The 72,089-nt window shown below is 42.5% G+C and overlaps 1 pseudogene; it reads right to left on the bottom strand.

Annotated features, from left to right (window-relative positions):
• Positions 1-34,031: 34,031 nt before the first annotated feature.
• On the bottom strand, positions 34,032-34,903 carry LOC100358425 (small ribosomal subunit protein uS5 pseudogene; annotated as a pseudogene).
• Positions 34,904-72,089: the final 37,186 nt, after the last annotated feature.

Genomic DNA, 72,089 nt, shown 5'->3' with positions numbered 1-72,089 from the left:
CAAAACAAAACAAAACAAAACAAAACAAAAACTGTTCCTCAACAATTGAGACAAGGGCTGTTCAAAGCCATTGCATCTTGAAGTTAATTTCACTTTTTTTTAGAAACTTAATTAACTTTATAGAAGCACCCAAGAATGATACATCTTTTGCCAGCATTTAAACATAATTATAATACAACTCTTTGAGGACAGAGGTCCTGCATGGGAAGTTAGTGCACAGTGACCCTTGTCGTTAATTTAACAGTTAACACTCTTAGGACATCAGTGATCACCTGAAGCTCTTGACAAGAGCTGCCCCAGCTATGGAAGCCTTTTGAATTCACAAACTCCTTCAGTATTTAGACAAGGCCATAAGCAAAGAGGAAGTTCTCTCCTCCCTTCAGAGAAAAGAACCTCCTTCTTTGATAACTACTTCTTTCTAATGGGGTCTCACCCACCAAGGTCTTTATGTAGGACATTTTTTTTGCCACAGTGTCTTAGCTTTCCATGCCTGAAATGCTCTTGTGGACTTTTTAGCCAGACAAGAATGCCATAACGGCTGATTCTGAGGTCAGAATGCTATTTAAAGTGATTGTCATTCTATGAGTCTGTTGTGTGTGGATTGCTTCCCATGTTGGAGCAGTCACTCCTTTTCAATTCTATTTATTATTATTACCAAGCCTTTAGTCCTATCAATACGATCACTTTAACACTTAAGATGATATTTTTACCAATTAGCTTAAGGGGACTTGTGGTCCCGTGGCAAGTTTTTAAACTGTACTCCTAGAAGTAAGTCCATAGGAATGTATGCAGAACTACACAGCTTTACAATTACAAAATTCATACACTTCATAATTACAATTTTAGGAACATGATGATTTTTCCCACTGTGTGGGAAAAAAATCTGAGTGAAGAGAAAGAGGAGTTAGGAGTATGGGTGGGAGGATGGGCACAGTGGGAAGAATCACCATGTTCCTAAATTTTTTAGTGTGAGGCAGACACAGAGAGGCAGAGACAGATGGTGGAGGTTGAGAGAGATAGAGACACAGAGATAAATAGAGCTCCCATCAGCTAGTTCAAGCCTCAAATGCCTGCAATGGCTGAACTGCACTGGGCTGAAGCTGGGAGTCTGGAACTTAATCTGTGTTTCTCACTTGATGGCAGAGACTCAAGCACTTGGGCCATCACCCCTGCCTCCCAGGATGCACATTTACAGGAAGCTGGAGTCAGGAGCAAGAACTGGGACTCAAACTCAAGCATTCCAATATGAGACACAGGTCTCCTGAACAATGGCTTAACCAGTAGGCCAAATACCTGTTGCAGTGTCTCCTTAATTTATCCACTTCTCTTCTTTAAATTTTTTTATTTTAATTTTAATTTTTTATTTGACAGGTAGAGTTATAGACAGTGTGAGAGAGAGACAGAGAGAAAGATCTTCGTTCCGTTGGTTCACTCCCCAAGTGGCCGCTACGGCTGGCACTGCGCTGATCCAAAACCAGGAGCCAGGTGCCTCCTCCTGGTCTCCCACGCGGGTGCAGGGGCCCAAGCCCTTGGGCCATCCTCCACTGCCCTCCCGGGCCACCGTAGAGAGCTGGACTAGAAGAGGAGCAACTGGTACTAGAACCCGGCGCCCATATGGGATACTGGCACCGCAGGCGGAGGATTAACCAAGTGAGCCACAGCATCGGCCCCTTTATTTATTTTTAAAGATTTGTTTTTGTTTATTTATTTGACAGAGTTGTCTGACTATATCTCTCAAATTTATCCACTTCTTCAGAAAACATTTATCATAATAAGCCTACCGATTTTCAGAAACTTTGTCTAACAATGACAATATTAAAAGGATGTATTACAAATGATTGTAATGTAACATGTGAAGAGGCACTTTAGGTGGAGAACATAGTTGTTAAGAATGTGCATTTTCAGGGGTGGGTGTTGCAGCACAGCTGGTTAAGTCACCACTCTTACGCCCACATCCCATATCAGAGTGCCAGTTTCAGTCTCACTCCTGTGCTTCTGATCCAGCTTCTCTGCTAATATGCCTTGGAAGGCAGCAGATGATGACTCAAGTATTTGGGTTCCTGCCATCCATGTAGGCGACCTAGACGGATTTTCTCGCCCCTGGCTTCAGCCTGACCCAGCCCCAGCTCTGTGTGATAGAAGATGTATTCCCTTTCTCCTTCCCTCCCTCCCTCCTCTTCCTTCCTTCCTTCCTTCCTTCCTTCCTTCCTTCCTTCCTTCCTTCCTTCCTTTGTCCTTCCATCCTTCCTCTCTCTGTCTCTCTCTCCCCCCCAATTCCCTGCTGTCCTCCGTGTCACTCTGCTTTTCAAATAAATGAATAACTTTTTTTAAAAAAAGAATGTGCATTTTCAGCTTTGAGGTAGCTCCTAAATTTTTCCACCTGCAAAACAGGCTAAGTGTACCTATCTCAGAAGATTTTTGTGAGGAAGTAATGGTACAAGACACATAAGGCTGTGCACCTAGATATGGTAGGTACTAAAAAAACACGTTATTATCATCACTAGTCTATAAGGATATTTCCAGGTATCCTGGAGTGGGCACTCATCTCTCAATCACTTACCCCCACCCCCCAGAAATGGCTTCATCTGGCTTTCTGCATCATTTTGACTCTGTCAGGGTTCACTCAGAGAGCAGAAGCACATGTGTGATGGGACGAGCGATTTAGTACCGGGATGAGACCTTGATGGGTAACAGGAGGAACTGGAGAAAGTGAGGATCCCAGAGGGAATTTGGAGTTTCAGAAAAGGAGGCATCAACCAAAGAAGCAGAGCTTGTTCAGCTGCCAAACTAGATGCAAAGTAAAAGTATGCAGTGGCTATAGAGGTTGTGCTTCTATGTAACCATTGTCTGTGTGTGTCAGCCACTGAGAATCCATGGTAGGCCTAGGGCTGCTCTCACTCCATGTGGTTCTCAACCAGAAGCAGCACAACCTGTGGATGGCAGGGAAGAAAACATGAGCTGGATCACACCTGCAACTCTGAGTCGGCTGCACCTGCATATGACCCAACGGCCTCCCAAAGATAACAACAGTCGCCTTGCTCCACCTCTGCAAATTGGTCTTTCAGCCAAGGCCCTCTCACTCAAGACCTTACAGGGCAATAGATTCTGAGAAAATAGGTCTGCAGAGTTGACAGATACCAGAGGCCATTGGTTATCAACGTGGCATCCAGATATAGACTTCCTTAATTGTATTTAATTTCCAAATAAGGACAATAAGCAACATCACGATCGTACACAACATGACACAGCTATCGTCCAAACATCTGAAAACAACACAGTCAGTCTGTTCAAAAGAGGACACAAATTCAGTGTATTGTTCTTGGAGTTGTGTTCATTCCTCTTGCAAGTAAGTTACACCCCACCCAGTGTTATCCTGCAGCTTATATATTGACATATAATACAGTGAACCTATTAACAGTAGAAGAAAAGATGGAGCAGAAAATAGGAAGAAAAAGGAGTTTTTGCATTGCCTATTCCCTTCACCTTCAGCAAACTCCTTGGTTGGTTGTGATCCATTTTCTGGCGGATGATCCAAACCATCCTTCCTAAAGGATCTGCTCCAGGAGCCATCCTGAATATATCAGGTTGTTGTACTTTTTCATTACAGGTCATGGGAATTCTAACAAGCACTAGCAAGGTCTCCTGTGTCCCAGATGACGTCCTTCTCCACTGTGCAGTAGCAAACCAGTGTCTCTCGGTAATAAGCGTTAAAGACATTGGCAAGTACAGTCAACCCCTTCTGTGCTTGAAGGTTCAGAGGCATGAATACAATTCCCTCTAACCAAGGCCATGTAACTTCCACTTTGATGGAGCCAACACTGTGTCCCTCCATGGAAGCATCTCTCTCTTGGGAACTGACCCATAGGGTCCAAAGTTGCAGCTATTGGAAGCCACAAATTTCATTATGGTAGAAGAATCGCTCCCATGCCCACTCTGGACATGTGAGTCTGGGTGTAGGAGAAACACCAATATGTACTGGTTGCTGACTCAGAGAATACACTGCATTCTAGAGAATGGTACCCCAGCCTGCAAAGTGTTACCACACAGTCAGTGACTGTCCTGAAAAAGCTACTCCTCTGTCCTTTTGGGCCAGCTGTTCAGGTGGCTGGAACTGGTGATGTTATATACAGGTGCCCACAAACTATATTTGTTGTAAAATTAGTTATATTGGCAGATTCCAAACTATGTGGACAAGCCTGGTGGTACAAAAGGCATTCTGAGAGTCCACAGGTGGAGGGGATGGGATTGGCAGAAGCATTCCAGGCAGAGAAGGCAAACTCAGTGAAAGTCTCCCCCAGTAAGAATGAAGCACTGTCCTGTCCATGGTGGTGCCGTGCACTCAACCTGCCACCTCACTGGGGCTTATTGTTGTCTCTAATAGTCATTTTTAAAAAGGGGGGTTACCTTATATTGTATTTTACAGTTGAAGAGAAACAAGTATGTACAGATTCCCGAACCTGAAGAGATGGGCTAGATAGTGGATTGTATGACCAGGGATTGTTTTCTTTGACTGATTAATATGGCACATTCAAAAATATATTAAGCTTGCCCCTCTGTTCACAGAAGCATTATTCACAATAGCCAATAGGTAGAAGCAGTCTGAGTATCCACGGATGGCTTTATGGATAAATAAAATGTGTCACATAGCCACAAAATTAGTCAGCCTTAATAAAAAAAACAAGGAGGGTCATTCTGACACAAGCTACAAGAGGCACAGACCCTAACAACCTTGTGCTAAATGAAATCAGCCAGTCACCAAAGGACAATACTGTATAATCCTGGTTAGATAAGGTAACCAGAGGGGCAGAGTAATGGAGACAGAAAGCAGAATAGAGATGACCTGAGCCCAGAGGCAGTGGCGAGTGGGGAGTTGTTGTTGAATGGGTGCAGAGTTTCAGTTTGGGGAAGTGAAAAGTTCTAGAGATGGATGGTGGAGAGGGTCTCAGAGGGAATGTACTTAACAGTCTGGAACTGTACACTTAAAAATGGTTAATGCAACACATTTTGTTATGTATACATTTTACCACGCTTTAAAAAATTAAAAATATAGTAAGCTAGTTTTAATGACTTGTGATTACTTTAAATTGTACTGTATATGGGTGAAATGGTCGTTTTTCCATTCAATTATTATATATAGCTCTTGTCTATATTACCATTAAACTAGGATCATCTTACTAGGTAGACTTCTTATTTGGTGAAGTATTAAGCCTTTTTACTGTAATGTAAGTTTAAAATATGTTATCTCAAAATTAACAAGAAGAAAAGCAAATGAGAGAGGGAGAGGAGAGGGAGAGGAGAGAGAAAGGGAGAGGAAGGGAGGGAGGAAGGGGACATCATTATGTTCTTAAATTGTCTCTACAAATCATATTGAATCTGTTAAAAATTAATTAAATTTTAAAAAGCTGGGGCCGGCGCTGTGGCACAGTAGTTTAATCCTCTGCCTGCCTTATCAGCATCCCATATGGGTGCCAGTTCTAGTCCTGGCTGCTCCTCTTCTGAACCAGCTCTCTGCTGTGGCCTGAAAAAGCAGTAGAAGATGGCCCAAATCCTTGGGCCCCTGCACCCATGTGGGAGATCCGGAAGAAGCACCTGTCTCCTGGCTTCGGATTGGCACAGCTTCGGCAGTTGTGGCCATTTGGGGAGTGAACAACGGAAGGAAGACCTTTCTTTTTGTCTCTCCCTCTCACTGTCTGTAATTCTACCTCTCAAATAAATAAACAAAAATATCTAAAAAATGTAAAAAGCTTTTAAAAATTAAGAAATAAAGTTAAAAACAAAGTAATAAAAATACAGCAAGTAAAGGGCTATCAGTTACTCAAACTTCAGGAGGAATTAACTCAGTCTGATGCCTTCCTGCAAACATCTGAGAATAGGAATGGGAGCGATGGTTGAACTGCAGAAAAAGGCTGTCAATCCCCAGTGTGGGACACCCCCCCTAGGAGACCACTTGAGGGGGGTGGTGATGTGGAAGGGGACATTGGAGTCACTAAAGGTTATCCGGGGGTCTTGGGAAGTAAAATGACAAACAGTGCAGTAACTACCACCTGGGACCCCCGCCTGCCTGACACCTCTTCCTTTATGAAAACACCCTATTCACTGGGATCCCCAGTGTCCACACCTGACAGAGGCCAAGTGCTCTAGGGGCAGACACCCAGCCCCAGTGTGGCCACTCAGATTCCCTCTTATACGAATTTAAAATGTGGAAGGGACAGAACCAGAGGGCAGTAGCCCTTGAGGTTGGGTCACAGTATTACAGCAGTGCTGCAAACAAAGGGACCCAAATCTCAGCACTGTGGTTCCGGCAGCTGCCCTGGCTCCTGCCAAGCGAAGACAGATTTTCTCTTGTTCAATATTGCAGGATTGCTCCTAGTCCTGTTCTCCTCAGTTTCTGGTATTTTGGTTGTGCTTATTAGTTACAGCCCAAAGACCTGGAAAGAACACAGGGAAGCAGAGAAGATTCTTTGTTGCTGGACACTAGCAAGCCTCTTCCCCACTCACACTGCTCTTGGTGTTCAGAGTCGGGAGTGAGTGAGGGCTGCAGACCGGAAGTGTACCCAACACCCACTCAACAGGAACTTTTGACAGATACCACTTGTTCTCATAACAAAGACTCTACTAATATATTGAGTATTTTCACACCACACATACACACACACACAGTACTTCCGAGTCACACTCAATTGTTCCTTAAACAGCAATTGAAATAATGCAATTCCAACAGAACAAAATATATAAACCATGCCTTCAATTTTACTATAATAGGATTCAATTCGACCAGCCCTCTCTCTGTCTCAGTGGCTTAATAGAAGTTTGGGCATCTAATTTGAGGAATAGATACTCTATATAAATTTAATTTAGCATCATTAGATTATAGATCACTGCAGGAGATATGTACTTTCCTTCCTTCAGGGTTTTTTTTTCTTTTTTTTAGAGATGGGCTCATAAATAAAAAGAGAGGCCAGCACTGTGCTGCAGAGGGTTAAAGCCCTGGCCTGCAGCGCCAGCATCCCATATGGGCTCCAGTTTGAGCCTGGCTGCTCCACTTTCAATTCAGCTCCCTGTAAATGTGCCTGGAAAAGCAGTGGAGGATGGCTCAAGTCCGTAGGCCCCTGTACCCACATGGGAGATCTGGAAGAAGTTTCTGGCTCCTGGCTTTGGTTTGGCTCAGCTCCAGCTGTTGCAGCCATTTGGAGGTGAACCAATAGTTGGAAGACCTCTCTCTGTGTCTCTCTCTCTCTCCCTCTCCCTCTCTCTGTAACTCTTTCAAATAAATAAATAAGAAAAATCTTTAAGAAGAAAAGAAAAATAAATAGATTAATAAAATGTAAATAGTATTGTGGCGCTTGTTTACCTCAAAGACAATCTCTTGCTGAACTGAATGTTTTGGAATGTTTTCTTGTTGAATGGAGCTGACCTCTTCAGAAGTTTCATTTGAAGAAAAATTAATCATGGCAAAACACCCTTTTTGAAACCTTCTAGGAAATCTTCTAACTCAACCGAGGCTTAATTAAATAAAGGTCCACCAGATACACACATTCGATGCCTATACTACCTGCTGTGGTGAACAAGGCCTGGAGCCAGAGAATTGAGAAGGAATAATTTGTTTCCTTTTGTTCCTTGCTCTAGGTGAAGAGGTCTCAAAATAAGAAACTCTAGAGTTGGAGCCCAGCAATCTGCGTTTAACAAACCCTCCAGGACATTCTGATGCATGCTCAAGTTTGAGAGCCATGATCCGAGACTCTGCCAGGAACTCCTATCAGTTGTCTTTCCTTTGGTCCCAAGAAGGCTCAGACGCTGCAATGTGTATGGATGAAGGTGCAAGTCACCCAAGTGAGAGGCAACATCAACACCGAAGTGGAAATTGTCTGCCTTCTGGGGTTGAATGTGAGTGCAGTTGTGAAGGGGGGAGGAGGAAAGAATAGGGAGTGGCTCCTCTTTATTCCTATTGTAGCTCATGGTAAACTCGGGACTCACTGGATGGCCAGGATGCTAAAGGGATTGCGGGACTGTGTAGTTCATACCTGCCTTCTTGTTTCATACCTTATGGTAGCCTCCCTGGGTGACTTTCTCCCCACCGATGTCCACCAGCTACAGTGTGCAAATATAAAGTGGAGCAGCCATAGTGTGCTAACCTACAAGGGCTGCCCCAGCAGAATACCATAGATGGGGATTAGGTATTGAGTCACAGTTCTGGAGGATACAAGTCCAAGTTCAAAGTGATGGTTATTTTAGATGTCAATGTGACTGGAATAAGGAACACCTAGAGGACTGGTACGTGCTTTTTATGTGTGTCTGTTAAGATGTTTCTGAAGGAGATTGATGAGAGTTGGTGGACTGAGTGGGGAAGATCACCCTCAATGTGGGTGGGCACCATCCAGTTGGCTGGGGGCCAAGACACCACCACTACAACAATAAATGATGGAACAAGGGTGATTTCCTCTCTCTTTCCTGGAGCTGGATCACTTCTACTGCCTTTGGCCATCAGAACTTCTATTTCCCTGGCCTTGGGACTCTATGACTTACATCAGAGGTCCCCTGAGTTCTCAGGCCCTTCAACGGAGAGTTTACATCATTGGCTTCCTTGGCTCTGAGACTCTGGGACCTGGGAGGAGCCAGGCTGCTGGTGAGACTTCTCATCCTGTCTCTCTGGAGACCGTGCACCAACATAAACCTCTCTCCTTGGCTTGTAGATGGCAGGTTCTCCCTGTGTCTTCACATGGTATGAATCTGTATCTTAATGTCCTCTTCCTATCAGATTGTACAAGTTCCACCCTAACGGCCTCATTTTAATGCAGTCACATCTTTAAAGGCTCCATCTCCAAATACTTCAAAAATGCATTGCAAAATGGAATTAAAAGATATATTTATTTTGGTGCAAAATTTTTTGAAGTTTGTGTATAATTTTTCAGCATGTGTATTTTTCCATCATCTTTTTGAAGATTTCTGACATAGCCCCATTCTGAGGTGTTAGGGATTAACACTTCAACTTATGAGTTTGGGGGAGATGCAGTTTGATCCCTAACACTTAGAGAGAAGTTCCAACAAGTGCACCTTCCATGAAGCCTGTTGCCTAAATGTCTTCTCATGGCAGACACTAACGCTTCCCTGTTCATGTCACACACTTACAACAATGCCTGAAAGAGTTATTTAACTCAAGACCTTCAAACAACAATGAAAAGCTTGGGGATGATTGCTTTCATTTTGTACCATGAAAATTCAGTAGATTTAACAGTTATACATGAGTATAACCATACATGTGCTCAAGTACCAGCACTAACACAACCTAATAGAAACAAGTAAAACTTCACCCTATTTGTGGCTCAATAAACTGTTTCTCTCTGGATTCTTGTCTCATTATCCTGGTATAGTGTCCTGCTCTCATTGTCTGTTTCCTGTGCCATTCAAGAGGGTCTCCTCTACCAATGGGAAAAAGCATCTCATCACTGGGTCGACTGTGGCTCCAAGCACAGGATATATATCCTCACATCCACTCCCTGCTAGAAGTTTTGCTTCTTTCAGGAAATAGAATGCAAAACGCTTTTGACTCTGTCCATTGTGTAGTATGGAGAAAGCGTACACCTCTGTCTGAGTGTCAATCTAAATCTGGATTTCTATCTTAGTTAGGCTGTAGGGCTGGGAGGATTATGTAGTCCACAGATTTTGGTTGGTAGAGTGAATTTCTTAGTCTTGGTAGCCCCTGAATACAGAGCTTGTGACAAGGATTGGATGCAAATCCTTGATGACCCTTTGATACCACTGCCTTCTTGCCTGAGTAGCAGAGGTTGGGAATCTGAGTGTCCTAATGTTCTGGTTTAGCCTCAAGTAGCCAAAGGTGAGATTTTTTTAGCCATTTAAAAAGCAAGCAGCTCAAACCAGTCCATGCTTTTGCTAAAGATTAAGGCCTCCGGGTCTGCCTGGAGATCTTGAAATGTAAACTTACTTTTTTAAAGATTTTATTTATTTTATTTGAAAGAGTTACAGACAGTGAGAGGGGGAGACAGAGAGAAAGTTCTTCCTTCCATTGGTTTACTCCCCAAATGGCTGCATCAGCTGGAGCTACGCCGATCCGAAGCCAGGAGGCAGGCACTTCTTCCTGGTCTCCCACGTGAGTGCAGGGGCCCAAGGAGTTGGGCCATCTTCTACTGCTTTCCCAGGCCATAGCAGAGAGCTGGACTGGAAGTGGAGCAGCTGGGACTAGAACCAGTGCCCATATGGGATGCCGGTGCCGTAAGTGGAGGATTAACCCACTGTGCCACGGCACCAGACCCTAATGTAAACTTAATTTTAATCAACATACACTTGATGGTACTATGACCTCACTTTCTTCAAACATTATGAGAGATACTGAGTTTGAGGTCCCAGTCTTAAGCCTTTTAAAATCACACACATATAATAAAGGTCCATTGTGGCTCCTGATTTCAAGAGCTCACAGCTGAGGTGAATGGTGAGGCAGGGGTGGGTACAGTACACAACCACCAAGAAGCTAAACACCTGCTAAGCAAGTTCTACACTCCAGGTTGCTCAACTCCATAAAGTTCAGAACCTAAGCCAACATGTTACTGAAATTATATTTAAAAATCATCAACATAAGGGTTTTTGAAAACCAAGGCAAATCCTACCACAGCCTATTATTGAAGAAAAACAGAAGTGGACAAATATTGTATGGGCAGAATTTCAAACCTAGATTAGGAGATGATTCCAGGCACAAGGAAGCAGAGACATGAACCAACAGAACAACGTGATAAGGGAGTGCAGTGCAAAGGGAAAAAAAAGGAAAAAAAAACTTAACAGCTTTCAAATGAAAGTTCTTATTTGCTGTAACTATTTCTATAGCTGCTACATTTCCGCTGTGTTGTGATTATTTATAGGCAGTCAAAAGAGTCTCTCCTTTTCATGTGCAGGTTCCAATTAAATCTGGCAGCAAGTCATCAGACCTATGAAGGCAATGCTGTGATTCTGTTAGCGTCACAGATCACTCACACAACCTGCTGCCAGCTCCCTAAGCTCTGTTTCTTGCTCATTGAAAAATGAATACTTGGAGCCCTTTATTTTTGAAAGGGCTTGGCTACAGGACACAACATCTTGACAGAATCTTTGTGGAGGTTTTAACCCTTGGCCTCCAGTTCCATACGCAGAAAATTCTACTCAATATTATGATCCTTCTTTATTGAGCAAAAAATGCATTTTCTTTGGAATATGAATTTTCTCTCAGCTTCTCACAGCTCATTGATTCCTGGCAACATCAAAGAACTGAGACAACAAAATGGGATGCTTTCTGCACATAAAGATGCTGGGTCCTCCAGTCTCTTTCAAGAAATAATAGTGTCAGCAACACCTCTCAGCTGAGATTATCATCATCACACTCAGCCCAACCAGCCAGGACAAAGCTGGGCCATTATAGCTCAGGCATATATGCCATCTTCAAACCAGCTTTTATCAAATATTTGAAGATGCTAAGATCCCCTGTTATTTTGTGGAGATTGCTACATCTCAGGTATTTGGAGAAGGGAACAATGAAAAGAAGGAAAGCCTGAAAATAATAAGTGCTGGAAAGAAATGACTGTTTAAACAATATATAGCATCCATAAGGAATGTCACTCTCCAAATATGATCCTCAAAACACAGGATTTAGAACAGTCACAGGGGTAGAAATTTCCTTTGTGTGGATAAACACAAGTGAAATAACTCAAATCCCAATAAATTTCATGATGCCCCATTAATTCCAGTCCATGTGCTGAATCTCTTTCCCCTTGCCCCCCACCCCCTTTTAACAAGAGAAAGATCTTGCATCCACTGTTGTAAATGACTGTAACAGCCAGGTCTGGTCAAAGCCTGAGTCAGAGCCAAGAACTCCACCCCAGTCTCCCAGGTGGGTGGCAGGGGCCCAAACAATAGGGCCATCTTTCACTGCCTTTCCAGGTATATTAGCGGGAAACTCTATGGGAAGCAGAACATCTGGGACTCAAATTGGCACTTCAACAGGAGATACCAGTGTTGCAAGCAACAGCTTAACCCAGTACACCACAATGTGGAGCACTTTCTAATTGAGCACTTCTAGCATGCCCTGGCCCCATGGACCAGAATAGGTCAGTGAATGTACCTGAGGGGAACCAAAAAAAGGCTGATTGCTTCATAATGCTGATGTGGGTGCACATCCTGCAGTAGACTTTATAGTACTTGGAAGATGGAGCTTGTTAGCCCATCCACAAATTGGTATGTCAACTTATTATTCCAACCAAATTGGCATAGTCCAGATGGGGATATTAATTTATGCAAGTATATTTGAGTCTGTTGTACTGAAAAATTGGGTGCTGATATCAAATACTAGAAGATGAATTAAAAAAAACCCAAACAGAACTTGTAGTAGATTAGTGCTTCTCAAACAGGGGTGATTTTTAATTTCCTAGGAAATATTTGTTTACATTTAAAGACATTTTGGTTCTCGCAACTGGTGTGTGTGTGTATGTGTGTGTGTGTGTGCATGCATGCACATGTGTGTGCTTGCTTGTGTTACTGGCATCTAATGATAGAGTCCAGGGATGCTGCTCAACTTCCCACAATACACAAGACAGCCCTCTCTTTCCTATTCCACCAAGAATTGCTTGGCCCAAAGATGTCAATGAGAGCATACTATGAGAAATGGCTGTGATAATGGCAGATATAGCCACAATGCTTTGTAGCTTCTTTGATAGAGTGATAAAATCTATTTCCCATATGGGGCTTGCTTTGACATGGTTGCAGTCATATTTGGACTCCAGAGCTGAGGTTTCAAGAGGGTTTTAAACTTCAACCTGTGCTCCCTGGGATACCATCCTGAGCTCATTATATCAGGAAGAAACCCAAGATGAAAGACACAAGTAGACAGAGCTAGCTATTCTAGATGCACCTCCAAGGTTAGCAGATGAAACTCCAGCCAGCCTGAAGCTTAGTGAGGAATGATCCATTGTTGTCTTAAGTCACCAAGGTTTGGGCTGTAATGGCCTGCATAAATAGATAATAAAACAAAACTAATAAATGATCAGTTGGATGTGGATAGAGCATACTTCCCCAGTATTCTCCAAGTGATTGTCTAATGGGTGTTTGCAACAGGCTTACTGGAGGAGGTCCCGAGAATGAAGCACCTAGAGGTATTGTCTCATCTGCCTTCACCAATACAACCAACCAACTAAATTCTGTAGGGATTTGGGGGAAATTACTATTCACTACTGCAAACATTCTAGAAACCTGGGCTTGCTTCCACTTTGTAGTCTTCATGTTGGAATATACTGAAGGAAAGTGGTTAGAAAACAATCACAGTGCAGAATGAGGGTCCCAGAGAAATGAATGCATGCATGGTTGCATCCTTCTTGCATTCCACATGTGGCCTTTTGGTAAACTCCCAGATAGATTGTGAGTCTGCTCTCCTCTCTGAAAAAAAAAAAACAACAGGAGAATGAGAGATCATTTTACACAGGGCATCACTGCTGCCCATGAAGACTGTCCCTTGCTGTCACTCACTCTTAGGTGATGTGTAAACTCAGCAAGGTGCCAGGGCCCAACTAAACATAGCATGAGGGGCTCTGGGGATGATGAGGAGCAGAGATATCATCTACATCCTTGTCAATCAGGGGATTCTTAGCCCCACGGAAGCCCTCCTTTATCCCTCTTTTTCCTCTCTCCTGCCTGCTCCAGGAGCAGTTTAAGTTCTCACCCAGCCTGCGTGCCCCAGCTTATTTATCCAAGACATCAGATTGCATAATTCCTTCCATCTAAACCTCAATTCTGTTTCATACAAGCAGTAATTATTGAGAGCTGTCCCTGAGGAATCTGTAGTCTTCATAATCAACACTGAACAGCTTCTGGACTTTGTACTGTGGAATGGGACGAGGGAGCCTCTGTGCAGTAAAGGTCTCATATGGGGAGCATATCAATGAATCACAATGGCTTGAGGCCACCAAGCTCCCTGCTCTAGCCCTGCTCTGTGCTCCAGCAAGGGTGTTGGAGATCAGGCAGACAAGGATTCTCCCAGAGAAGGCTACAGAGGGCTGGAGAGGAGGGAAGGAGACTCACTGATGTGAGCAGAGGACACGAGGACAGGAGATAAGCAGTTGGACCATGTGTTTGAGGGAGAGTCATAGAAATAGCCTCTCCTAACCCTGCCTGGTACCTGGGGTCAGCTTACTCTCGATTCCCTTTTGCATCAGGCATTCTAGAGCTTGGCTGCTCACTAGAATCCTCTGGGAATCTATTATTATTGTTCTTGTTGTTATTGTTATTGATTTAATGCATGCCCAGAGAGTCTGATGAAGAACCAATAGCTCTTAAAGTACAGCTCTTGGTTTGGTAGCTTGTTTTGTGGTGAGAAAGTACTATTCTTCCATTCTGTCTTTCAGGTTTAGTCTATTAGGTGTTTGCCTTCTTCAGACCCTGGACAGCTCCCCACGGGAGTAACTCACAAGAGTCCTTCGGCGCCCTCTGGTGTCTGCCGTGATACTTTGCAGTTCCTAAGAAAATCGAAGCTAGAGAAAATTTAAAAATACAGATACAGACACACCACATATATCCTGTAAACTGGTTGATACATGTTTATGTCCTTATAGAATTTTCCGAGAAATTTTGTTTTTAAAAAAATAGAAGCAAGTTGTATAACTGTCTTGTTAACCTCTGATTTAATATACCGTGGATACACATAATTTTAATGGCTTATACAACAAAATGTTACTCCACTTGCAGTAGTAGTAAAAGATAATTAACATTTATGAGCAGTTACTGTATTCAGGCAATTGTATTAAGTACATGACATGGATAATCTCATTTTATATTCTCAACATCCTTGTTTTTTGAGATTATAATGTTATTGTGAATTCTGTTTCTGCTGTATATATTCCATCTTGTAACTATACCAACATGTATTCATTGGCAGGGTTGTTGGGCATCTGAAATACCTCTGGTATTTGTTTTTTATATACAAAGTTATTTCAAAAATTCTGTGGAAATAGAATTAAAAAGAAGTTCATTTTGGTGCAAAAAAGGTTTTAAATACATGAATTAGAGGGAATCTTCAAAAAGTTCCTGGAAATATATATTATGAAAAAACTATGAATGCACTTCTATCTTTTGCACCAAAATAAACTTATCTTTTAGTTCCAGTTTTCACAGACTATTTGAAGTCCCCTCATATTCATTTATTCATTTATGCTAACATGATCAGTACCCCCATGAGAATGTCCCCCAGTACGGATGTACAGGACTTTCTAGAAGTGGAATTGCACACCTTTGCACATGCATGTGCTTAGTTTCACCGTGCAATGACAACTATTTTCTAAAATGCTTTTACAAATGTACTTTTCCATCACAGCAATGAAATTCTCTGTGTTTCACATCCTCATTGATACTGGGCATCTGGCTTCTAATTGTTTCTGTTAGACTGTAAGATGAGAAATAATGAAATTGTGATAAGAATTACAATTTCTCCAATTAATAAGGTTGAGTATCTTATCATTTGTCTATGATCTTTTGTATTTTCTTTTCCATGAAATGCTTGTTCATGTTCTTATCCAAACTTTTTAGGCAAGAGTTAAGTGGTTTGGATAATTTTTAGTCTATTATGTGTGTGGCAAAGTTGGTAGTTTACTCGTTTTTTAAAAAAAAAAAAGATTTATTTTTTATTTGAAAGGCAGAGAGAGAGAGGGAGAGAGAGTCAGAGAGAGAGAGAGAGAGAGAGACATTCCACCCACTGGTTCACTCCCCATATGATTGCAACAGCCAAGGCTGGGCCAGGCTGAAGCCAAGGGCCAGGAATTCCAACTAGGTCTCCCATGTGGTGGCAAGGGGCCAAGCATGCCTACCTCCATCTGCTGTCTTTCAAGAATGTATTAGCAGGGAGCTGGACCAGAAGTAGAGTAGCAGAGACTTGAACCAACACTCCAGTATGGGGTGTGATTGTTCCAAGTAGCAGTTTAACCCACTAAGGCGCAGCACCGGCCCCTACACATTTTTCAATGACTTCTTTATAATCATGACTTTGACTTTCTACTTATAATATAGCAAAATGTATCAATCTTTTATTTCTTGTATATGAAATGTTTTCCTAGCCAGACATTAAAAAAAAAAAAAAACACTAAAAGACACTTTCCTATATCCTCTTCTGAACATTGTATAGTTTCCATTCACGTGGAAATTAGTGTTTGGTGAGAGTTGAGATTCCATTGCATCTTTTGTCCCAATGCCAATGAATAGATGGTTCTTTCTTCACTGATCTGAAAGAAACTCACTTATATAGGCTGTCTTCACACTTTTCAATAAAGGTGTATATTTTCTCCACATGCTGCTTACACATATTTCTTTAAACTTAAATCAAAATATTTTAATTTTATGATTCTGAAGTTTCATCTTCCAACTGATTATTGCTTGTATATAGAAATACAATTCACTTTCATATATTGACTTTGAATCCAAAAGCTTTTCAAAACTCTTATTAATTTCATAAATTTCTGTAGATTATTTGGGTTTTCTTTCACTGCTGTCATCGGTAACTAATGAGTTTCATAGTTGCCTTTCCAAATATACATATTTTTTCAAACAGACTCATTGCATTCACTGGACTCTCATGCAATGTGAAATACATGACAAAAGGCTTCTTTATTTTGTTATTGATTGTAAAGGGAATCTTTTCAATCTGTCATTAGTAGCAATCATGTTGCTTATTATAGGTTTTTTTTTCAATGTTCTTTATCAGATTGTGGAACACATGCAGAATTTTTCTTTATGGAAAGAGAGTCTTACTGACTGCATTTTTTGTGTGTCTATTAAGGTGGTGATATGATTTTCTCTCTTTAAACTGTTAATGCAATGATTTCAACGAATAGCTTTCTTGATGTTAGGCCAGTCTTATGTTCCTGAGACAAACCCATCTAGACCATGATATATTATCTTTTTTTTTTTTAAATCACTAATTGATTCAGTTTGCTAATATTTTATTTAGGATTTGTTTTTTCCTCTTGTTTAGCTTTGTTGTTAAGATTATTCTACTAGCTTTTACTATTTTTAACATTATTTCTTTATTTGAAAGGCAGAGTGACAAAGAGAGGTATCTTTTATCCACTCATTCAATCCCCCAAATGGTCACAACAACTGGGGCTGGGCCAGGCGGAAGCCAGGAGCCAGGAACTCCATCCAGGTCTTTCACCTGCACCATCTCCTGCTGCCTTCCCAAGCACATTAGCAGGGAGCTGGATCAGAAACAGAGTAGCCTGGACTTGAACTGGAGCTTGGCTATGGAATGCTGGCATTGTAAGTGGCCCCTTAACCCACTGTGCACAACACTGGCCTCTCTATTAGCTTTTATTCTCTAAAACATTTTGTGTAAGTTTGGAATTAATCATTTCTTGAGCTTACCTATGAAGTCAAATGGGACTGAAGGCTTTATGAGGTTTCTTTGCACTGAATCAAATTCATTAATGATTATAAGAATATTCAGATTTTCTACTTCTTCTAGAGACAGACAACATTTGTTAAATAGTATTTAAGATTAGCCCAGGACATCTAAATTTTCAAATCAATGGGCTTAAAACTGTCCCTAGTGCATTCTTAACTATCAAATCTCTGAAGTAGCTATGGTTGCCTCTGCCTTTCAACCCAACATTTCTTGTCTTCAGTCTCTCTCTGATGAACCTTTTCAGAGTTTTCACTGTTTACTAAGCTCTTTCAAAGAAAAAAACTTTTGGGATTAATTCTCTCCTTGATATTTGTTTTCTATTTTATTAATCGTGGTTTTATCTTTGTAATTACTGTCCTTTGTTTTAGTCCTTTGGGATTAATTTGCTGTGTTTTCTGTCCTAGCTTCTTGTGTTGGGTGCTTACTGCTTTAATTTTGATCTTTTTTCTTTTAAAAAAAGCCTAAAGGTTATAAATTTCTCTGTAAGTATCAGAGTTTTGATGCATTATTTTAATTATTTTTCTTTGACCCTTGAGTTACCAGAAGTTTAAAAAATTTCAAAATGCATGGACTTCTTAAAACTTTCATTTTAATTCTTGACTGCTGCATTTTGCACAGAGAACATTGTTTCTGGTCCTTTGCTTCTGCTGAGGCTGGCTTTATGTCCACACATAGGTTCAGCATTTGAAAAGACCCCCATGTGTCTGGAAGGAGGTTTGCTCTTGGGTCCAATACTGCATGTATCTACATGAGGTCATCGTGCCAGTTGAATCTACAATAATGTGACTCACGTTTCACTTGAGAGGTTGAGACTCCATTTCCCCGAGAGGTATGTTAAACTCTCTGACTGAGGACACTTCCGAACGTTTGTGGGAAAATGGAATTAAAAGATAAATTTATTTTGGTGCAAAAACATTTTGAAATTACACAGGTTTCTTTTCCATAATATGTATTTCCATAAACTTTGTGGGGACCCCTTGTCTAATGAATTTAAAAAATTTTTTGGAACAAAATAAACTTATCTTTTACTTTTATTTTTTCTGTGAACATCTGGAAGTACTCTTGTGGGTTGTTTGCTTTTCAAAAGTTAAATTATGTAATTCTGTGTATGTACTTTTAGAATTTCATAGTTTTCTGATGAATTGAACCCTTTATCATTTTGAAGTGAACCTCTACCATGAGGGGTGCCTTTGGTTTAACTCTTTCATTAGATATGAAGTAGCTATGCTAACTCTCTTCAGGCATATTTGATTAATATTTTTTCTCTTTGATGAATAATTGCCTGGTGTATCTTTTCCCATTCTCTATCAGTCTTTGAATTCTTCTGCTTTTGGGTGTAAATGGCACGTAACTAGATTTTGAAATATTCAGTGAACGGTTCTTTTATTTAGAATTTCTTTTATCAACAGTTATGGCGAGGCCAGAGCTGTGGCGCAGTGGGCTAAATCTCCACCTGTGGTGCTGGCATCCCATATGGGGGTCGGTTCGAATCCCAGCTGCTCCACTTCCAATCCAGCTGTTTGTTATGCCCTGGGAAAGCAGTAGAAGATGGCCCAAGTCCTTGGGCCCCTGCATCCATGTGGGAGACCCAGAAGAAACTCCTGGCTCCTGGCTTTGGATCGGCACAGCTCCTGCCATTCTGGCCATTTGGGGAGTGAACCAGCAGATGAAAACCTTTCTCTCAGTCTCTCCTTCTCTCTGTCTATAACTCTACCTCTCAAGTAAAATATATAAAATCTCTTTTAAAAAAAAACAGTTATGGGTAGTAAACCCAGAAAACATCAGTTGCTGCTTATTTTACTTTGTCCTCATTCTTGGAAAGCTGTTTTGAATGTAGAATTCTGGACTGCTGATCTTTGCCACACTAGAGCTATTGTTCCACTGTCTTTGGCTTCCATTGCTACTTTTGAGAGGTCAGCCATTAATCTAGTTGCCAGTTCTTTGCAGGGTTTGGTTTTCTCTTTGGCTTCTTTACTATCTTCCCTTCATTGTATTCTGAAGCTTCATTATATGTATAGATTTTTTTTATAAATAAATCCTGATTTTTACGAGGTTCCCTTGATCTCATATTCTTTTCCCAAATTTTATCTTTGCCTGATTTCATCTCTTTCTAAAACCTCAATTATATATGTTAAATCTCACTCAATTCTCTGTTTGTTGACCTTTCTGGGGGATGTATTTCTCATCCCTTTAGATAATTTTGCATATGTACCTTCTTATGGACTAATCTTGTCAGTAGTATAGTTTGTTTAATACTCCAAATTTTAGATTTTTAATAGTTTTACTTTTCAGTTCTAGACACCTATTTGGCTCTCTCTCAGATCTGCGTGGTTGTTCTTAGGGAGCTTTCTTCTATGTTCTCATTTATTTTAACTAATTGATTTTCATTTATTTAAAGTCCAGTCCTGAAGTGTTGAGAAATTCAAAAACAATTACTCAAGCTGACAAATAAAACTGTTGCTGAGTTACACTGATTTTTGAATCAGCATTTTAAGGTTGGAATTAGGTCTGCATAATGCAAACTTGTTTTGACACGGCTGCCATTTCAGATCCAAATAACAGAATTTGGTCAGGAGGAAGCCGCAAATGCTTTAAAGTTGTTCAACAAGGCTGAGCTGATGCCACTTACAACTCTGCTTCCTGGGGCAACAGTGTCCCTGCCAGCTCACATCAAAACACACATTTCACAGGAAGAGAAAATGACCTTTTTGTTCTCTACGTTTGTTTTCTTCCTCTCTCCTTGCCTCCCTTTTCTCCTTTTGCTAACTAGAAAAAAATAAACATATCTAGACCTTGATTTTAAACTCCAAAGGAGAAGAAACCATTAAGAATCAAAGGGGTTCTTGTCCAAGAATTTTAGAGGCTCTAATATCAGAAATTCCCAAGACAGAAAAGAATGTGTTTTCAATAGACATGAAGATGGTTTTGTAGTGTCTTCTATGTGCTGGAATAAGTAATCCATTTGATGTCCTCATAATAAGATATGCCCTTCTATTTTCACTCCTCTCAGAATGAATTATTAAATGTACTCTTATTGTTCCTCTCTAAGTCCTGTATATAATGTGGAACTCATCTTGAGAAAAGAAAAAAGGGAAAACTGGAAGTAGCAAAAAATAATGCATCTGAGGCTTGTGATTCCTACCAATACTAAAATCATTTCTTGTACTTTTTTACAGAAACATTTCCCCCATTTAATTTCCTTCTTCTGCACAGGTAATTACCCTTCAAAGACACCTACAAGGAGAGCTATGAGAATGTCTGATGATTTTGAATGGCTTTGCCTCTCCATTTTCTTCCTGACATCCTTCGAAAGAGAGCACATCTGCCATGAAACATCAGCCGGGATGACTTCATTAGGTAGCAAACTCTGGCTCCTGCCTTTGCTAGCATTTGTCCTATACACAGTCCTTAAGTGACAGAAGTTTGCAGGAGGGACTCAGGCCTTTTAATGAACCATAAACTGCCCCTTGCAGAAGGCAGCCCACTGATCCCCTGTTGGTTTCTTACATGTGGTTAATTAACTACCTGCTGATTTTGCAATTTGAACAATTGTTATGATGGCTTCTCTAAATAACTGCTTAATGGAAACTTGAGACAATATCTGTGATTAGATACAATTTTCAAGTTGTATAAAACTTATTTATCCGATAGTCAATGATTCAAAATGAGAGAAGTAGTAGTAGACTCTAAGCCTTATATTGTTTTTTCCTAAAATCTATTTGTTGCCTTTACGTATGTACCTGTAAATACAGACTTTTAATCTATTTTACATTGACTTTGAAATTTTCTCCTTTTATAATGTTAAGCCCTTGGAAAATCTGAGATAGTTGGTTTTCCTTTTAGTGCCATCTGGTGGTCTGGATATTCTGACCAAGTTCTGGTCTGTAGATGTCAATACTCTATAAAGATTTTTAAATAAACTTAGATTTGTAATGTCATGAAAAAAATCTTTACTCAGAAATCTCATCTAGATGTTTTTATTTTATGTGTACCTGATATGTTTTATATTTTAATTCACAGATCATTTATACTGAGCCCCTAAAGTTATGATAATTATAACTTCAAATCATTCATATGTATATTGTTATATAAATTTTTATTTTATATTATATATTACTATTCTATATTAAAATGGACAGGCTCACCTTTCTATTTCTCTTGATGGTTTTGAAATTTTGGAAGTTAACATTAACATCTGATGATTTAACTTTTAAGAAGCAAATGTTAAGGCTGCAGGCAAAAAATCTCTTATTTAAATATTTTGTATGTAGTTTAAATGAACTTTTCCCAACCTCATAAAATAACATTTATACTTACAAGAGATTTCAATAAAATGATGGAAAAATGAAATTAAAGACAATCAGAATCCACACAAAGTTTTCTCACAATAGGTATTTTGCTGTGTAATTTTTGAAGATTCCTTTTATTTCACACACTATCAAATAGGTGCATTGACCTAGGGAGTCCTGGATTCTTCCTGCATTGTTCTATCTTGTTGTTGGCAATTTTATTCTTCTGGTGCTCTGTAGTCTATGACTGCTGCTTCTCAAGTTCCAGATGTTCATTAATTTCATTTATTGTATTTTTCAAACAGATGACTGCCCACGATTTGTAATCCAGATGGCTTTCCAGTAAAGGGACCTTTCTCCATCTCACTACTTGCATCTAGCTCTGAAAGACGCCCCATGGTTTGCGTGCTGTGCCATTGGCACGCTTACCTTCTCACTGGTTCGTGGAATGCTGGAACACATCCTCCCTTTTTCTGCTCACTGATGAGATGTAATTTATGTTGATTCAACTCTTCACAAATTGCCATCTGTCAGCTCTGCTTTTTTTAATCCCTCATCTCCTTTCATTACATTAGGTTGAACTGGCAGAAGCTCAGGTACTAGCTTGGAACAAACTCTCTCCGTCAACAATGACGATCTCATTTGAAACTCACATCTCCCTCTTGAAACTGCCTTCTTTTCAGTCTCAACAGTGGTAATATTTTTATCTGGCTTTTCATCGTCCTGTGCTGCACAGGAAGAAAGCAGTAGCACCTTCTGACTCCGGCTTCATCTATACCTCACAGATAATCAGTCTTTGCTGAATCCCCTGGGTTTGGTTTATGTGTCCAGCAGGGAGGTGTATGGAATAGTCACAGTGAGAGAAATCAGATTCCTGTTAATTCTTCTTGTGCCTGGAGCACCGATCAATTCTGCAGGTTTCTGTTCCAAAGGGGCTGTCTTCATATTCTTTATATAGATCTGAACAAATCTTGCTATAGCCCTGAAATATAGGAAAAGTTACCAAATGGTAATTAAAAAGTAGAACAAAACAGTTAATTAATAAGAAAATTAAAGCATGCTAAAATTTTCTATGTAAACACACTAAAAATAAAGCATAATTTAATTAAAGTGTATTTAGAAGTGCTTTTTCGAAGCCAAGTTTTCTCAACCTTGACTTTATATACATTTGGGCCAAGTAAAACTTTATTGTGGGGGAAGTTCCTGTGCATTGTAGGTTGTTTGTCAGCTTTCCTGGCTTCTATCTACTGGGTGTCAGTAAAACCTTTGTCTTCTAAGTTGTGATAATCAACAATATCTCTAGTGCTGGGTGTTTGGTGCATTGCTTAAGAAACCACTTGGGATGCCTGCATCTCATATCAGGGCTTGGCCTGGAGCCCCAGCTCTGCATCTGATTCCAGCTTTCTGCTAAAGTGCACTCTATGGGGCAGCAGATGATGGCTCAAGTATTTGGGTCCCTACTACCCATGTGAGAGACCAGGATTGAATCTTTGGCTCTTGGCTTTGACCTGATCCTGTCTTGGCTGTTCCAGACATTTAGTGAACCAGTAAGTGAGAGGTCTTTCTCTGTGTTTCTGCCTGTCTCTCTATTTTTATGTTTCTCAAATTAAAAAAGGCAGCTAACAAAAAAAAAGAATTTATCCAAATATTTCCATAAATTCCCCACTGAGGACATCAGTCATTAACTAAAGAAAATCATTAATTAAAGAAAATTATTAAACTATTAAACCATTATCCAGAAGCCCAGGTGGTTTTAGTCAGATTGCAAATGATCTCACTGTATGAGAAATGTGAAAGGAATTCAAACATGGCACAAAAACGTAGATCTTCAATCCAGAAAGGGATGTGGAAATAGTTCTTCCAGAAATGGAGAGCTAGGATGTAACTCACAATCACAGCTCTGCAGCTCTTCCCAGCAAGACGGGGGCCTGAACCCAGGACTCATTAGTCAAGTGTTCTAACAGAGCTGTTCCCAATGACAGATTTCTTCCTTTATTAGAAACCAGAAACCTGTGAACATTGCCATGGATCTCTGCGAGTGGCTAACTCTTTCAGAATCACTGATCTAATCGACGGATTCTGAGAGATGAAAGAAGGAAAAAGTCTCCCATGGGCCATGTGGATGTCATGGTTTTTTGCCATGAGCTCTCTGAATAAAACTTGGTGAGGGCCTGTTTATGCCTGAAATTCAGGCATTTCCTGCAAGCACAGTCCCTATGCTAAAAGTATCCATCAAACTGCAGCATTTGGTAGCTCTATTACACTCTTCGTTCTGACCCCAATGAAGCATGGGGGTGGGTACCAAATTCTTTTTCGTTCTGAGGTAGCTTTTCAACAGACATGCAATTACACACTAGTGCTCTATGGTAATCAGCTTTCCTCACTGCTGAGGGTAGGTACACCGAGAGCTAAACCCCACCCCTGAAATATGAAAATCCAAAGACTAAAAATCTAATAACATGTGCTGAACTCTGCCAGAAAGTCAGAGTTGAATCCCCTTTAGTTCTAGAGGAATTAGATTTTACACAGCTGTTGGGCTATGTCATATGCCCTGCTGAGGAAAGACCCTGGCTCTGTCATTTGAGCCAACGAGATCACTCGTGTCCTTCATGGTTGTTAAAGACAATAACTGATAGCAGTTAAAACTATGGGTGGCCTAACTTTGCCAAACCTCAGTCTCTGCCTCAATAAAATGGAGGATGATAATAGGCTTTTGGTCTCCTGGGCTTATTATGAACAGCAGTGAGATACTAGCTCTGAAATGTATGGTTCTGAGTCTGGCACTCAGCAGCAAGAGAGAAAGAGACAGAAACAAATATTAAAGCGGTGATGTTCCTATCCAGTGGGCTCACTTTCTAAATGCTTGCATCAGCCAGGACTGGGTCAGGCTAGGAACTCAATCTAGGTCTCTCACATGGGTGGCAGGAACCCTATTACTTGATCCATCACCACTGCCTCCCAGATTGCACATTAGCAGGAAACTGGAGTTGGGAGTGAGGCCAGGACTCAAACTCAGGCACTTCAATGTGGGATGCGGGCATCCCAAGCAGCATCTTAATTACTGGCCCAAATACGTGCTTTAAGATTGGAAAATTCTAGGCCAGTGCCGTGGCTCAATAGGCTAATCATCCGTCTGCAGTGCTGGAACACCAGGTTCTAGTCCCGGTCAGGACGCTGGATTCTGTCCCAGTTGCTCCTCTTCCAGTCTAGCTCTCTGCTGTGGCCAGGGAGGGCAGTGGAGGATGGTCTAAGTCCTTGGGCCCTGCACCCCTTGGAGACCAGGAAGAAGCACCTGGCTCCTGCCATCGGATCAGCACGGTGCACCGGTCGCAGTGCGCCGGCCATGGCGGCCATTTGCGGGGTGAACCAACGGAAGGAAGACCTTTCTCTCTGTCTCTCTCTCTCACTAACTCTGCCTGTCAAAAATAAATAAATAAATAAATAAATAAATAAAATAAAAATAAAAAAGATTGGAAAATTCTAATGGAAGTAACAGATAAATGCAGAGCTAATTTGCTATGTCTTGGCTTGAAAGATCAATAGAACATCCAAAATCATCTTGGAACATAAAGATAGAGGGGAGCATAATCAGCAAGAATTTCCTGCTGATTTCAATGGCCAGGGCTCAAAATGCCTTAACAAGCAGGCTGACCACTGCCATGTCCCCCTGGCAGTGGGCAGAATGTGGAAGCCTCTGTACTGATTATCATAGCTCCATTACTGAGTGGCCAAGATCCGCTGTTGCTCTGATTCCCACTTGCCAAAACCACCTTCCAAGAAGTATCTGACTTCCCATGTAGGGGAATATGCAGTGGCCTGGCCAATGTCAATATGATGGTCCACCTGGAAGTTCCAGGGCTCCCTGGAAGTTAAAAGGCTCATCACTGCATGCTTTGAAGATTTGGTTGTGTGGGGGCACTCTAAAAATTTCATGGAAAAATGGAATTAAAATATAAGCTGGTTTTGGTGGAAAATATCTTGAAATCGATGCATAGTTTTTCCATAATGTGTATTTTCTTTGGACTTTTGAAAGACCCATCATATGTGACAGTTCCAGAATGCCTCAAGAATGGTTAGACAGGACATGCAAAACTAAGGACTAGGCCTTTGATGATTCCGTCTCAATGGTTTCTGTGCAAGACATCTGGACTTACACAATCTCTGTGTCAGTGTCATCAGTATCGCTTCACTACCTAAATACTTCATTCCTTGTCATTCAGTTTGGAAACCACCTGTATTACTGTAACATATCAATAATGGCCATCAGTCATTAGTTGAGTGAGGGTTTTATGCTTCTTATCAAGGTCTTCCCCTTCTCCTAAAGAATGAGACACTCAGCGACAATTATTAAAAATGAAAACATATGCATATAAATCCATTGTACTCCAAAAGAATTCTCTCCCATCTTTAGAGAGTGAAAGGCCCTTGGAAGAATATCTAAAGGATGTTTTTAAGGCAAAATTTTAAGAGTTTTGCAGTGGTTGCCTATAAAATGAAATTCAACATTAAACTTCTGAAACTTTTTAAAAAAAAACTTACCACAAATAAAAGGCAGCAAAAGTCATCAGAGATATTTCAAAAGACAGGAGTTTGGCCTAACAGTTGAGACCCTACATCCTATATCAGAATACCTAAATTTGAGTCCCAACACCTATTCCTGATTCCAGCTTCCTGCAATGCAAGCTCTGGGAGGCAGCAGTCGAAAGCTGAATTAATTGAGTTCCTTCCACCTACACTGGGGAGCTGAGTGGCTCCTGGGTGTGGCCTGACCCTGCTGTAGACATTTGGGAAGCAAACCAGTGGATAAGAATTTTGTCTGTCTCTCTCTGTGTCTGTCTCATTGCCTCTTAAATTAAAATAATAATAATAATAATACAGACATCTGGATAATTAGGAGGATAATAACAAAATAGTCACGAGAGAATTACTAGCTGTTGATCCAGAAGAATGATTCAAATACCACTGCAAAGTGTGTCATTAGATACTTCCATATGGATTTGAGAGTTGGATTGATATCCTTTTTGACATACAACTGCAGTTGCTTTCCAAAAACTTGTGCCCAAAGTGTAGTCTGGCAATCTACTAGAATTTTGTTGGGCCTTAGTAGTAAACTAGGGAAGGAAGGAAGGAAATCACACAGGCAGACTGGCCAGTATTCAAACATACGATGTATGCATTCATTGCTGGCCTAAACAGGGTCAAAATTACCTACCTCATAGGCCAGAGAGCATTTGTCTCAAGTCCGGTAAGGTGAAAGGAATAGAGGGGAGGGATTGTGACTTGATGTTTTCCAAAGGTTACTTGGTGCCTTAATTATTAGAAAAATGCAAAGCCTATAGACTAGAGGAGGTATTAGCCAAGGAGATTTCCATCCTGGCTACACATTAGCCATTGCAAAATGCCTGTGCTTACAGACTGCCTCATTCAATGCACAAAGTCATTCTAACAACAAAATAAGTTGGGTGAATTGCAACATTAGAGTTTTTTTTTTTTTAAACCGAGAGAGAGAGAGCTGAAGATATGAAAAAACTTGCATTTCAAAAACTGATGAGCCCCAAATGAAGTATGAAAGAGCCCTAATTGCTTTTCTCCCTGTGGAATGATGGAAGGAAGAAGTGCCCTGAGTCTCTAGGAGCTTCAGAAACCACTGTTCTAGCTGGCCTGGTTTGCCCCAAGAACCCCCAACTAGAGGGATTCAAAGACAGAAATTTGTTTCTACCTAGTTCTGCAGGCTGGAGGTCCAGGATCAAGGTGTTGGCAGGGTTGGTTTCTCCTGAGGCCTCTCTCCTTGGCTTGCAAAAGCCACCTTCTCCTTCTCTCTTGACACAGTCTTCCTGTTGTGTGTGTGTGTCTCCTAATTTTCCCTTACCATGAGGATGCAGTTTTATCAGATTAAGGCCTATCTCAAAGACTCCAATTCACTTTAATTACCTGTTTAGAAACCTATCTCCAGTACAACTGGCTGGGGCTTAGGGCTTCAACATATGATTTTATAGGGACACAATTCAGCCCCTTAACACTTGTCCAACTCTTCTGAACTTCTGTTATTTTTAAAAAAATTTATTTGAGAGGCACAGACACACACAGAGGGAGAGAGAATGTGTGCTCCCATTCACTAGTTCACTTCCCAAATGCCTACAATGGCCAGAGTTGCTCAACAATCTCAATCCAGGTCTCCCACTTGAGTCGCAACAACCAACAGCCTGAGCCATAACTGCTGCCTCCTAGTGCCTGCTTTAGCAGGAAGGCAAAATCAGGAACCAGAGCCAGAGCCAGATATCAAACCAGGGTTTCCTGATGTAGAATGCAGATATCCTGAGGAGTAGGCAGAATGCCCACCCCTTAATGAAATTTCCTTGGTCAAGAGTGGGCTGGTTCATGCAGTCAGAATTCCAAGGACCCGGCACAGAGAAGTTTTCCCTGCCTTCCTGCAAATCTTTTCCAGAGGTCTGGCAGGTATGTGGCTGTATTGACGAGTCACCACAATCCTATTGGCTTAGAACAACACACATTGATTAGCATATGGTATTGGTGTCAGAAGTCTGACACTGTCCACCTCTCTGGGCTAAAGTCAAGGGGTCTGAAGGACTGCCTTTCTTTTTAAAGTTTCTAGTGGAGAACCCAGGTTCTTGCCTTTCCCAGTTTTGAGTGACACCGGCACTCCTAGGCAAGTGGCCCTTCTTCCATCTGCAAAGCCACCGGATCACATCTCTCTGGACTGCTTGCATCCCACATCTTTGTTCTACCTTTCTTTTCCATGTTTGAGGACCCATGTGATTACATTGTTATTATCCAACAGATAGTCCCCAAAAATCTACCTTTCTTAAAGGCAGCAGTAGTTAATGACAGTTAATTTTAAGTTTCAACATGACTGGATTGAGGAATATCTACAGGACTGGTAAAGCATCATTTGGGGTGTGTCTTTGAGGGTGTTTCCAATGTGACTGGTGTGTGAGTCCGTGGCCCACGTTGGGGAAGATCATCTTCAGTGTGGGTGGGCACCATCCAAACAGATAGGGGCATAGATAGAACCAAAAAGTATGATTTTTTTTATCTCTATGGAAACGCTCTTCTTATCCTCCCCTTGGACAGCAGAATTCCACATTCTCCAGCTTTGGAATTCCACATTCACACTAGAGTCCTCCCTGAGAATCATTCCCTGGGCCTCCAAGATTCTGAGGACTTCAGATTTACACTAAGAGCTATGTTACCAGCACCCCAGGGGCTCCAATTTGCAGACAACCTGTCTTGAGATTCCTCTGCAATTGTGTCAACCAATGCCCTTAAAGGTGCTATTAATAGCACCCCCATCTGTCCACCTCATTGGCTTTGTTTCTCTAGAGAGCTCTAAGACAGGAACCTTAATTCTTCCTTTTTAATTAGCCTAACATATTTATAGATCCTGAGGACCAGAGTGGGATTATCGTTGGAGAGGGGGCTATAGTTTGCCTACTGTATTGTCATTGCAAAGGCTGGGACAGGACTGGAGAGCTGTTTCCCCCTGAAATCATGAACTGCTTCCCCTCCTAGCACAGGGTATTTGGCTTCCAAAAGAAATGATGCAAGGGCAGAAAAATCAAGTGAAGCTCTTGTGAAGCACTGGAGGCCTCCACAGATTGTATGGAAGGGCTGGGCATGACCGGAGAGCAAAACCTCCTCAAGGACCCAGGGCAGCTGACAGCTGGCATGGAAAGTGCAAAACAGTCTCCTGACAGCCCAGGAAGCTGGTGGTTCAATTGTCAAACAAAAGAGCTCTCCAGGATCTCCCTGGTGCTCATAAGTCAGCTCTGCAAAATAGCTCTGATCCTGACTTAGAGGCATAAGAAATAGGTGGAAAATTGAGTCAAACTAACTATCCCACAAAGGTTATTCCCAGCACAGTTATGAATCAGCCTGGAGCACCTTCTCCTTTCTCTGGCACCTGGATACAAATAAGGCATAGTTTTATATTGAATAAATATAACTGACTTTCATCTACACCATTCTTTTATACAAACCATTCAAATAAAAGTCAATATTTGAAGATACACAAAGAGGCATGGGGATGTGACCTAGAATTAAAGTAGGAAAAAGCTAATAGCAGCAGATCCATGTGACCCAGCCATTGGCATGACCAGCTATGGATGTTGATGTCACTTGCTGAAGAAGCTAAGGGATAAAGACTCAAAGAGCTAGAACTAATACAGAACACTGGTTAGGGACTATATTTCTCATGGGGGTTTGGGCCAGCAATCTGGAAACTATATGTTTACTAGAGTTGAATAAATAAGAAAATACAGATAATGAGAGTCAAGTTTCAAACTGTCAGAGAAGAAAGTTACAAATTAGGAAAACAGAAAGGTCTGAGCCCTGTGGTATTGGAATTGAAGTGGAGATATTAACATTAACTCATTTCAAAAAAATGTGTGTTCAGGGTTGGATGCGTGGCATAACAAGTGGGCGCTGGTTCTAGTCCTGGCTGCTCCTCTTCTGATCCAGCTCTCTGAAAGAATGACAGTCACCTTAAATAGCACTCTGACCTCATAATCAGTCCCTTAGGCATTCTGGTCTGGCTGAAAAGCCCAAGTGAGTATATCAGCCAGAACACTGTGGCAAAGGATGTTCTATATTAAGGATCTCTGTGGGTGAGACCCTAGTGGAAAGAAGCGGCCACCAAAGAAAGATGTACTTTTCTCTGAAGGGAGAAGAGAACTTCTACTTTTCTTATGGCCTTGCTGAGTTGTGATCCAAAAGGCTTTCACAGCCGGCGCCGTGGCTCAATAGGCTAATCCTCCACCTTGCGGCGCCGGCACACCGGGTTCTAGTCCCGGTCGAGGCGCCGGATTCTGTCCCGGTTGCCCCTCTTCCAGGCCAGCTCTCTGCTATGGCCAGGGAGTGCAGTGGAGGATGGCCCAGGTGCTTGGGCCCTGCCCCCCATGGGAGACCAGGAAAAGCACCTGGCTCCTGGCTCCTGCCAGGATCAGCGCGGTGCGCCGGCTGCAGCGGCGGCCATTGGAGGGTGAACCAACGGCAAAAGGAAGACCTTTCTCTCTCTGTCTCTCTCTCTCACTGTCCACTCTGCCTGTCAAAAAAAAAAAAAAAAAAAAAAAAAAAAAAAAAAAAAAGGCTTTCACAGCCTATGCAGCTCATGTCACGAACCTTGAATGATCACTGATGTCATACATAGAGTGTTAATTATTAAATAAACAACAAGAATCACTGTGCACTAACTTCCCATGCAGGACCTCTGCCTCAGAGAGTTGTTATTATGAGGCTTAATAGTAAAACTTGTTCTCAAAGAATCATTTCCTTTTAGTGTATTAAGCAGAGGATATTCTTATGTCTCATAAGTTATAGTTATGTCTAAAAGCTTGCAAAGATGTATCATTCTTCAGTTCTTCTTTATAGACAATTAAGTTTCTAAAATGAAAGAGGGGAGAAGGTGGGACAAAGAAGGAGAAGGAAGAAGGGAGAAAAAGGGAAAAGAAAGGAAAGAAAGGAGAAAAAAGTGAAAATAAATTTAAGATGTAATAACTTTGAACAGCCCTGTCTGGACTGTTGAGGACAGTTTTTGTTTTGTTTTTTTTCCTCTTTGTCCTTCTTTTTCTTTTTCTCCCTCGTAGAAAGTGCTAAATTACCTAGAATAGAGTTAATCCTCTGCATATAAAGTTAAATGAAAATAGATCTTGGTATAAAAAACAGGACAGGTATTGGGAGAGGGAGGAGGAGGGGTGAGAAAGCAGGTGGGAGGGCAAGTATGGTGGGAAAAATTACTATGTTCCTAATGTATTTATGAAATGCATGCAGACAAAAGAAAAAGAGAAGTGTTTACTAAATTTCCAGGTGCCAGGTGAGTTCTAGGGCCAGCTTTGCAAGCAGGTCTAAGGATGGCATCTTGGGTCTCTGGTACTTCCCTCCTTCATGTCCAAGTCTGGTACCTCATCACAGGCCCTAGCACATCACTGCACACTCACACAAGGAGAGTCACTGCAGTAATCACAGCCATCACCTCACACATAATTGCTACGACAACCCCGCAAGGTGGGCATCTTCATTTGACAGCTGAGAGAATTTGAGGCTTGGCCATTTCTTTAATCCAGAGAGATAATGTACCCCAACATCATACGGCGGGTAAGCAGTCGGCTCTCATCCGCACTCACAATGAGTGCAGTTCTTCCTCATCCTATTCTGAATCTTTTGCATTTCATTGAAATTAGACATAAATAGTAACTTTCCCTCTCCTTATCACAGAACATTTTGGGAGATAAAGGATGATACCTTGAAAAATACCTAGCAAGAAATGCTATAAATCCCATTTTTTCATTGTTGCCACAAACGTAGGTAGTTTTAACAAAAAGAAAGGTCTCAAGTACATCAATCAACATGACAGTTGAAAAACCAAATTCAGGGTCTCCTGCATTTCTTTTCCATATTATAATAGTATCCGAAAATGTGAGTTTCCAAAATTGTTAGTTTGCTCTCCCTCTCTCTCTCTTTTTATTAATGTATCTGAGCTTTTACGTTTTGTATATTTGATTCCTATCCTTGGATGATGGGAAGGTTTTTGTAAGTGGTTACAACTCAAAGCAGCTGACAATTCACAACCTGTTACAAAACATGTGCTTCCACAACGATTCTAGTAGTTCTGTTTCAGCAAGCATTGGCCCCATATTACCAGCAACGCTACTACACGCATTGCAGCTACTGGACATGGCAGGTGAAAATAGAGGCCCCTGTGCTCTGTGCAGACACAAGCCCTTGCTTTGCCCTGTGTCCTGGTGTTGCTGTTGTCTTTCACTGCAAACAGGACATGGTGGGTTGCTCCAGTGAGCAGGCTGTTTGTGGTAACTTCAAAGAGGAGATGTCTTAGTTTCCTGATCCCAGGAATTGATAAAGGATAGAGGTTTATTTAGCCTGAAGTTCTGGAGGCTGGGAAGTCCAATAGCTTGGCTCTGGCACCTGGTGTGGGCCGTTTCACTGCGGCCTGTTGAGGCAGAGCACATCACATGGTGAGACAGAACGACATGTCAGCTTGGTTATATTAGTTACGTTAGCTTGGTTCTCTCTTCCTTTTTTTATAGAAGAGGCCACCCTGGGAACCCCACCATTGAAACCTCCTTGCATCCTAATTACCTTTCATAGGCTCCACCTCCAAACCCCATTACCATATGACTTTGGGGATTAGATCTCCCACACATGAGCTTTTGGGGGACACATGCAGATCACAGCAGGAGTTGTCTTTGTCCTGCCCTTGTGGTGGAATCATCTCTCATAGGGTGAGACATGGCTATTGCAAATTTTTGCTGATTAAAGCAGTCATGTTGAACTTCAAATAAAAGATAGCCTTAATGAAATAGTCTAAGTTTCTAGAACAGAAGTAGACAGTTTTTCTCTAAAGGGCCAGTTAGCAAATATTTTTGGCTTTGAAAGCCACGTGGTGTCTGTCTCAATGACTCAGCTCTGCTGTAGTGGCAAGCAAGCAGATTTAGTATGCAAACAAATGGGCTCATGTCTGTTCCAATAAAGCTTTATTCATAAAAACAGACAGCAAGTTGGATTTGGTTTATAGAGTGCAGCTTGCCAACTGTTCTATTCTAGAACATCAGCAGACTTTGCTCTACACATTTTCTTCTCATGATACCCAGGTGTCTTAGTCCATTTTGTGCTACCATAACAGAATACTGCACATGGGGCAATCTATAACAAACAGAAATTTATTGGCTCACAGTTCTGGAGGCTGAAAATTCCAAGACTGAGGGGCTGGCATCTGACAAGGGCCTCCTTGTGGGAAAGACAAAGAGGGGGCAAGAGATTGAACTTCCAGCCTCCTGCTCTATTTTGTAATTGGCATTAATCCATTTATGAGGGCAGACCTTTACAAATTAAACCCTTCCTATTAGATTCCACCTCTCAGCATGCTTGCATTGGGTTTTAAGTTTCTAATACATACTTTTTGGGGGGTTGCATTCAAACCATAGCAACGGGGACTCATTAAGTCTCCTATTCATAAGGCAACACTCTTTCGAGAGCGTAAGCAGTTTCCATACTCAAGTGTAGGAATTTATAGATGTGAAGTGCATGAGATTGGTTTATATATGAGGGGTAATTCATGGAAAATGGAATTAAAAGAGTTTATTTTTGTCTGAAAGCTGCTGAAATTCATGAAGGGTCTTCCAAACTTTTATGCAAAATATGTATAATAAAAATTAGTCATGGATTTTAAATCTTTTTTCTACCCAAAGAAATTTATATTTTAATTCTATTTTCCATGAACTTTTTGAAGTACCCTCATATTTAGCCTTTTAAAATGATGAATACCCGTACTAATCTTTTTCTTTTTTAAAGGCTTAATTTACTTTACTTTTCTGTGTTGTAGCCACAGCTGGAGCCTGCATCCTCTGCACAGATGCGCTGGGCGAGTCTTCACAAGATGATCCATGAATTCCTGATAGGCAGACTTGGTGAACACAATCTGTTTCCAGAGGTCAGGGGTCAGATAGCTGTAGGTCTTAGCATGGAAGGTGGCCTTGGCGAAGTTGCCCAAGGCGGCAGTGCACCCCCTGGCTGAGGTGTAGCAGTCATCAGTGCCAGCGATCAACAGCAGCTTCTTGGGGACAGGGGCAGGCACGATGTCAGTGCCCCTGGGAGCAGGAATGAGATGCACCAGCACAGAGCCACAGCTCCGGTCACCCGGCAAGGCATGGGGTGGGGTTTGCCGATCTGTTCCCCCCAGTAGATTCTCCACATGGGCACAATGGACAGCTTGGCCAGGATAATGACCCTTCAGATGGCAGTGGCCACCTTCGTGGAACACTTCACGCCCAGGCCGACGTGGCCATTGTAGTCCCCAACGGCAACAAACGCCTTGAATCTGGCCACTGGCCAACCCGTGTCTGCTTCTGCACCCACTCCATCTTCATCACCTCGGGCTTGAGAGCTGCCACCAGGAAGAACTCAACGATCTCAGACTCCCTGATGGGCAGGGAGAGGAGGTGGATCCCCAGGGAACTGAGCTTTGTGTCCTTGACCAGGTGGCCCAGCTTGGTGGCAGGGAGCCACTCCTTGTCCTCGGCCTTGCCTCAGCCAGCTCTGCGGCCTGCTCTGCAGTCCTGAATGCAGCTGCCAGAGCCTCCACAGAAGCCGCCACGACCTCCTATTCCAGGAACCCGAGGGCCTCTGGGCCGTCCTGCTGCACCGGCACACCGGCATCATCCACCATTTGGTGTCCTCTCATTAAAGAAGCTACCAATCATTTTTAAATATTAAAGTGAAAATAGATTGTGAGTGTTAATAACACACAAGCCAGCATACTTGGCCCAGTGTTACATCCTACAGCTGGGAGTGGACTGCTTTTGCAAAAATGGATTCAGTATGATGACAAAAGAACTCTACTAGAAGCCTGTGCACTGAGCCACATCTGGAAGGAAGCTAGGTCACAGGATAGACAGCAGTCACACTGGGCTACCACACAGATGATCTTGAGAGATCAAAATTCACAAACACAAGGGAAATCTAAATTACCTTTACAGGTTCATAGTAGATTTTTTCCCAGCGTAGTATGAATTTCAAAGTAGGTATGCTTTAATGGGTTAAGCCAATGTCTGGGATGCTAGCATCTCATCTGGGTGCCGGTTCAAGTCCCGGCTGTTCCATTTCGATTCAATCCTTGTTAATAGCCTGGGAGATGCAGCGGAAAATCACCCAGGTGTCTGGGCCCCTGCCACCCATGTGGGAGACCTGATAAAGCTCCTGGCTGCTGGCTTTGGCCTGGCTCAGCACTGACTGTTGCGGCCATCTGGAGAGTGAACCAGTGGATGGAAGATATCTCTCTCTCACTCTCTGTCTCTCACAATCTCTCTCTCTGTGATCCTGATTTTCAAAATAAATAAATATTTCAAAAAAGAAGAAGAAAGTAGTTATGCTTATTCAGTGAAATTTGGAATAAATCAGCAATTGAATTTTTTTAAAAAGATTTATTTATTTGAAAGGCAAAGTTACAGAGGAAGAGACAGAGGCAGAGAGAGAGAGAGAGATCTTCCATCTGTGAGTTCAATCCTCAAATGGCCACCATGGCCAGGGCTGGGCCAGACGGAAGCCAGGATCCAGGAGCTTCTTCTAGGTCTCTTATGTGGGTGCAGGGGCACAAGCACTTGGGTCATCTTTCCCAGATGCATTGGCAGGGAGCGGATCGGAAGTGAATCACCCAGGACTCAAACCAGGGCCCATAAGGGATGCCCGCACTGCAGGTGGCTGCTTAACCTGCTAAGCCACAATGCTGACCCCCACCAATTGAATTTCAATGATAATTGTCTTCAGTATTCTGCCTTTGCATTAAAACCATAGCCTGTTGTATCAAACGTAATTACAGCCAGTAGATGGCATCTAATAGCTAGAATAATATTTTGAACCTATTACTAACATCTGACTTGCTGATTTACGAGGGCTCACCTCTGATGTTTTATATATATATATATATTTGGAATAGTTTTAGTCTTGCTTGTCACAGTGGAATTTAGAATTTTCATTCAATAAATTCGTACAAACAATTTAAAAGGAAAATAAAGCTTTCAATCTGCAATTCTACACAATAAGCAGACTAATGTTCTGAATTTTAAAAATGGTTATAATTTAAAGACATTAAGCATTTCAAATGCAGTTAGTTCTCTTTGACTGAATAAAGCCAAGTTGTTAATTGTTGGACTAACACCAAAAATTATAATGAGTGTAACACCAAACACCTTCCAATTTGGATATATTCCATGAGAGTCAATTGAGTTCAAAAGTTTCACAAATAATTAAATTACTGAATAGGATAGAACAGAAGCAGAAACCCAACAGATTGAATTCTGTTCCTTAGAGCTCAGTTTGCTTTGCAGCCGACTGTATTTAGCTGCTTGCAATTACAACAAACTGAAATCATTAAAAACCGATCCATTTTCTTATGCAACCTCAGGAACGCCAATGGGGTTCACCACAGACAGATAAGATGCTTCCTAAAAGGAGGCAAAGTCTGCCAGTCTCAACTCTTTCTTATCTCTGCAATGCTTATCATAGTCAGTTATCTTAGATTATAAATAATTTGAGGTCAAGAATAAAAAGAAAGCTCCTTATGATACACATATTGTGGCATTTGAGTTCCAGTTTGATTGATTGTGTAAGTAAAATAACATTCTTGGAAATGTGAAAGACAGTTTTGTGGTGGGTAAAAGAATAATCTAATCAGAAATGTGTTTCTTATTTTAATCATGAGCCATAAAGACAGCAAATCCCATGTCATGCTGCAGTAAAGGTTACATCAGCGTTTCATCCAATATTTATAGTGTAAAAGGAGCTCTGCAGTCTGGGTCCACTATGACATTAATCTTCCTGCTTTCTTTATCCTTCATTCTGTTCAGCTGGCTTGCTACCCCTCCCCCAGCTAAGTGGGCTCCCCTGTGCCCTTCTGATAATGGTGATAACTGCGTGTGGAGTGCTTCTGTAAGAAGAAATCCAGATTACACACCAATATGTGAGTGTTTGGCAAAACGTTCTGGGAGAGGCAGGCAGTTCAGCCTGGAAGTTAAAACACCTGCATTCCATATCAGAATGCCTAGGTTCAATTCCTGGCTCTGGCTCCTGACTCCAGTTTCCTGCAAATGTGGACCCACATATCTGCAACCCACATGGGACAGCTGGATTGAATTCCCAGCTCCCAGCTTGGGTCCTGGCTTAGCCTTGGCCGCTGGGGGAAAGGAGCTTGCTCTCTCAAATAAAGAAACAGAAATGTTTATGGAAAACTGAATTAGGAGATAAGTTTATTTCATTGCAAAAATTTTGGAAATGCATGCATATGAGAGGGTCATCAGTCAACAGAAAATACATGTTATGAAAAACTATGTATGGATTTCAAAAATTTTTTGCACCAAAATTAATTTCTACTTTTCCGTGAGTTTTCTGCAATACTACTGTAGAATCACATTGCATCCTAGGGGAGCTGCATTGTTTAAGGAGGGAGTCGGGGATGACCATCCCAGGTTGTCCCAGTCTGAGGGCTTCTAGGACAGGTTGGTGACCCCATTTTCAAGAGACTTTAGAGCAGGAAGGCTTCATCCAAAAATATTGGTTACACCCTGGTCATATAAGAAATTACCCAGGGCAAGATATGATCTTAGGCTTGACTACGGAAAGTCTGCTCTTACTGAGATAAAGGTCAGAGTTTAATTTCTACAAGTTCCAGACAGCATTTCTAAGATCCCAGACATCTTCCTTAATCCCAACCATCTAGGCTTCTAGAGGGAAGGTGGGACAGAGATTTAGAGAGCTAATAATTCAGGGAACTAAATCGCGACATTTGGAACAGCATCTAAAATCATAGATCTTCCTGGAACACCTCTCTGGTAGCACAGCCCATTCTGTAACACTCATTGAAAACTCATTTATACTCAAAAGAATACATCAAAGCAGCCGAAACGGAGTTCAGGCATAAGGATTCAATCAACGTAATTACTGTTCTTCTCCACGAAGCTGCTCTGGATAGCTTGAGGACCGTCAGGTGGGATTTGAAAGCTTTCTGCCTGAGAAGTCTGTGCTCATTTCATGAAAAGCTCTCTCAGGACTTCTGATAAACAAGTGATTTACAAACAGTTACTGCAATGGGGTGCAGGCGGTATCATCAGCTTTCTCGTAACAATGAAGGCAATAGCAACCTAGGATGGAGCAACTGAATAGCTGAAGTTATTAAAGGGTCCCTTTGGTGACTCGACCTGGAAAATTTGAAGCTGGCATTGTTCTATTTAGTATAAACCGTATATCAGAACATGACTCCATTATAACAAAATCCTTCCCCTCCAATTAAAGTCTCCTTACCTTAGGTCATACTCTGAAAGCCAAGGACCTTACCCATGAGCCTGTGTTGGGAGCAGCAATCCCATTTCCACATTCTTGCCTTATAAACTCTCTCACCTTTCACCCCCCATTGAGACCAGCATCAAAGTAGGGATTTTCACTCTCCGTCATCTTGCTGCTTCTTAGCCACCCTTTTTCTATTGTGATCTTTGAGTAGCATCTTGGTAATTTTTCTGGGAGACTGGGTTTGTGGGGAAGTGTGAACAGCCCTGCTCTGGATGCAGCATGCACGCTTGCACACAGAGGCCTGCCCGGAGAAGCTGCAGATTGGCTGTGTAGGCAGCAGGTTCATGGCACCCAGAAATAGGCTCTGCAGTACCTGCAAATACAAGCAAGGAGGTAGCAGCATTCACCTCTAGGTTCAAAAACAGCACTTCTCTCCAAAAGGCAGGAAATTGTTCTTTGAAAGTAGATGCTAACAAGTACAGCAAAAAGTTCTTCTTAAGAAAAATACCCCCCTCTAACCCAATCTGAAGTTCCCACTGGTCAGTCGTTGGTGACTTTTTTTTTTTTTTTTTTGACAGGCAGAGCAGAATTACAGTGAGAGAGAGAAAGAGACAGAGAGAAAGGTCTTCCTTCTGTTGGTTCACCCTGCAAATGGCCGCTATGGCCAGTGCGCTGTGCTGATCTGAAGCCAGGAGCCAGGTGCTTCTCCTGGTCTCCCATGGGGTGCAGGGCCCAAGGACTTAGACCATCCTCCACTGCACTCCCTGGCCACAGCAGAGAGCTAGCCTGGAAGAGGGGCAACCGGGACAGAATCCGGTGCCTCAACCAGGACTAGAACCCGGAGTGCTGGCACCATAGGAGGAGGATTAGCCAAGTGAGCCGTGGTGCCAGCCATTGGTGACTTATTAAAAAGCCTTAAGTAGCTTACAGAAGCATGGTATTCTGAAAAGGTCATGGGTGGCAATTTATGACATGTAGTCATTCTAGAGTTTAAGGGAGGGAACAGGTGGATAAATTTTGATTTCAATTCCACGTGAGGATGTATTTTCTTTAAAGTAGTGAATACATTCCATTTTGTATTGTACATTTTTGTGGGGTACAGTGTGATATTTCAGTGCAAGTGTACTGTGTGAAATGATCACATCAAGGAAGTTAGTATTTCCATTTCCTATTTTTAATAAGAATCCCAGGTAATGGGCTGCTAGATTGGTGGCAGGGCATACAGGTAGCTCACCTGACAACTCCATCAAAGTCCATTAGAACTCCTTCTCCTTTGCCTTTCTTCTCTGGAGAAGGTTGAAAGTAGCTTGACCTGCCACTGTGCCATAGGGACTTCAGACCATGACAAGTGATGACGAATGACCCATGGAGACTGGTGTCACAGGTAGAAAAAGAACTCACCAGAGTGGTCATTCAGAGTGAGTAAAGGTTTGATTTTATTGAATGCACTTCAAGAGAGCAGCAGGCAAGCAGGACAACTAGTAGCTGACTACTGATACAACACGAGCCATAAACGAATAATCAGACTTGTCACTGCAGTTCTTTCTTAGGTAGGGTGAGTTTTTCCCATGATCCAACAGGTTTTCTCCGCTATGTGATTTGCATTTCTGGGAAGAGCTGGAGAACCTGCAGCACCCTCAGCCTTGGAACTTTCCCAGTGCCTTGGGGCAACCCTCCACATTTCAGACAAAATGTCCTCTACTGCAAGAGGAAAACAGTGATTTTTCTTCCGTACTCTCACATAAAGCTTCCAACACTTCTGTGACCAGGTGTGTAAGGTCCCCTGACCCCTATCCCCGCCCTGCCAAGGACTCAATCCAGTTCTCAGGTAGACACAGACTGAGTGCTCTAGGATTTAACTCTACTCCTACACTGTCTACCTGGATATAGTATCAGAGCCTACTGTTTAAGGGCTTAGACCCACAAGATTACCCCCACTTCAGTTGCCAACAGAAAGTTGAGATTGTCACCTGTGCTTCTGAATGGCGAGATATAAACTAGGGACTCCTCTGACTCCACTTCAGACTGGATAATTTGTACTCACAGAACTCAGGAACAGAGTTCACTCACTGGACCACTGATCTATTATAAAGAATGCAATTCAGAGCAGCCACAGGAAGAGGCACATAGGGCAAGAAAGAAAGAAGGGTGCAGAGTCTTGGAACCCACCCGAGGTTAACCAACCCCCCCCCCGACACCTACAATGCTCAGCACCCCAGAAGCTTTCTGGACCCTGGCCTTGTGGAGATGTTATTGCAGGGGAAAGATGGATCAAATCACTGGTCATCGGTGATTACATCAATCTCTACCCTCACCCCTCCCTAGAGGCTGGAAGATGGAATTAAAGGTTCCAATTTCCTAACCCCAGATTGGTTCCCCTGCAACAGGCTACCCTCCCCAGGGGCTTGTCTAAACATAATTGTGCCTCAACATAAGCTCAGGTGTGGTTAAAAGGGGCTTGTTATCACAACAAAAGATTCTCCTTTCACCTTTATCATTCTTATCACTCAGCAAATCGCAAGAGTTTCAGGAGCTCTGGAATAGGGAATAAGACCAAATATATATTTAAATATATTTCTTATTATATCAAAAGATCATAGCACCACATATCTGAATCCATTTAGTTTTAGCCCTTGAAGAGTAAAGGAGGTGTTTGAAAGTGACTAAATATTACAGCAAGTTATTTTAAATTTTTAATTAATTAATTGTATTTATTTGAAAGGCAGACACACACACACACACACACACACAGAGATCTTGCATCTGCCAGTTCACTTCCCAAATGCCCATAATAGCCAGGGCTGGGCCAGGTCCAAAGCCAGGAGCCCAGAACTCAATCTGGCTTCCATGGAAGGAATCCAGCTACTTGAGCCATCACCTGTGCCTCCTAGGGTGTGTATCAGCAGAAAACTGGAATCCTAAGCAGAGCTCCTTGGACCTGAACCCAGACACTCTGGTACCAGAAGTGGGCATCCTAAATAGTGTCTTAAATTCTGTGCTAAACGCCTCCCCCAACAAGTTCTGTTTAATAAAGAGAGGCCTTATATATAGATTTGGGTACCTATAAAGAAAACATTTGTAGACTAGCATCCAAAAACAAAACTATAACAAATTTAAATATGCTAGCTGGCTTTTATTTGTGAGTCTAGAATTGGGCAGCCTTTCGTTCCTTAGGGTTAAGGGATGCAGGCAGGGATGGTCATACTGTCAGGAGAAGGGGGCGCCCCCTTCTTCTCCCTCATTTGGAGCATTTCAAGCACTGCCAGGACCCACCAATCATGCCCCCTTCGCTCTGGAGAGCAGCTAGTTCCCCCCAACTCCGACTCCCTCTGGGTCCCGGATGGACCCCAGCCCAATCAGCAATGACCCCATACCCCGTGTCCAGGCTGCCACACCAAGTGAAGTAGATGAAAGGGAAGTTAGGATACCTATTAAAGACCAAGGGATGCACTTCCCCACTGGCCATCCAGCACAGGTTCCCCGCTCCATCTCTGCTGCTGCTTTCTCTCACTCTCTTCCGTTCTTTCGCTTGCCTAATAAAGTCCTCTCACTTTCCTGACTTGGACTCTTGGACTCTCCTTATTTCTATATTGAAAGAAGTCAAGGACCAGGTTGCACTCTCCCGCCACGACAATTCCATAAAACAGAAGGAGGGTTCTGATGAGCTGAGTAGCTGCAATTGCTTTCACAGACAGAGAAGGCTGAGGGAAGCAGACAGAGAAAGGCTGGTTGGTTGTTTCAAAGTTACTTTGCTTGTACAGGTGAAGAGGCGGGAGCTCCCTCATCATTCCAGTTAACACAGGCCTGCTCAGGGATTTGGCTGTTCTCTCTCTCTCCAGATTTTGTGGAAGTTCGGATAAACAGCTTAGTTTGGGCTTGGTCGTGTGGAACACCAGCACCAGTGACTCCATCTGGGCTGGGCCTGATGGACCTCAGTGCTAATGCTCAGGTCAAACCCATACGTTCCATTTGACACTTGCAGTTTTAATGTCAGTCCATCAGCTTGCCCTTTCTCTCCCTCCCTTCTTCCTCCTTTCTTCCTTAAGGAGACAGATTGCCACTTACCTTTTCAAGATGATAAATCATTGTGGAAAAGAGGTGCAGCGGCACAAAGAAGAATGTAGGCTCTGAAGTCAGACTGTCTAGGTACCATTACCGGTTCTGGCACTTGGTAGTGCACGTGAGCCATAGCAACCTGTATCGTAGCTCATAGGATAGTTTCAGTGGGAGTCAATACATGCCTAGAATCCCAACTGGCACATCGCACAGTCTTGTTAATAGTTAGAAGGGGCCGGCGCCGCGGCTCAGTAGGCTAATCCTCCGCCTGCTGCACCAGCACTGCGGGTTCTAGTCCCGGTCGGGGCGCCGGATTCTGTCCCGGTTGCTCCTTTTCCAGGCCAGCTCTCTGCTGAGGCCCGGGAGTGCAGTGGAGGATGGCCCAAGTGCTTGGGCCCTGCACCAGCATGGGAGACCAGGATAAGCACCTGGCTCCTGGCTTTGGATCAGGGCGATGCGCCGGCCACAGCGCGCCTGCCACGGCGGCCATTGGAGGGTGAACCAACGGCAAAGGAAGACCTTTCTCTCTGTCTCTCTCTCTCACTGTCCACTCCGCCTGTCAAAATAAATAAATAAATAAATAAATAAAGTTAGAAGGGTCATTGAAATAATCACTGTTTGTGAATTTGAGGGGAGGATTCATTGAATGCCTTCTCTCTATCTCCTCTCCCTTGTCCCCCATACTATGCATCTATAATCTAGAAAGGAATGTTTCTCCTGGAGGAAGGTGCAGCGGTGAGCAGGACTGCACTGTGTAACCGTCCAGAGCCTTGAGATGAATGTCGTCCAAATTGCTGGGTCTATGCATTACTTCAGTGACAACACATCTCAGATTTCCTGGGATCATTTTATTTCACATTCTGTTTCTATATTGTCACAAACTTGTGGAGTACCGCAGAAATTCCAGAAGTGTGGCGTCTTAACAACATCTCCCACATGGGCGTTTTTCATGCAAAGGAAACTCAGAATCCCTTACGTCCGCGTGATCTGATTTTATCACCTTGGCACACTCCCATTCGCACTTCCTGAGCTCTTGCCATTTCCTTCTGGGTCTCACAATTCCAGCTTGCAAGGATGAGGCAACTGTGCTCATGCTTTACTTACTTGATTCTTCAGCAGTTCATGTCTATTTCTGACACCGGGAAAGCAAAGAACGTTGGACCTTTGTCAAGAAGCTAACAGAACGAAAACAAGCCTCAATAGAACATTCACAAAAGCAAAGGAAGTATTTCCAATGAGACTATACTGCGTTCATAAGGAGACTATACTGTTCTTTATTCAAGACTTAGCTCAAATGTCACTTACTTGGTTAACCTTTATCAGTTTTCCCAGTCAAGTTTGTTTCCATATCTGAAGTTGACAGTACTTCGGTAATACTGACATTATGTCATCTGTCATATGGTGACATAGCCACCTGCAAGTCTAATGCCTTCTCTCTATCCTCTCTCTCACCATGTACCCCACAGATTATCCATCTTGCCATATAGGGACCTCTCTGGGCAGTCTCAGGAGCTAGTACAGGACGTGGAGGGGCAGAGTCAAGGCGTAGCAGGTTAAGCCAAAGCTTGCAGCACCGGCATCACATATGGGACTGCAGCTCAAGTTTGGGCTGCTCTGCTTCTGATCCAGCTCTCTGAAACGAGACTGAAAAGTAGCAGATGATGGCCCAGGCACTTGAGCCCCTGCCACCCACGTGGGAGATCCGGATGGAGTTCTCGGCTCCTCCCTTTTGGGGAGTGAAACAGAAAATGGAAGGTTCTCCCTCACCCCACTCAAGTAAATAATTAACCTTTAAAAAAAGAAAAAAAATTCGTAAAAAATGAAATGAAAAGGTAAGTTAGCTTGGTGCAAAAGTTTTTAAAAATTATTTATTTAAAAGTCAGAGTTAACAGAGAGAAAGAAGGACAGAGAGAGAGAGAGAGAGAGAGAGAGAGAGAGATTTCATCTGCTTGTTCACTCCCCCAGTGGTGGCAATAGCCAGGAATGAGCAGGTTGAAGCCAGGAGCCAGGAGCCTCTTCCAGAGGGCCTCTCATGTTCTTGTAGGGGTGCAAGCACTTGGGCCATCCTCTGCTGCTTTCCCAGGCACACCAACAGGGAGCTGGACCAGAAGTGGAGCAGCTGGGACTCGAACCAGCACCCATGGGTTGCTGGCACTACAGGCCAGGTCCTTTACCCACTGAGCCACAGTTCCAGCCTATATTTTTTTAAGTTCATGTTTATGAAGAGGTATTTCAAAAGTTAATAAAAATGTCTATTATGAAAAACTGTGTATGGACTTCAAAGTGTTTTTTTTTTTTTTTTTGATAGGCAGAGTGGACAGTGAGAGAGAGAGACAGAGAGGAAGGTCTTTCTTTTCTGTTGGTTCACCTCCCAATGGCCGCTGCGGCCGGCGCACCACACTGATCCGAAGCCAGGAGCCAGGTGCCCCCTTGGTCTTCCATGTGGGTGCAGGGCCCAAGGACTTGGGCCATCCTCCACTGCACTCCCAGGCCTCAGCAGAGAGCTGGCCTGGAAGAGGAGCAACCAGGACAGAATCTGGCGCCCTGACCGGGACTAGAACCTGGAGTGCCGGCGCTGCAGGCAGAGGATTAGCCTATTGAGCCGCGGCGCTGGCCTCAAAGTGTTTTGTAATAACATAAACTTATTTAATTCTGTTTTCCACCAGCATTTTGAAGCATCCTTGTATGCAGTACAGAGTAGGTGCCACCAACCTGCTGGTTACCTGTGATGGGCTGGATATGCGTTACCTGGTGATCACCAGCATCAGCTTCTTGCTTCTTCCTCTGCAGGAGGTCATGGTCATGGTTCCTGGATGACCTGCAATGATGGGCCATGCACAGCTTTTTCCAGTGGTGTGAGAGCAGAAGCGATGGGTGTCACTCAGGTTGGCATCTAGACAGCAGAAAGTCTCAGCAAAGCCACCTATGAGGCTGGTGGCACCTCCAGTGACCATGGCTGTTGAGTAACAGAGAGGATTGGAGTTCTGTGCCAGTCACATTTGTGTGATTTAAGCCTCTGAGATTTGAGCAGTTTTGTTACCACAGCATGTCCTGTGGTAGCCTGATTAATACACAGTGAGTAACAAATGTCACTGTATTAGAGTCAGATAGAAGATTTGAAGCATTTTAGCATCCCAGCAAAGGCACCCACTGAGGGTTAGAAAATAAGCCATGTGCGTGCATATGCCTTTGCACTTAAATCACTGACAAACTCTTGGAATTTTACTCCCTCTTGGTTAAAACTGGAGGCTTGAACCAGAAAACTGACAAAGCCTTCACACTATAACTCCATGGATTTGAGAAAATAGTAACTACCTTTAAAAATGTACTCAACTTTAAGAGATCGTTGATTATAGGCTATCAGTTGGAAAAGGTATGGTCACTACAAATTCAGGGTGGAGTCTCATTTATACTTTGGCCATGCATTTGATGGTTCCTTAGCAAGGACATTTCTCTCTGTGATGTTTTTAAAGATTTATTTTATTTATTTGAAAGAGAGTTACAGAGAGAGGTCTTCCATCTGCTGGTTCACTCCCCAGATGGCCGCAATGGCCAGAACAATGCCGATATGAAGGCAGGAGTCAGGAGCTTCTTCCAGGTCTCCCATCTGGAGCAGGGGTCCAAGGACTTGAGCCATCTTCTACTGCTAACCCAGGCCACAGCAGAGAGCTGGATTGGAAGAGGAGCAGCCGGGACTAGAACCGGCATCCATATGGGATGCCGGCACTTCAGGCCAGGGCTTTAACCTGCTGTGCCAACAGCACTGGCCCCTCTCTCTGTGATTTTCTTGCAGAAAAAAATGGCTTCTGCTTATCAGAATGATCTGATGATGCAAAATCAATTTGGGGAAAAGTGCATTTAGCCTAGAGGTTAAGATACCTGCATTCCGCATCAGAGTAGTTGGGCTCAATCCCTGGCTCTGACTTCTTGTTCCAGCCTCCTGTTATTGCAGACCATGGTAAATGTAGCAATGGCCCAAGTCATTGGGTTCCTGCCACTCATGTGGGAGATGTGGACTGAGTTCCTGGCTCCTGATTTTAACCCAGCCCTGTCCTGGCCATTGCAGGCATTTGGGGAATAAACCAGCAGATAGGAGTCTCTGTCTCTCTCTCCTCCCCCCTCTCATAAGTAAATACATACATTTTTACAGAAGTAGATTTCATCTGCCATAGCCAACCTCCTATGCAAACCGACATTGTAGAGATTGGAGCCTTTAAATTGAGCTGCAGAGTGCAAACCGTCCCCAGGGAACCATCAGCTAAGGAGAAGAATGAGACTGCAGGTTTAACCAAGTGGGCAAGTAGGTAGCTCACACCTGACTCAGATCCATTAACTGCAGTTGAATTCTGGCATGTGTGTCTCTGGATATTTTAAGGTGCCAACATCAGAAGCAGCTTTGGCATTTATTGCTGGGATGAGGGCTTCCCCTTCCCAAAGTGATGCACTCATCAACTCATCACAGAGTTTCACCAAGGAAGAGACCTTGGAGCTTGCTCTCTGCTAATTCTGCTCTCATGGGAGCCACATGCATGGCCCAGGGAGTGACACCAGTTCTGAGCAGTGGTCCTTGACTTACTCCTTCAAGGACAGCCAAGAAGCAGCAGCTGAGCAATCCTCTTTGTGTGGAGTGGCCCATTTGTGCTGAATGAGGACCACGTTGCTGTGAGTCCTAAAGTGGATTCTAGGGCTCCCAGCTGGGGCTGCTCACCTGAATTGCCCAAGGACGAACTGGAGTAGGACTGAGAGAGCTGGACTGAGTAGGTCTGAGTGGGGCCTGGGCATCTGTAGGAGGGGTCTTCAAAAAGTTCATGAAAAATACACACTACGAAAAAACTATGTGTACAATTCAAAAATATCTCACACCAAAATAAACTTATCTTTTAATTCCATTTTCCACACACTTTAAAAAATATTTATTTAAAGTCAGAGTTACACACAGAGAGAAGGAGAGGCAGAGAGAGAGAGAGAGAGAGAGAGAGAGAGAGGTCTTCCATCCACTGGTTCACTCCCCAGATGGCCGCAATGGCTGGAGCTGCTCTGATCCGAAGCCAGGAACCAGGAGCTTCTTCTGGATCTCCCATAGGGGTTCAGGGACCCAAGGACTTGGGCCATCTTCCACTGCTCTCCCAGGCCATAGCAGAGAGCTGGATCGGAAGTGGAGCAGCCGGGTCTCGAACCAGCACCCATATAGGATGCCAGCGCTTCAGGCCAGGGCGTTAACCTGCTGCACCACAGCGCTGCCCCCCCCCCCTTTGTGAAACTCCCCTGTGTTTCTTGTGGACTTGAGCACCGGGCATTTTCTCTAAGGTAAGTCAGAGTAACTCCAGTCCCTGTGGAGCGGACTGCAAAGATATGGCAGGCTGTCGGCACTGGGAGCTCTGTTCTGTTTTTCAAGGGCGCCTTTGGGAGCAGCTTTCAGTTTATGAGTCGCAGGGCACAGGGTTAATGCAGAGACAGCTGCAGCACTGAGCTGTGCAGTGCCTCTGTGGCCTCAGCACAGCAACTGTTCACGGAGAGGCCCGGGAAGGGGCTCAGGCCCCGACTGCCTGGAGCCCTCCCGAGAGGATCCATGGCACAGTCCCATTCCTGTGTGGCTGTTTTCTATAAAGTCCCAGGGAGTTTGTGAGACAGACGGTGCAGCAGCATTTGGTTGCGTAAGAACTAGGTGGTTTTTTGTTTGTTTGTTTTTAAATGAAGCTTTATTTTGCTAGCAATTTCAAAAAGGCTTTCCATCTTATTCTGTAACATTGAAGAAAATCCTCTGATAATGGGGTTTGCATCTGAACCTCTTAATTACCCTTGCATTCTGGGGTCTAGAGGAAAGGTAGGGCTACCTGCTACTCTTAACTCAGGCAGCCATGGCAAAGTACACAGGCTGGGGGTCTTCAAGAGCAAACGCTTGTTACTCAGCTCCAGGACGAGGAGCTCCAAGGTCAGGATGCTGGCAGATTCATTGTCTGGTGTGGGCTTGCTTCCTGTGTGCAGGTGGCTGTCTTCTCACGCTGTCTTCATAGAGGCTACAATTTGCATGTGGCTTGTCTCTTGAAGGTTCATGTGCTGGAAACTTGGACACCAGAGTGGGGTGTTGAGGTAGTGGAGCCTCTAACAGGTAGGGCCTACTGGAAGGTGATCAGGTCATCACGAATGGATCAATGTTGGCCTCAATGAGTGGCTTTGGTCTTACATTGGTGCCCCAGTTCATGTGAGAATGGGTGGTTGACATGAGTGAGCTTGGATCTCCCTGGACTGCTGGCTTCCAGTTGCACTGTGTACTCTCCCTCTCACTCATGCTCCCACGGAGATGCCCCCCACCATGGTGTGAGTGAGCCAGAAGGCCTTCATCAGACCTGGGCAGATGCCAGAGCAGTGCCCTTGGACTTCCAAAACTGTGCATTCAATGAATGTTTTCAGATACAGTACCCGGATTCAGATATTTCATTATGGCAACAGAAAATGGACCAAGACACATGTCCAAGAGAAGAGAGATGGAAAGCAAGCTCTGTGGTATCTCTTTTGCAAGGTTGTTAAGCTTGGCACAAGGACTTCATCCTCATGACTTGATCACCAGCCATTGGGGGTTCTGGTTTCATCATATGAATTTGGGGGGATACAAACACGTGGTCTATAGCATTGCCTAACATCTGAAACTGGCTCCCAGACCTTGGTCACCTCCCCCTGCAGCCTGGACACACTCACATCACTCAGACTTTCTTGGAGAAGCTGAATTGTGCCCTTCTTCCCATTTTTAATAGCATGGGTACCTCTTGGGTATATATTATCAAGCACATGCATTGGCCATTTGTCCTGGGTCAGAGTCCTGTTGAGCCCTTTAAAACTATTCAGATTTAGTCTTCACATGAAAAGACACATGGGACAGAGGAGGAAAATAAGGCTCAGAAAGTTTAAATGATTTGCTCAAGGATGCTAGGAAGTGGTGGAGAAGCTTCACCCATATCCTACTAGGCTACCTCCATCAGACTTGGGGCTCATTCAGACATTTGGAGCCTGGAGCAGGAACTTTTTCTGGGTCTCCCATTGGGTGCAAGGGCCAAAACACTTAGGCCATCTTCTGCTGCTTTCCCAGGTGCATTAGCATGGAGCCAGATTGGAAGTGGAGCAGACAGGTCTCCAACTGGCACCTATATGGGATGCCAGCATTGTAGGCGGGAGGTTTTACTAGCTATACCACAATGCTAGCCTCTTATCTTTATTTTTTAAAAGAATGTTAATTTATAAGAGTGGGAATAAGAGAGGGAAGAGATGTATAATTTGGGACATGCTCAAGCTGACTTGCCCCAAATGGTAGAGTTAGAAACATACCAGGGGATTCCAATTCAATCCCATCAAGGTGGAATGTACCAATGCCATCTCACTATTCCAAGTGATCAATTTCAGTTCACAATTGATCATAATGAAAGGACTAAGAGTCAAAGGGAGCACATAAACAAGTCTAGTACCTGCTAACACTAACCGATAGAATAAATCAAGGGGAGAGTGATCCAACATGGGAAGTGAGATACTCAGCAGACTCATAGAATGGCAGATGTCCTAAATAGCACTCTGGCCTCAGAATCAGCCCTAAAGGCATGCGGATCTGGCTGAAAAGCCCATGAGAGTATTTTAGGCATGGAAAGCCAAGACACTCTGGCAAAAGATCTCTGTGAGTGAGATCCCAGTGGAAAGAACAGGTCTTCAAAGAAGGAGGTACCTTTCTCTGAAGGGAGGAGAGAACCTCCACTTTGACTATGACCTTGTCTAAACAAGATAAGAGTCGGAGAACTCAGAGGGCTTCCATAGCCTTGGAAACTCATGACTGGAGCATAGGGAGATTACTGATGCCATAGACAGGAGTGTCAATTGGTAAAGTCAACAACAGGAGTCACTGTGCACTTACTCCTCATGTAGGATCTATCCTTAATGTGCTGTGCATTGAGATTTAATGCTATAACGAGTACTCAAACAATATATTTCACTTTGTGTTTCTATGGGGGTGCAAACTGTTGAAATCTTTACTTAATGTATACTAAACTGATCCTCTGTAAAAAAAAAAAAAAAAAAAAAAAGAAAAGAAATTATCAACTCCCAACTTGACTCTCACTGGGATTAAACATGACAATAGGTCTGATCTGATTTCATCATCATTTAAAAAAAATCATCTATTATTTTTCACTTTATGTTTCTGTGTGGGAGCAAACTGTTGAAATCCTTACTTAATGTATACTAAGCTGATCTTCTGTATATTAAGATAATTGAAAATGAATCTTGATGTGAATGGAAGGGGAGAGGGAGAGGGAAAGGGGAGGGTAGTGGGTGGGAGGGACGGTATGTGGGGGAAGCCATTGTAATCCATAAATCGTACTTTGGAAATTTATATTCATTAAATAAAAGTTAAAAAAAAGAATGTTAATTTATTTATTTTCATCTACTTGAAAAACATCTGCTAGTTCAGCCAGTGCTGGTTCAGGCCAAAGTCAGGAGCCTGGAACTCCATCCAGGTCTCCCACATGGATGGCAAGAACGTTAAGTATTGAGCTATCACCTGATGCCTCCCAAGCACGTTAGCAGAAAACTTGATTGATTGGAGGCAGAGTAGTATAGTATCAACAGGCACTCTGATATGGGAACTGGGCATCATAAGCAGTGGCTTAACCTGCTGTTCCCCAAGGGTTTTTCATTTGAAAAGAAAGCAAGTATGAAAACCTCTTAATGGTACCTTCCTCCGTCTTGCTTCTTAAAACAGGGAAGGCTCATCTTGGGTGTGGTAGAGGCAAGAAGACTTGATCTCAAGCAAACTCAAAGATGTCCCACCTTGGAGTCCCTGGAGTCCTGTAGGTGCCCCTCCCAAAACCCAGAGCCTGGCTGGAAAGCTGTTCTAGTGGGTGTGCACTGAGAGCAAGCAGCAGCAGGCGCTCAATGCTTGTGCACTTCAGAGCCTCGGCCTCTCCTGGGGACAAGCGCTTTCTGGAAACACAAGGTCAGCCTGGGGTGAGTGACACCGGCTGTTGCTTCCGGGGAGTTGCTGACTGGAGCCACTGCAGCAGAGGTGGGCGGTGCTTGCCACTGTCCGAGGGAGGAGGGCAGGCAAAGCTCTCACTTAGCTTCTGAAGAGTATTTGAATCCGACCCGGTATAGATGCTTCCGGGGATACAAGTACTGCAAACCCAACCCAAAGTTCGCCTGGGGTGGGGATGGGGTGGGGGATATTGCCTCCCTCTCTATGGGGCAGGTTGTTATTTGGGAGAACAAATGAACTGTTCCAGGTTCATGGGTGGGCCATAAACCTAAGCCTTGTTTGATTGCTCCCTCTCAAAATAGCATTCAGCCTTGGGAGAGGAAGATTGAGTCACTGCACCTAGCCAGCAGGAGGACTTCAAGGGTGCATTGTGAAGTTTGTGGAAAATGAAGCAAAAGATCATTTATTTTGGTGCAAAAATTTTTGAAATCCACGTGTGTTTTTTTCATAATACCCTTTTTCCATGAACAGTTGGAGACCCCCCGGTGAGCATAAAGTACATGGACTGCAGGGAGGACATGGTTCAGAAGAGGAGAGATCCTCTTCTCAGTCAACAGCACCTCAAGGCACACTGTGGAAATGCACAAGTCCTTTCTTTTTTCTAGAAAGATGCCTTTTCCTTTTTTCTCCAGAGTGTCTGTTGCATAAGGGTATGATCACCAAAAATACTGAAACAGGTTGTTTAAGACAATAGATGGATCAAGACTGGTTTTCTGCAAAAGACAATTTGGCATAAGGGACTTTCCTTGCAGCACTGCCTGGCCTCGTTGTTCTTCTTCATACACTGTCACCAATAGCTTTTATTTGGTTGCTAAAATGACTCATCCCATGAAAATTCATAGTAAGAAATTTATCCTAGAGTTGGTGTTGTGGCAAAGCAGGTTAAGTCCCTGCTTGCACCACTGTCATGACGTATCAGAGAGCCAATTCAAGTCGTGGCTTCTCTGCTTACAATACAGCTCCCTGTTAACAACCCCAGAAAGGCAATGAATGATGACCAAAGTGCTTGGGCCCCCGCCACCCACATGGGAGACTGCGGTAGAGTTCTGGGTTCCTGGCTTCAGGTCATTGCAGCTATCTGGGGAGTGAACCAGCAGATGGAAGATGTCTGTCTGTCTGTCTCTTTCTCTCTGTTGTTCTGCCTTTCAAATAAACAAATAAGTAATATAAATTTTTTTAAGATTTATTTATTTATTTGAAAGTCAGAGTTACACAGAGAGAGGAGAGGCAGAGAAAGAGAGAGGTCTTCTATTCCATGGTTCACTCCCCAGATGGCCTCAATGGCCGGAGCTGCACCGATCCAAAGCCAGGAGCCAGGAGCTTCCTCCGGGTCTCCCATGCGGGTGCAGGGGCCCAAGGACCAGGCCATAGTAGAGAGCTGGATCGGAAGTGGAGCTGTAGGGTCTCGAACCGGCACCCATATGGGATGCTGGTGCAGCAGGCCAGGGCATTAACCCACTGTGCCACCATGCTGGCCCCATCTAAAAAATTTTATCCTGGGAAACTCCTTCAACTTGGGGCAGCCATTATGCCAGTGGTTAAGCGCTGCTTGCAACACTGGCATCCCATATCTGAGAGCCAGTTCAAGTCCTTGCTGTTTGGCTTCTGACCCCATTTCCTGCTAATGCAACTGGGAAGGCAGCAAATGATGCAAAGCCAGGAACCATAACTCCATCCAGGTCTCCCATGTGGGTAGCAGGGACCTAAGCACTTGAGTCGTCATCCACTGCTTCGAGAGTGTATGGAAGCAGCCAGCTGGATGAGAAGTAGAAGAGCCAGGACTTGAACAGGCACTTCCACATGGAATCATCCCAAGAGTTGGCTTAACCCCCTATGCCACAGTGCCGACCCCTCCATGAACTTTTTGAAGACCCCTTGTCTGTGTGGATTTCAAAAACATTTTTGCATCAAAATGAACTTCTCTATCTTTTAATTCTATTTTACATGAACCTTTGGAAGTACCCTCAAACATAGTCATAATATTGTGAGCAACATTCCCCAGGTCAGGAAGTCCTTCTGCCTGCCATTCCCAAGTCTCTAGGGCAGGACAGGAACTGAACTGTTCTTGATGGATGGACCCACAGAGTGCTACAAACATGGGCACCTGACCGAGAGAATGCCAGCTGCCATTTGTCCATTAATGAAAGGATGTACAAGTCGTTAAAGGCTGGGAGATGGAGCGGAGACTAGACTTTTCTAATCAGAACTAATCCCTCCAGGCATATAGCACTTGATACATCAAAGCCTTAATATTCGATACATCAAAGGCCTTCTCAGTAATTCTTTTGAGAAATCAAAAAACTATGCTAATGAATGTATGAGCTCTGTGATTTTAAATGGGAACTTTTTTTTTCTGGCTTGGGACAAACTTTTCATAACTTTAGTTGATTGATGAAGCATCGGTCTATATGCTGTGATTTAAGATGATCCAAGAGAACCAGCGGCTTCCCAAGTGCCTTCCTTGCCAGCTCATCAACCCCACCTTAGCCTCTTAGGTCATGAATTTAAGGGCCCCATGAAAATATATATTTCCCCAGGGACATTCAGGACAAAACATGCTCACCCAGTGGTACGTCGGGATAGACTTGTTTGTTCGACTGGCCCATCGGTCTCTTCAGTGGGTTAGAAGGCTTAGAATCCACAACAGATCCCTTCTGATGGGGTTTGATTATGACTCTGAGATTCGTTACTTGGGAGCACTGGTTCCTGGGGTAAGAAGCGAACTTTCAAAGTGAGAATAAATGGTTACAAAGGGCATAGGTCACCGGAAGCAGGTGGTCACAGCTTTCCCATAACTCTTCATTTGGAGCCTGAAGGAGACCTTCGCTTCTCCACCCATTCCTAACAACAGCACTTGATCTCCAACCCTTTAGAACTTCACTAGCATCTTACAGAATCTTTGACCTGATACTAATATGTAGTATCCCTTCTTTTGTGCACGTCACTGCTCTCCTACCCTCTGCTGCCCGAAATAGTGAGGACCAAGGGCTCTCTCAGCACCTGGACCAGCACCTGGCCCAAGAAGTTCCTGGAAGTCCCTATGAATGAATAGATCATTTTCCAGTTAATTCCATGTTAGGATAGGCCCTAGATAATTTTTTATTTTCCCTTTTTCATCTGGAAAGAGATTTCTTTTTTTTGACCAGAGTTTCTTAGCTGGGCTTCCCAATGCATGTGCTGTGCATTTACTGAGTTGTACCTCCTGCAGGTGGGGCAAACAGCACAGAGATGCAAGCCAGCATGCACAGAGCCAGGTCAGGGCTGGATGGGTTTTAGTACCCGATGGGTTTCAGTGCATGTGCTTATCCTAGATGGACACTTTGTGCCCGGATATGCAGTGTGTTTGGTGTGTACAGCATGCTCCTCAGCTTACCTGGAAACTGGGTACATGAAGAGACCACTGCCCAGATATCTAATCACATTCAATTTAAACTGAACCACAGAAGAGTTTAAAATACATATTTAAAAAAAGTTGGAAGAAAAATGGAGTTGTCCCTTGCTATCCAAGGGCAATGGGATCCAGGGCCCTTTTTAGATACCCAAGTCTACAGATGCTCAAGTCCCTTGTATAAAATAGCTCACAGGACCAGCAGTGTGTGACAATGGGTTAAGCTTTGGCTTACAATGCCAGCCTTACATATTGGAGTGTCAGTCTGAGGTCCAACTGTTTTGCTTAGACTCCAGTTCCCTGTTAATGAGCCTGAGAAGGCAGCAGAAGATGATCCATGTGCTTGGGCCCCTGATACCTAGGTGGGAGACGGGTTGGAGTTCTTGGTTCCCGGTTTGGTCTGGCCCAGATCTGGCTATTGCAGCCATGTGGAGGGTGAATCACTGGGTGGAAGATCTCTCTCTCTCTCTCACTCTCCCTCTCTCTGTCACTCTCTGTTTACCCTCTTTCTGTCACTCTACCTTTCTAATAAATAAATATTTTAAATGACCCAGCATTTGCATAGAATCTATGTGCATCTTTCTGTATGTTTAGAATCGTGTCTGGGTTACTTACATACCTAATACAATGTAAATAGATGTGACATTGTATTCTCTAGGGACTAACAAGAAAAAAGTCTGTATATGCTCAGTGCAGATGAGATTTTTTTTCTGAATATTTTCGATCCATTGTTGGTTGAATCTGCAGTTTGGAGCTATGGATATGAAACACTGACTGTATTTACAAACCTATGGATAGAAAAATATTGGTGTAAAAGTATTTTACATCCTTCTCAAGTTTAAGAACAACACACTCTCCACATGCACAACTACCTTTACAGGCTGGTGTGAAAGGCTGAGATGATCATGAATGCTAATTTGTGCAAGTTTGAACGAAAACACTTTAATGAGCGTAATAAGTCCCAGCAAAGATCACTCTCCTGTATAAACATCAGGAGGCTGATGAAGAGTTTTCCCCCAGAGCATAATTCTTCCACCATTTATCTTCTACCAAAGTAGAGACAGAGCTCCGAACGGATCCCGTGCTGGGTTTCTGGAGCATGAAAGTTTGGTGCCCAAAGCTCAGCACCCTGACCTTGAGGTGCTCTAAGAGTCTGTGGGAACTCCACTCTACGCTGAACGTGTCAGAACACAACAGCTTAACCTGCAGTGTGCATGGAGACCTGCTGGTCTTGAGGCGAACCCTGGCCTATATCCCAATAATAGACAAGCTTTCCTTTCCTAAGCTTCATGCTCTTTATTTCCTGTTTTGGTAGATTTTGTTTTCATTTAGTAGTGTATTTGCTCCATTATTTTTTTTTCCTTTTTTTTTTTTTTGCTTCCTTTTTTTTTTTTTTTTTTTTTTTTTTTTTGACAGGCAGAATGGACAGTGAGAGAGAGAGACAGAGAGAAAGGTCTTCCTTTGCCGTTGGTTCACCCTCCAATGGCCGCCGCGGCTGGCGCACTGTGGTTGGTGCACCGCGCCTATCCGAAGGCAGGAGTCAGGCACTTCTCCTGGTCTCCCATGGGGTGCAGGGCCCAAGCACTTGGGCCATCCTCCACTGCACTCCCTGGCCACAGCAGAGAGCTGGCCTGGAAGAGGGGCAACCGGGACAGAATCTGGCGCCCCGACCGGGACTAGAACCTGGTGTGCCGGCGCCGCAAGGCGGAGGATTAGCCTAGTGAGCCGCGGCGCCGGCGATCCATCATTGTTTAAAGACATTGGATCCCACTGATATTCTCTTCTATGACACTTTGTAGTGGCAACAAGCTAGCCACCAAATTTGCTTATAACAGAATGGATCTGTTCTTTATCAAACATATACTCCTTCTCGCCCTTAAGAATAACACACTGCCTTTTGCTCGTGTGTGTGTGTCCCAGCTACTGCTTTCTGTTGTAAATTCCCAACACCACTTTTAAAAAAAGCACACACATTTACCACGTATCTGTTCTCAATCCTTCGCAGGTTTTAATCGTCCATCTCCTTCCACCTGAAAACTCTTCTCACTGTTCTCTCAAGGGAGAATGAAGCTAAAAATTTGATTTAAAGTTCACTCTGTGAAAACCAAGGACAGAGACGTGGAAAACACTTCTCATTTATCTTCCTTAACAGGATCCGCACAGATTTGGAGTACTGGGTACTAAGTCAACATAGGGCCTCCTTCTTGGCTATGCTGAAGAGTTTAACTATTTGGACAATCAGATTTATTGCACAGACCATTTGGAAAACCCAAGGACCTGAAGGCAGCTTAATAAAATTAGCCAAGAGTATTGAACTTGAAAATGGAATAGTTCTGCAGAACTGGTTATCACTGACACACTGAGTGGCTTATTTCAAATGGAGGTTTCAAGAATTTCATGGTCACTATTTTATCTTGGCATTTTGTCTTAAAAGGAGGAGTGCAACTATGAGTATTACTAAGTCCTTTAGCTTGTACTTTAGTCATATATACTAAAGATTACACTTGTGTAATTGCTCCAAAATGATTAAAGAAAAACAGCAAAACTGATTACTCATTGATAATTGAAATTTTTCTAGCAGTCATCTCATTCATTAATCACCATCCTTTCCTCGACAGCAGCAAAATGGAGGGTTAGTTGCATTACGTGAGCAAAGTCTGCTGTGACATATTTTTCTTCACTGTAACCTGGGTACTCCTGATCTTGCTGCCTGACATTGACAATGCTAAATGACAGGTATGGTAACAAAAATATGAGGAAAGCCCCACTGGAACAGCTCTTTGTAAATGACATGAATGGTCACAGGAACCCAACATCTCACTAAACACCATCCCCCTAGTCTTTAATTCATTGGCCTTAGAAATGAATAATGTGTGCTGAATTTCTTCAAATACTTGTATAGAAGGGAACTTCAAAAAGTCCATGGAAAATGTATTTTATGAAAAATACACATGAGTTGATTTCAAATTTTTTGTACTAAAATAAGCTTATCTTTTAATTCCATTTTCCACAAAGTTTTTAAGTACTCTCTTCTTTCATTGACAACTCGCTGCTATCTAGAGAGGTGTAAAAAAAGTAATTTGAACCTGAAGATTTAATAGTAGCAAGTGTCTGACTTTTTTTCTTTTTATACTGTTCTTCATTTGTGCCCATGATCACACATAGACAGCTCTCCAGGTGTATTCTGATTGTGAGAATTCCAAAGTATGAGTTCCAAATATCGTACTAATGAAAGGAAGGGAGCAAAGGGGTATGCCTAAATACATTTCCTCAAATGATTTGCTAAAATGATTAAAGTCGGAAAAACATAATTGAGGCCCAACTAGTATGCTGCTAAGAGAGTCCTCACTTGTGTCCATCTTCACGCAACTTCAGCCAAACAAGAATCGTGCTGAACTGCATCATCTGCTTTGGGGCCTGCAGCCGCTTGAGCTGCTGATTGTACAGGAGTTCCTGAAGTCCTTTGATTTTATCCAGAATCTGCAAAGCCACACACAGAGAACAAAGACAAATAAATTTATTTTGTTTCCATCAAAAGGTGTCTTACACAGTCAAATATGTCTTATTGTCATCTAGAGGAGTTTGAGGAAAGCAAAAGCGAATGACTGGGGAAATGCAAATAGCCCACACTCAGACCAGAGAGCTCTTCTGGTCCCTTCAAAGAAGGCTGAAGAACCCACCACAGGAAGGCAGGACCCAAATAGTAACTGATGCTTGGGGAGGTCCTTGTGGATAACAACCCCTTTCACTAAGAAGGGAAGGGGAAGAAGCCATGAGCCAGTGCCCATCAGCTTGGAAACACAGGAACAGAGAAGGACACAAACAATAATGATAATAATAATTATTATTATAATAATAAACTCATCTAAGCTGTTTTGATGACTTTTGCTGGGAGCTCTGAATTTAAAAGTATTTTATTTTCTTTTGTTATTTGAGAGACAGGCAGACAGAGTACTCCTACCCACTGGTTCACTCCCCCAGTGCCTCAAAGGTCCAGGGCTGAGCTGGGGCTAAAACGGGGAGTTGGGAACTCAATCCAGGTCTCCCACCTGGTTGGCAAGGATCTGCTTACCTGAACCATCATCTGCTGCCTCCCAGGGTGTACATTAGCAGGAAGCTGGAATCAGAGCTGGAGCTGGAGCTGGGACTGGAACCCAGGGGCTCCAGTGGGCAATGTGGGCATCCTAACTGGCTTCTAACCCACTAAGGCCAAACATCTGCCTCTCAAGATGTTTTAAACAGGAGGCTGCTCAGCTGCCTTCCTTGATATGCTCTCCATGCTTCTAACAGGAAACACAGGGTGGTTTTCACTAGGAAGAGTACAAAAGGAGAGACCATTACTTGTGATCTTTCATCTCCAGAGCTCCGCTTTCTATCTGCTAAGCAAGAACCGTCTCCTGTCACTCCAATCGTGGGAAGGCAGCTTCCTTGTGATTGAGCTGAGGGTTACCTCTCTGATTTTAATGCCTACAAAAGTATTTTTAGAGCAGCTTTTCCAAAATTTGGCTGTACCTCTACACAGAATCTCTTCCTCAGAAAAGCCACCTATGTTTAACGTAGTAGCTATGCATACAGGCAGATGGATGGCTCTCTGGAATTTAGAGAGAAAGAGAGCTGTCTGGCCCCAAATATTATACCATTCCCCCATCTCTCCTGATTTCTGTTCAGCATCCTTTATTTGAGTTAAAACAATACCTCCTGCCGGCGCTGTGGCTCAATAGGCTAATCCTCTGCCTGTGGCGCCAGCACTCCAGGTTCTAGTCCTGGTCAGGGCGCCGGATTCTGTCCCGGTTGCCCCTCTTCCAGGCCAGCTCTCTGCTGTGGCCTGGGAGGGCAGTGAAGGATGGCCCAGGTGCTTGGGCCTTGCACCCGCATGGGAGACCAGGAAGAGGCACCTGGCTCCTGGCTTCGGATCAGCGCGGTGTGCCGACCACAGCATGCCGGCCGCAGCAGCCATTGGAGGGTGAACCAATGGCAAAAGGAAGACCTTTCTCTCTGTCTCTCTCTCTCACTGTCCACTCTGCCTGTCAAAAAAAAAAAATACCTCTTAAAAGCTTGAAATAAAATCTGAATATGTTACCTGGGAAGGCAAGTACCTCAGGCTTACTTATGAGTTAGTGTAGATTCATTTTCCTTTTTCTTTCTTTTTTTTTTTCAAGATTTATTTTACTTATTTGAAGGAGTTACAGAGAGAGGTAGAGACAAAGAGAGAGAGAGAGAGAGAGAGAGGTCTTCATCCGCTGGCTCACTCCCCAAATGTCTGCAACGGCCAGAGCTGAGCTGATCTGAAGCCAGGAGCTTGTTTGGGGTCTCCCACATGGGTTCAGGGGCCCAAGGACTTGGGCCATCCTCCACTGCTTTCTCAAGTGCATTAGCAGGGAGTTGGATCAGAAGTGGAGCAGCCAGGACTTGAGCCAGCGTCCATACAGGACGCTGACGCTGTAGGCCAGGACTTTAGCCTGCTGCATCATAGTGCTGGCTCTTCATTTCTCTTGTTTTAACAATGTCCTAAAGAGTAGCTTGTATCCTTTGAATTGGTTGGTTGGAGTTTGGGAGATAGAGAGAAAGGGCCCAAGAAAGTGAACAGAGCATCGGCTGAGCACATTCTGAATGTCAGGTGCTTTTACGCACTTTAGTTAATCTTGATAATCTTATGTGGTAGGTTTTAGCAGCCGCTTTTTACAGATAAGGAAAATGAAGCTCAGGAATTTATAATGTAAGTAGGTGCAGAATCAAGAATTAATCCTAGTTTCTTGGACTCTAATGTCAGTGCTCCAGCCAATACTTGAAGGGGTTAGAGGGTGATCGATGACTTGATAGCAGCCTCTGCCTGCCCAATATTCCAAAGCCAAAAGAGACAAAGTGAAGACAAGTACATTGCCAGACACTGCAGCCTGCAGAAAGTGTGTGTACAAAATGACTTCCCACCAAGGCACTACAGGAAAACGTTGCATGACATCCTCATGGGGCCATAGAATTGTTGCATATTTTGATTCAAGGGTTGGTTATGTATTTGTCAGAACTCAACTCTACTCAGGATCTGCTCCTTTGACAGCATATAATTATAAAATGAAAGTAAGTTATAGCCTTTCCTTAAATTGAACACTTCCAGACCAACTTCAGAAAACTATGCTAACCGTGACTTTATCTTTTGGTCAGCGGAGAGCAAACAATTTCTGGAACTAAGGGAATAGGATGGATCTGTAAGACTTGTATACAGCTACCATAGATATCAGGAAAGAATATTTTAATAGCCCTTGGGAATTTGTGCTCCTTCTGATATCTTACACCAGAATTTAATGACAACCATGGTAAGAATCTATGCAGAGAAATTCTTTGTGACAATGGCCTGTTGTAAGGAAAATCAATGCTAATTTGATAAATGCCAATTTATAACTCAACATTCAAAGTAAATTCATGCATCCTTTGAATGTCAAATTCATTATAAAATAATGCTAATCAGATCCTCTTCCAAAAGTCTAAATATACTAAAATAAGACCTGCAAAGCAATGCTTGTTGAACAATGTAATTATTGTGGTCTGCCTGTTAATTGACTATTGAAATTGAAAAGCATTTCCATAATTAATAGCGTGCTATTTTCCAATTATAAGTTTGATAACATGAAGCTTATGCATCTTCAGTAACAGCTGAAGATAACAGCTTGCTTAAGGGAATGGACTATTTTGTGAGACGATCCAGGATAGTTGAATGATCGATATTTGTGAAATCCCATGCACGGGGGGAGTAGAGTGAAAGCGCCACAAGAGCATTGTTGGAAGCCCATCTCTGAATGGGCTGAGAGAGGTGAAATCCAGAGGGCAAGGAGGTGCGGAGACTCCGTGTGACGGGATATAGAATCGAGTTTATTCACACAGCTCACGGTGTGCTCTGAAGCTGGACAGCATGCCGGTTGCAATAGGAGCTCTTTACTCCTTGATGTGATGTGTGTTACATTCACTACAGACTGCTGGTGATGCCACATCTGAAGAACAGACAAGAAATACGTGACTGACTCCTTTTAAATTTACCCAACAAAGCTGCCGCCGCAGCTCACTAGGCTCATCCTCCTCCTGTGGCGCTGGCACACCAGGTTCTAGTCCCGGTCAGGCGCCGGATTCTGTCCCGGTTGCTCCTCTTCCAGTCCAGCTCTCTGCTGTGGCCCGGGAAGGCAGTAGAGGATGGCCCAAGTGCTTGGGCCCTGCACCCACATGGGAGACCAGGAGGAAACACCTGGCTCCTGGCTTCGGATCAGCCCAGTGCACCGGCTGTAGCGGCCATTTTGGGGGTGAACCAATGGAAAGGAAGACCTTTCTCTCTGTCTCTCTCTCTCACTGTCTAACTCTGCCTGTCAAAAGAAAAAAAAAATTACCCACTGAGCCCAAGCCTTGTAATTTGGCCAACAAAAACCACAGACTCTATACTTTTTTTTATTATTGTAGTAAGAACATTTAACATAAGGTCTATGCTGTTAACATAGTTTTAAGTGTCCAGCCCATTTGTGTTGACTATAGATGTAATATGTATGGCAGAGTACTAGAGCCCATTCATCTTGCTTGACTGGAACTTCATGTTGGTTGTTTGGGAACTCCCAAACCTCCCCTCTCCTCAGCCTCTGGAAGACATCATCTCACTCCTAGCTTCTCTGAATTTGACTATTTTAGACACCTCACGTGAGTGTAATCACTCAATATTTGCCTTTCTGTGACTGGTTAAGCATATCTTTAAAGGTCATCCATATTGTTAAATATTGCAGAGTTTTCTCCTTTTAGAAGTCTGAATAATAATCTATTAAATATTTACACCACATTTTCTATATCCATTGGCTGATGGACATTGAGCTTATTTCTATATCTTTGCCATTGTGAATACTACTGCAATGTATGTAGCTCACTTCTCAAAAGGTTTTTGTTATTATTTTATTTTGCTATTGTCTTTTAGACATTCCTGATGCATTTTAGAGATTAACACTTTATCATATGTATGGCTTTGAAGATTTATTGCTATGAAAACATCCATAATGCCCAAAGTGATAAATAGATCCAATGTAATCCCTATCAAAATCCCAGCAGCATTTTTTACAGAAATAGAAAAAATTCTGAAGTTCCTATGGAGCCACAAATACCTATAAATTGCTAAAATAACCTTAACAAAGAATACCAAAGCTGAAAACATCACAATTCCTATTTCAAAGTGGATTCCAAAGCTACAGTAATCAAAAAACTGTATGGCAATGGCATCAAGTAGACAAATACAGAAAAATAGAATAGAACAGAGAATCCTAAAATGAACCCATGCATCATGCATGTGCAGTCAAGAAATCTTTGAGAAGGACCAAGAATACACAATGGGAGAAAGAATAGTTTCTTCAACAAATGACATTTGTAAGTCTGGGTATCTGTTTGCAAAGTAATACCATACACAAAAACTGACTCAAATGATTTGATTGAATTCTTGAATATAAGATCTAAGGCCATAAAACTTTAGAAGAAAATGTGAGGAAAAGCTTCATGACATTGGTTTTGGCAATGATTTCATGTATATGACATCAAAAGTATAGGCAACAAAAGTAAAACAAAGTGAGACTGTATCAAACTAAAAATCTTCTGCATAGCAAAAGGTATAATCAGTAAGGTGAATGGACAAGCAACCTGAGGAATAGGAGAAAATATTGTTTTATTCACCAAAGACAGTCATTCAAACTAACCTAGACAGAGAGGCAGTGGAGATTAGCTTATTGCCGTTAAAGTATTGCCCAATCACCTCTCCTGATAAGAAGTAAATAAATTAGCTTAACACATTTTTTTTTTTTTGCTTAACACATTTTGATCACCAGTGTGGAGCTGGGCCAGGCTCAGGGACAGCCAGAAAAGTAGGAAAGGAGAGATGGAGAAGCATATGCAACAACATACAAAACATGGAGCTGCCCAAGGGGCAACAGGGACTTCAGTCTGTGCTCTTGGAGAGTCCTACCATTGTTGCAACTTAAGGTGCAACTGAAGACAAGACATGGGGCTCTGATGTCCAAGCTCATGTCTAGAGAAGGTTGGACCTAGCATTTAACACAGGGGTTGGTTTCAAGGGCAAAGCTCTTCACAGTATCCCAGCTCCTGATGAGCTAGGGATAGCAGACAGTTGGAAACAAGGAGATTTGGAATACAGTTTGGATTCGCTACTATATTACTTGCCTGAGCACCTTGCTTTTACTCTGGAAACTTCATTTTTCCCATCTCCACTAAAAGATTTAAAATGAGATGATCTATAAGAACCATTCTTGTCTAGTACTGAATATTTATGTCTTTTTTCAAGGAGAATGCATCCTAGGATAGCACTAGAGAAGTGAAAATATTTTCTTTCTCTTTTGCTATCAACATACTATCTTATGTCCCTTTTTGTGGGTTGAATTATACCCTCCCAGATCCATATGTTGGAATCCTAAACTGTATTCCCTCTGAATGACTTTATTTGGAAATACAATTATTGCAGATGCAATTAGTTACAATGAGGTTATACTGTAGTGGGATGGTTCCCTAATCTGATATGATTGGTGCTCTCATAGAAAGGGAAAATTCACCCACAGAGAGAGGCAAGCAAGAAGAGGCAAGAAGAGTTTCATGTGAAGACGGGAGTTCTGCCGCCACAGCCAAGGCACTTGCAGCAGCTGGAGAGGGGCCTGGAATAGATCCTTCCCTAGTGCCCTCATAGGGAGTCTGGCCTTGCCAGCACTGAACTTGGACTTCTGGCCTCGAGAACTGTGAACCATTTTTCTCTTGTTTAAGCCACTCAGTTTGTAATACTTATGGCAGCCTTTGAAAATGAACATGTCCCTCCATCTCCTTTCTATGCACATCACTTCCCTAGCAGACTCAGACTAATAGTTCTCCTTCAGTTTTTGCTAAAACAGATATTCACGTCTTCCTTCAGGTGGAACTTAATGTTTTTGCCAAGTTGAGAGACCTGTTCCATAAACTTGCATGGCCTCTTGCCATTCAATTTTAGAGAGCAGGGCATAAGGTTAAGCCATTAACTTCTCAATTCAATCACAAAATTAAATTTAAGTCCTTCTACATATTCTCTTCTATTAACTAAAATGCAAAATTTGTTTAAAACATTACAATAGTGATGGCAGATAAGTGAGTGGTAGTAAATAAGACATCCTGGAATAAATCTAGAATATTACAACATTTCCAGTATAAACCTCTTTCTTCTCAAATATTGCTAAGCATTTTCTGTTAGGCTCAATGCCAGTTCCCTTTGCAAAATATTGAACTGGATCTATTGAGATTTAATGTGCCTGTCCATTAGATTAGATGTTGTACCAACCACCTTACTCTCCAAGGAAGTGTCAAGTTCAACATTACTTTTAGAAATTAAGGTTGAAATCTGAGGTAGAGAATATCAACCACTTACATCAAAAGATTTTCTTAAAGAAAAGAGTAAAAAACAAGGCCATAACAAGAGCACGATTTAGTTTATAAATGTGGTCGTAGATAAGTTGGGTAACCTAAAAGCTACCCTCAACTATTCAAAGTTCCTTTGAGAGGGAAACCACTCCTTAGTACTCAAAACAGGCACACATGTTTTTAGAACTTAAAATATTGCATTAAAATATAGTGACACAGTAGCACAGTAGGGCAACTACAGTCTACAGTGATTTGTGATGTATTTAAAAATAGCTGCAAAGATGAGCCCAAAGGTTCCCGACACATAGTGATGATAAATGTTTCAAGAGAGGGAAATGCTAAATTCCCTGAACTGATCATTATACACTGTGTACATGTGCCAACTTATCATACTGTACTCCATAAAAATGTACAAATACTGCGTGTCAATTAAAGTGAAAATAAAATTATAGTGACAAGTTTGAAAATAAACTATCCTAGACCAGTACTTCTCAAACTTTGATATGCAAAAGAGTCACATGAATTATTATTAAGGTCCAGATTTTCACATCTTCTGGCATCTTCTGAGGCACTTGAACATAAGCATCTGCGTTGTTAACAAGTATCCTGGTGGATTCTGAAACAGAAAACAATAATCTCCATCTCAAGTCACACTTTTCTTTTCAATAAAAAGAGTCCTTAACTGTCACCTTTTATCATAATATTTTAATTTTTTTATATATTTACTTATTTGAGAGTCAGATACAGATGGATACTCACCACGGTCCTGGGCTGGGGCTAAAGCCAGGAGCCGGAAATTCAACCCAGGACTTTTTATGTGTATGTCAGGAAGCCAGCTACTTGAGTTATCACCACTGTCTCCCAAGGTTCCCATCAGTAAGAAGCTGGAATCTAGAATTTGGGATCAAACTCAGGTACTTGATGTGGATGCAGGCAGTTTAACTGGCATCTTAAGTGCTAGGCTAAACCCTTGCTCCCATAATCGTCTTTTAAAAAGGAAATATTCCAATCAGAAAAAAATGTTCACTGAACATTATATTCTGGACATTATTATTTGGTGTAGAATTTAAGATCACTATAAACTGGAGTGCCATCTCAGCTTCCTGCACAAAGATTAGCAAATGGTCCCAGTAGGACCAGAACTTACCAAGTAAAGGCACCAATTCTCTCATTTCCTTACAATGGAAGACAGCCAGAGCACAAAGGTTCTCGAGAATTGGTATTTTTGGGAGTTTTCTGAGGTAACAAACATTTTCCTCATTTTGTTTAAATATGGAGGATTTGAACACAAATCAGAATAGGTGGAAAAAGAACAGCTTCATTTTCAATTTCCTCTTCAGTCCTCATTGGAATATTACTGCTGTGTCTCGATGTGACTTTATAGCTACATAGTGCTTTCTTATTTAATCTTACAATGAATTTTATTTATTTTTTTTTAATCTTTTATTTAATGAATATAAATTTCCAAAGTACGTCTCATGGGTTACAATGGCTTTCCCCCCCATACCGTCCCTCCCACCCACCACCCTCCCCTTTCCCACTCCCTCTCCTCTTCCATTCACATCAAGATTCATTTTCAATTATCTTAGTATACAGAAGATCAGCTTAGTATACCTTAAGTAAGGATTTCAACAGTTTGTTCCCACACAGAAACATAAAGTGAAAAATAATAGATGATTTTTTTTTAAATGATGATTAAATCAGATCAGACCTATTGTCATGTTTAATCCCAGTGAGAGTCAAGTTGGGAGTTGATAGTTTCTTTTTTTTTTTTTTTTTTTTTTAACAGAAGATCAGTTTAGTGTACATTAAGTAAAGATTTCAATCGTTTGCACCCCCATAGAAACACAAAGTGAAATATACTGTTTGAGTACTCGTTATAGCATTAAGCCTCAGTGTACAGCACATTAAGGACAGAGATCCTACATGAGGAGTAAGTGCACAGTGACTCCTGTTGTTGACTTTACCAATTGACACTCCTGTTTATGGCATCAGTAATCTCCCTATGCACCAGTCATGAGTTTCCAAGGCTATGGAAGCCCTCTGAGTTCTCCGACTCTTATCTTGTTTAGACAAGGTCATAGTCAAAGTGGAGGTTCTCTCCTCCCTTCAGAGAAAGGCACCTCCCTCTTTGAAGACCTGTTCTTTCCACTGGGATCTCACTCACAGAGATCTTTTTGCCAGAGTGTCTTGGCTTTCCATGCCTGAAATACTCTCATGGGCTTTTCAGCCAGATCCGAGTGCCTTTAGGGCTGATTCTGAGGCCAGAGTGCTATTTAGGACATCCGCCATTCTATGAGTCTGCTGAGTATCTCACTTCCCATGTTGGATCACTCTCCCCTTTATTTATTCTATCGGTTAGTGTTAGCAGATACTAGACTTGTTTATGTGCTCCCTTTGACTCTTAGTCCTTTCATTATGATCAATTGTGAACTGAAATTGATCACTTGGACTAGTGAGATGGCATTGGTACATGCCACCTTGATGGGATTGAATTGGAATCCCCTAGTATGTTTCCAACTCTACCAATTGGGGCAAGTCAGCCCGAGCATGCCCCAAATTATACATCTCTTCCCTCTCTTATTCCCACTTTTATGTTTAACAGGGATCACATTTCAGTTAATTTTCAACACTTAAGAATAACTGTGTGATAATTACAGAATTAAACCAGTCATATTAAGTAGAACAGACAAAAAAAAAATACTATGAGGGATAATGTATTAAGTTGTCCATTAGCAGTCAGGGCTATGCTGATCAAGTCACCATTTCTCATAGTGTCCATTTCACTTCAGGAGGTTTCCTTTTTGGTGTTGAGTCAGTTGTCACCGATCAGGGAGAACATATGGTATTTGTCCCTTTGGGACTGGCTTACTTCACTCAGCATGATGTGTTCCAGATTCCTCCATTTTGTTGCAAATGACTGGATTTCGTTGTTTCTTACTGCGGTATAGTATTCTAAAGAATACATATCCCATAATTTCTTTATCCAGTCTACCATTGATGGGCATTTAGGTTGGTTCCAGGTCTTGGCTATTGTGAATTGAGCTGCAATAAACATTAGGGTGCAGACCGCTTTTTTGTTTATCAATTTAAACTCCTTTGGGTAAATTCCAAGGAGTGGGATGGCTGGGTCGAACGGTAGGGTTATATTCAGGTTTCTGAGGAATCTCCAGACTGATTTCCATAGTGGCTTGACCAGTTTGCATTCCCACCAACAGTGGGTTAGTGTCCCTTTTTCCCCACATCCTCGCCAGCATCTGTTGTTGGTAGATTTCTGTATGTGAGCCATTCTAACCGGGGTGAGGTGAAACCTCATTGTGCTTTTGATTTGCATTTCCCTGATTGCTAGTGACCTTGAACATTTTTTCATGTGCCTGTTGGCCATTTGGATTTCCTCTTTTGAAAAATGTCTATTGAAGTCCTTGGCCCATCTCTTAAGTGGGTTGTTGGTTTTGTTTTTGTGGAGTTTCTTGATCTCTTTGTAGATTCTGGTTATTAACCCTTTATCTGTTGCATAGTTTGCAAATATTTTTTCCCATTCTGTCGGTTGTCTCTTCACTCTCCTGACTGTTTCTTTTGCAGTACAGAAACTTCTCAATTTGATGCAATCCCAATAGTTGATTTTGGCTTTGACTGTCTGTGCCTCCCGGGTCTTTTCCAGAAATTCTTTGCCTGTGCCAATATCTTGAAGGGTTTCTCCAATGTTCTCTAATAACTTAATGGTGTCAGGACGTAGATTTAGGTCTTTAATCCACGTTGAGTGGATTTTTGTGTAAGGTGTAAGGTAGGGGTCTTGCTTCATGCTTCTGCACGTGGAAATCCAGTTTTCCCAGCACCATTTATTGAATAGACTGTCCTTGCTCCAGGAATTAGTTTTAGATCCTTGATCAAATATAAGTTGGCTGTAGATGTTTGGATTGATTTCTGGTGTTTCAATTCTGTTCCATTGGTCTATCCATCTGTTTCTGTACCAGTACCATGCTGTTTTGATTACAACTGCCCTGTAGTATGTCCTGAAATCTGGTATTGTGATGCCTCCAGCTTTGTTTTTGTTGTACAAGATTGCTTTAGCTATTCGAGGTCTCTTGTGCCTCCATATGAATTTCAGCATCATTTTTTCTAGATCTGCGAAGAATGTCTTTGGTATCTTGATTGGGATTGCATTGAATCTATAAATTGCTTTTGGGAGAATGGACATTTTGATGATGTTGATTCTTCCAATCCATGAGCATGGAAGATTTTTCCATTTTTTGGTATCCTCTTCTATTTCTTTCTTTAAGGTTTTGTAATTTTCATCGTAGAGATCTTTAACGTCCTTGGTTAAGTTTATTCCAAGGTATTTGATTGTTTTTGTAACTATTGTGAATGGGATTGATCTTAGCAGTTCTTTCTCAGTCATGGCATTACTTGTGTATACAAAGGCTGTTGATTTTTGTGCATTGATTTTATATCCTGCCACTTTGCCAAACTCCTCTATGAGTTCCAATAGTCTCTTAGTAGAGTTCTTTGGATCCTCTAAGTACAGAATCATATCGTCTGCAAAGAGGGATAGTTTGACTTCTTCCTTCTTGATTTGTATTCCTTTGATTTCTTTTTCTTGTCTGATGGCTCTGGCTAAAACTTCCAGAACTATGTTAAATAGCAGTGGTGAGAGTGGGCATCCCTGCCTGGTGCCAGATTTCAGTGGAAATGCTTCCAACTTTTCCCCATTCAATAGGATGCTGGCTGTGGGTTTTTTATAAATTGCTTTGATTATATTGAGGAATGTTCCTTCTATACCCAATTTGCTTAGAGTTTTCATCATGAAAGGGTGTTGAATTTTATCAAATGCTTTCTCTGCATCAATTGAGATAATCATATGGTTTTTCTTCTGCAGTCTGTTAATGTGGTGAATCACATTGATTGATTTGCGAATGTTGAACCATCCCTGCATACCAGGGATGAATCCCACTTGGTCTGGGTGGATGATTTTCCTGATGTGTTGTTGTATTCTATTGGCCAGAATTTTATTGAGGATTTTTGCATCTATGTTCATCAGGGATATTGGTCTGTAATTTTCTTTCAGTGCTGCATCTTTCTCTGGCTTAGGGGTTAAGGTGATGCTGGCTTCATAGAAAGAATTTGGGAGGATTCCCTCTTCTTCGATTGTTCTGAATAGTTTGAGAAGAAATGGGATTAGTTCTTCTTTAAATGTCTGGTAGAATTCAGCAGTGAATCCATCTGGTCCTGGGCTTTTCTTTGTTGGGAGGGCCTTTATTACTGTTTCAATTTCTGTTTCAGTTATGGGTCTATTTAGTTTTTCGATGTCTTCATGGTTCAATTTTGGTAGATTGCATGTGTCCAGGAATCTATCCATTTCTGATAGGTTTTCCTGTTTGCTGGCATACAGGTCCTTGTAGTAATTTCTGATGATTCTTTTTATTTCTGTGGTGTCTGTTGTTACGTTTCCTTTTTCATCTCTGATTTTATTGATTTGGGTCTTTTCTCTTCTTTTTTTAGTTAGTTGGGCCAATGGGGTGTCAATTTTGTTTATTTTTTCAAAAAACCAGCTTCTCGCTTGGCTGATTTTTTGTAATGTTTTTTTGGATTCAATCCTGTTAATTTCTTCTCTGGTTTTAATTATTTCTCTTCTCCTACTAGATTTGGGTCTGGTTTGCTGCAGTTTTTCTAGGTCCTTGAGGTGCGCTGAAAGCTCATTTATTTGGTACCTTTCCAATTTCTTGGTATAGGCACCTATTGCTATAAATTTGCCTCTCAATACTGCTTTTGCTGTATCCCATAAGTTTTGATATGTTGTGTTGTTGTCTTCATTTACTTCCAGAAAGTTTTTGATTTCTCTTTTGATTTCTTGAATGACCCAGTGTTCATTCAGGAGCATGTTGTTCAGTCTCCATGTGTTTGCATACTTTCTGGGGTTTCCTGAGTTGCTAATTTCCAGCTTCATCCCGCTGTGGTCTGAGAAGCTGCATGGTATGATTCTAATTCTTTTAAATTTGCTGAGACTTGCTTTATGGCCTAGTATGTGATTAATCCTAGAGAAGGTTCCATGCGCTGCTGAGAAGAATGTGAAGTCTGTAGATGTAGGGTTGAAAGTTCTGTAGATATCTGTTAGATCCATTTGGGCAATAGTGTCAATTAAATCTGCTGTTTCCTTGTTGATCTTCTGTCCGGATGATCTGTCTATTTCTGAGAGTGGAGTATTGAAGTCCCCCAGGACTATTGTATTGGAATCTAAATCTCCCTTTAAGTCCCTTAACATATCTTTTAAATAGACCGGTGCCCTGTAATTAGGTGCATATACATTTATAATAGTTACATCTTCCTGTTGAATTGAACCCTTAATCATTATATAGTGTCCCTCTTTGTCTCTCTTAACAGTTTTTGTATTAAAGTTTATTTTGTCTGATATTAATATGGCTACACCTGCTTTTTTTTGGTTTCTGTTGGCATGGAATATCTTTTTCCAACCTTTCACTTTCAGTCTGCATGCCTCTTTGTTAGAGAGATGTGTTTCTTGTAGGCAACAAATAGTTGGGTTGTGTTCTGTGAGCCAGTCAGCCAAACGGTGTCTTTTAACTGAAGAATTCAGACCATTAATGTTCAATGTGACAATTGATACGTAGTGACTTTGCCCTGCCATTTTCCCGGAAATATTTTCTAGTATATGCTTTGAGCTTCCCATGCTCTTTTACTGGTAGGTGTTCTTCCTTTCCCTTC

This window comes from Oryctolagus cuniculus, chromosome 10 (assembly GCF_051225735.1).
Source record: "Oryctolagus cuniculus isolate XC-2025 breed Fujian yellow rabbit chromosome 10, ASM5122573v1, whole genome shotgun sequence".
Taxonomy (NCBI): domain Eukaryota; kingdom Metazoa; phylum Chordata; class Mammalia; order Lagomorpha; family Leporidae; genus Oryctolagus; species Oryctolagus cuniculus.
Note: the sequence above shows the minus strand (reverse complement) of the source record. Positions and strands in the feature narration are given on the sequence as shown.